We start from the raw sequence: 72,089 nt of genomic DNA, 5'->3' as shown, positions 1-72,089 counted from the left end.
TGGTAAAACTCACCAGTTAGTCAATAACTTACCTAATTCTAGACCCTGAACATTCTGACTGATCTAGATGGCAAATGGAACTCCAGCTGCACCAACTCAATTGCTGTTAATTTTTTCATAAACCTAGAAGAAAGTATGTATGAAGCAAAAATGTATTGTTGATTCTTTTAATACTGTTAATGTGAAATCAGATAGCTTAAAATGCTAATTTTTTTTATATCAGCATGTTGTAACTGTTCCCTATTTGGAAACAGTTGGTTTTTTAAAATCAGAATTAATCTTCTGTAGATATTTTTAATAGTAAAATAACAAGAGAAAAATAAAAGGAAAAAAAAATCTTCTGCAGTAGTTTGTCCATTAAGACACCGACAATGTTGCCTCTTATGATTTGTATCAGTGAAAAAAATAATTCCTCTGACTTTTGCAGTTGAGATAAGGGATTGATAGTTTTTTTATCTCTTGACCAATATTACATGGAATCCAGAAAAAACTGTGCAGAGTATGATCACACTGAGGCAGTAGTTAAATGAAAAGCCTAACATCAGTTAGAAAAATAAATCAGATGATGAAGTAGTGTCCTGTCCTTTTATTAATTTTGGAAGACATGTGAATGATATTGCAAGGGATTTTCCTGAGATTTATTCTCTGATTATTCCATGTCTGAAAGAATAAAAATGTGCTCAGCTGGGGCAGTCAATAAGCAGACTAAATACGTGACAGATGCACAGACAACTTCAAAGATGTTGTTACAAGTGCCCGTGGAGATATTTAAGGAGCCAGATGCTGCTGCCTTATATTTTCAGCCTGTGTCCTATGATCACCTTCCAAAGGGAGTGCAGAATTCAATATGCTGCAATAAACAATATTCCATCTAGTCAGTTTTTGTCTCTTTAGTTCCTTTAGCATTCATCTAGCACACATAGGGATCATATTGTGTGTGTACATACACACACACACACACACACACAGAGATATATATATTTATATGTATATGTATACATATGCCCCCAGCCATCTCTGCTCTTATGTGCTTTCATACCTTTTAGACAATTTGAAAGACACATTTCAGAGTTTATCTGAGCGTATATTACAAGACAATGCTTTAAAACAAAGAAAGAAACAACCACAAAAACAGCCCCCAAAATATAGTTTGAGAGTTTTCATTAGATTGTATTTCCATGGTTTATTTTTGTTTGAGGTATTTCACAGTAAATACAAACCTTTTTTTTTTTTTTTTTTTGCTAGCTCTGTCTTTGTCCTTGTCAAGAAGGAGATCAGTGGATTGATTCCTTTGCCTGTCCCTGGCTTGCTTGGCCACTGAAGATGCTTTTTCTTTTCTAAAGATTGATATGGCATTTCCCTGTTTAAATCACAGAATCAGCAAGGTTGGGAAAGCAGTTTGAGATCATTGAGTCTGACTTGTGACTCAACACCACCCTGTCAACTAGACCATGACACTGAGTACCATGTCCAGTCTTTCCTTAAATACCTCCTGGGAGGGTGACTCCACTACCTTCCTGGGCAGCCCACTCCAATGCCCCATCACTCCTTCTGTGAAGAAATTTTTCCTGATATCCAGCCCTAGGTGCAGCTTAAGACTGTGTCCTCCTGCTCCTGTTGTTGGTTGCCTGGGAGAGGAGGCTGACCCCCAACTGGCATCACCATCTTATTTATTAGCCAGTATGGAAGAATATCTGCATTAGGAAAGAGAATCATGTCTTAGGAAAAAGTCCCCAGAAGTGATAATTATGTTTTTCTAAGCTTCTCATTAACACAGTCAATAAGAACTTCCTGTACCAATCGCTATTCAAAAAAACCCCTCAAAACAAGTAACAAACCAACCAGCCAACCAACCCCCTAAAATACCTGAAACAAAATAAGAGGTGAAGAAGAAAGCAAAATACAAACAATACTGACAATATGTTATTTTTAAATAAGAAAAAGAATTTTTATTTTTGTGTCAGTCTATTCAATTCTAGAGAAAGTTTATGCTCTGTTTTTGAGCTAAGTTCATATAACATTGACGTCTGCTCACTGAGCCATTTTAAAACTTTATCTTTACTATAAATAACCCTTGGTGATGAACTGTCAATTTGTCCTTAACTCTGTTTACTGAATGTGATCATATCACTAATTAAAAACTAGCAAGAAAATCACAATTTGATAATCCTTGTGAATAAAATTTCAGTTTTGTCCCATTAATGTTAAATAAATTTTGGGTAAGAACTGATTCCAGAAGTATTTCAGCAGAAAATAATCTCATTTTCTATTTACAATCACAGTGAAACTTGTCAGTGTTTGAATCACTGTGTTTTGACCTTCCTTGATAGTGTCACAGTTACTTCATGTTTCAGTAAGTAAAGACAGGGTGCAATTTTATGCCTGAGGAGATGGGATAAAGCCACCTCACCTATGGAATTCTAAAGGCTTTCCTAATTATCACAGTACTTCTCTAAAATACCTTAACGAAAATACTGCTCTTTGCAGTTATATTTATCCCACTGCTGTTAGAAAAACTGCACATATTTGGCTATATGCTATTTTAAGTCTGTGTGTTGTGTATTATGAATAGTAGTAGTAGTAGTAGAAATAGTAGAAGTTGTAGTAATGTTGTTGTGGATATTGTGAATTATGGTATTACACTGTGTGGGACTGTGAATATTTTGAAGTAATACTCAAGAGTTGGATGGAGGAATTTAATAATTGGTCAGAATAGTGGCTAACTTTATGGTCATTGTTTTGGGGAAATTTCATTTTGAGACAACTTTTTTTGAACTTATGGACTACTTCTCTATCCCAGTCTTGTTACGTACATTTTGGTGTGCATAAATAATTTAGTCTAACTCTGATAATGGTAAATGGCTGTGAATTTTTGTGTCTGCTTTGACCAGGTCAGTAACTTGTCTATTTTATCTACTAGTTTCTTATTTTTTTGTAATGTGACAACTATATGCTATTTTAAAGTACACATTTCCATGCATTTTTTTTACAGTTACTATGATATGTGCATGACTAAGAATGAAGACAATGACTTTTCCTATAAAATTATTTACAGATGAGACAGAAGGGACGGCAACTAGAGAGACCTTGACAGGCTTGAAGAGTGAGCCAGTGTGAACCCTGATGTCTTACATCTGGGCTGGAGCAATCCTCTGTATCAATATAGGCTGAGTCATGAGCAGGTTGAGAACAGTCTTGAGAAGAAGGACACAGGAGTACAGTGGATGAAAATCTTCACGTGACCTGGAAATGTGTGATGTCAGTACAGAAAAGATATAAATCTTTCTTGTAGCAGGTCCAGAGGAAGGCCACCCAGAAGCTCAGTGGGATGGAGCACTTCTGCTAGGGAGACAGTCAGAGAGAGCTTGGTTATTCAGCCTGGAAAAGAGAGGAGTCCAAGCAAATCCAGCTTTTAAATATACAAAGAGAGGTTATAAGAAATATTTTAGTGTGAGGGTGAGGCACTGACACAGGCAGACCGGAGAAGCTGTAGGTGCCCTACACATGAAAGAGTTCAAAGTCAGGTTGGATGGAGCTCAGAGCAATCTGGTCTTGGGGAAGTTGTCTCTGCCTATGGCAGGAAGGTTAGAATTAGATTATCTTTAGGTTCCTTCCAACCAAAACCAGTTCATATGATTCTCCGTATATGACTTAGATTAGATATATACAAAATATCTTTATGGTCAGAGTAGTAAGAGAGGGGAACGTTTCCTAGAGAAATTGTGAATGGCCTATCATTTTTCTTCAGGAACAGGCTGGACACAGCCTTGAATAGTATGAGCTAAGTGTCCCTGTCCATAGGAGAGTTAAGCAAGATGGACTTTAAAGATCCCTTCCAACACAAAGCATTATAGGGTTGTGTGATTCGATGATTTGCAAATAATGATTAAGAAAATTATGTATTTGGGATTGCAGCCATGTTTTCTCACGCTTTCATTGTGGGAACATGGTCCTGCAGCATACTACTTAGTTCAAAGTAGTATGCCTACTCAGGCTTTGTTCAAAGCTCCTTTAATAATTCGGATGATAAGGGCAACTTTTACAAGGCATTACTGACAGAAATTTCCATCATAAATTTCTTGCGTAATTTCTGGGACTGTACAGAATCTATGTCTTGTTAAGGGATGGTGGGAAGATGTATTTGGGCATCCCTTGAAAATCCTATATTTCACTAGAAGTAAATTAATTCGTTTTGAAACTTTAAATCTAACATTAAGTATTAGGAATAAATTTAATAGAAAACTATGTATAGTATAATTAATATATATATGTGTGTATATATATACACAGATACGTATATTTCAGTTTTAAATAAAAGATTCTAGTTTATTTATGTATGTTATAAGTGTACTTCTATACATATCCCAAGGTCTCACCATTAAAAAAATTGAATTTTCTTTATTCCCAACCCCAAATTTGTGGAATATTCAATAAATGAACATTTTTATGTTATTATCCACATGAAAGGGGAGGGTTATACATCAAAAAGTAAGAGCAAAGGATATTTTTCTTTCTAATGTAAACATCTGGCAGCATTCCTTGCTTACACAATTAACGGGCATTTAATTGGCAATGATCAGTTTATTGCAGCAATATGAAACGACTATCTCCCCAGCAACAAACAGCTGTTGCAACAATTTCACAGCAATTTAGCAAACACCAGGTGATAGCAGTATCTAGAATAGTCTTCTGTCTCCAAGCAAATAGAGAAGCAATGGATAAGAGAAAGACATAAGAGGTGGACTGCTAGATTTATCTGATTTTCTTTTATATTTTTTTCACAGCTGCTGTAATATTGTTTCTAAATCAACCTCATTAAAGGAAATCCAGTGGATTTCTACAGCAGCACTAGAAGAAGAGTCTACATTTAAGCCCAGAAGGTGTTCAAAATAAGACTGAGATTTTGCTTTAAAATGGCACTGTTTTATTAGAAATTCAACCACTTCAAGCCCTCTGAATTTAGAATGCTTGAGTCGTGTTATAGACCAATATTTGAATCCATCGGACAGAGATTGGGAGCACAAAATTGTATCATTCACTTTTTGTAAAGCAAACCACACAAAAATAATTTTTTCATTACTTTGTTCATTTTTACCATTTGTATCATGATTCTAACACAGCAATTTGATCCATCTTGAGTTACAAAAAAAAAAAATTCACACAGAAAATTTGGCTTCATTCACAAATTACTGACAATTAAGTAAAAATATAATTATTTCTACCAGCTGGGTAAGATTAAATGTATTACTTTTTAATTTGTGTTGCTTGTGAGAAGCTTTTCTATTATGGCTTAAATAAAGTTTTTCATCTTTCATTATGTTCTCTCATTACAAATGTAATATAATGATAATAGCTATACAAACTTTAGATTATGCTGCTTTTGGCATTGATTAAAACATACAATATTTATATAAAAGGGAGGACAGTACACGGACTTTTTCAAAAACAGGTTTCATTGGTGAGGAAACTTATTTTACTTCAGCCGAATGCCTTATTTAATATTTTGTATTCGCCTCTGTTACAGTCTGCAAATAGTACACCAAAATGAGCAAAGATTCAACTGACATCTTATATAACAATACTTTCATTTACTTATGTTCGCATTCCACAATAATTGATCTCCATGACAAAAGGAGACAATCAATCATCTTCTATTGTCTCTTTCTCTGTTAAAATTACTATTCTTGATATAACAAAAGGAAGCTGCCTAAGTAACAGGAACATTCCCACAGGTTTAAATCAATATATTGATCAGACTCGACAAACAACTCTTTTAATCATTACTATGACAATGCAGTTTTTTCATTACTTCATACATATTAATATCGGATTATGCCACTGTTATTTATAATCATCTAGAAAATGCCCAACAATGCATATTAAAGGGATGCTTTATTATATTGTATTAGCCAAATATTGTGTCTGGCTATTTTGCCTCATCAGTAACTTTCAATTTTCAAAGTGAAAAGTGAATATTATGTAAGGCACTAAACCAAACATTGTGATTCTTTACATTTGTTTAAAACCATATCCCTTAACTGCTCACCAGTTTTTGTGTCCAGACAAACGATCTAGAAAAGTCATTAAGAATGTCCCACGAAAATTTGTTGACAAGAAATAAGACATTAAAAAGCATTAGTTTGTTCTCAAGTTACTAAATTCAAATGATAAAGATATATTGAATTTTTATATGGTTTGGAAAGGTCATAAAAATACTAGTTAAAAATCAATGACAATGAAAATTTCTGCATTTTATTTGTATGAAGGTATAAAGTTTATACTTATTTATAACTATCAGTCACAAATTTTATTTTTATTGTGCAATGTCCACATGCAAGTAAAATGGCAATCTACAAGCTTGCAAACCCATCAATGAAGCTTCCAAGCATATTAGATATGAAGGAAAATGGTCCCAGGACACCAGTGACCTGTTAAGAGGAACTTTGGTTTAGATATTATTGCAAGTGAAAATTTTAAGGTAAGATTTAAGCAAAAAAAGTAAGTGTGTTCACAATTCTAATCCATATATATTGCCTATATGTAGCATAACTATGACACGTTTTCCTTCTATTTTCTTTGGCTAGGAAGAAGGAGTTTTTGTCTGTTGACTTATAAGAGATATTATAAAAGAGAAGATATGATAGATATTTAGAGAAAATACTGAAGTAGAATTATTTTGCAGATGGTCTTACTGACTGCAAAGATCCGACCAGAAGGTGGTGTTAATTTTTCATGATGTAACCATCTAAAATGAATGTCCTTTTGATTCTGATCTCAATTTCTCGCTGTGAGAGTGCAGTAAAACACTTAGACTAAAATGTATTTTGTAAAAAAACCTAGTTAAATAACAGAATTTAGTCAATATTTTTGCATGTCATTAACTAGCACAATAATCATACCCCTTTAAACTCCTGAAGATTTCTTGAACTGTGTTTCCTTCTTTAACTGTGTTTCCTTTTTTCTGAATTTATGAGGTCAGGTTATAACATATTTCAAGAAAATCTTTGGTTTTGGGGCATGTAAATTTAGTGACACAACATTTAAAATATGAGACAATATGGATGATTGTAAGAGTATTTTCATCACATTATAAATAAACATCACAAGAAGTCAGGCAATCGTTTTTAAATTAAATTTTCTTAATATATTCTTATTAAATACTTCCTAGACATTAACTGATTATGAATATTAAATACCTATTTTCATTTATATCCACAGTGTCAATAAAAAGTGGCTTCTAAGTCTTGCAAATGTAGTTCTATTAGAAAAGGATTTATTTTTCTTTCTTTAAATGTTGTCTATTAAGTAAATCAGTAGTAACTTAATGTAAGTAAATTAGCTGGGTTTAGGGAATAACAACATAAAAATAGAAATTTTCATAGGAGTGGTTTCCAAGACTTTCAATAAATATTCTATAAACAGCAAAGAAAAAGCATTTGTATTTCTATGGTATTTTGATTGACATAATTATACTTGAAGAAGTTTGAGAAGAAACCAGTGAACTCTGGGTTGTTTGACCAAAATCTAATTTCAAGTTGTTCATGCCAAGTGAAAGACAGGCAAAGCTCTGGTGTTCCATGATTGGTTTAGCATCAGTCATTGCAGGCCAATTAATGCCAACTTTTCCAGAATTAATATCACCTGAGAGGAGAGATTCAACTATTTTCAGTGGTTTGTACTTTCCATTAGAAAATTAGTTTTCTATTCTCTTTTCTATTTTTTCTAAATTGCTTTTGATTTCGTAAGTAGGCACCCAGCTTCTCCTTGAAAAATATTTCTTCCAGTGTTAAAATGAACCCTATATGGATCTGTCGTCTACCAGTTTGTTCCCTCTCATAGTGTTGGAAAGAAAATTTGCAAGCTGTAGTTATGCTAAATTAAAAGAGAAACTGAAAGTTAGGGGTATGATGTTGAAAAACTAGCTACTAACTTTCTTTTAGCTTACTGAAGAGCAGTTCTTCTGACTATTCAGTTTCATTCTATTATCTGATGTTCAGGATCATACCATGGTGATAATTTAGAGATAACAGGGATTCAAGTCATGACTTGCAGTTGAGAGTTAGGATTCAAATCTAGGAAACAGCCTGCAGATTTAATTAGCTTTCTGGTTTCTTGTGTCAAAGAGGGAGTTCAAACTTCCATTGTACAGAATAAAAAAAACCTCAAAACCCACCCAAAAAACACCAAACAAACAAACAACCCCCCTAAAAAACCCCAAAGGGTTCCTTCCACCCTCATTCTTGACTGTTTAGTCAAGAAATATTTGAGACAATTCAAAAAGATTCCTTGTCTAAATCTTCCATAGCTGGCAAGCAAATCCACAGGATGAAGAAGAAAAAGCTTTCAGTCTTTTCTATTGCTGCTGACTCTGGATATTGGTTGAAGTTAATTAACACTGTCCTGTGCTGGTAATGACATGCCATTTAGTAGCCACTGGTAAGTTTATTTCTTTAAGAAAGGTAATTTTAGTCTGTGTATTCTTACTAGTCATCTGAGCTGTCAAAATTTCTTTTCCTTACCTAAGACGAATATTTTTGAAGTTATATTTATAAAATTTCTTAATCTAGTTCAGGTACGCTGAACATTGTGGTCAGTTGACCTATTTTGCTTTGTTTTCACTTCTTAATACGGCAAATCAAAATTTTTTATGAAATTGAAACTATCCAAGTGTTCATAGTACCTGTAAATTAAGTTAACCTTGATAATCTTCTAGTTACTTGTTTGCTCCCTTTTTGGAGCAGATTTATTTGAAAGAAACTGTAATATTTTCATATTTTCCTCTTAATGCATAAAATTTATAGTTTTTCACTGTAGTGAAGAACCGTCTTTCATATATATATGTAGATGACATTCTTGAATCTTGCAACTGCAAATATAGTGGAGAATTATGGCGTAATTAATTAAAATATTGCTTTATAATATTTTAAATATTGGTCATTTTACTCTCTTACTTTAAGCAGGTGATACAGAATCTAATACAATCAAAATTCTATATATCAAATCAATGTCCATGACCATAATCTAAAAATTATTTAATAAGGTAACAAAGGTTATTGCAGAATAAGAAAAGGAGTTCAGCACTTAAAGGACTCTTAAAAATCTATGTATTGGCACATTTAATCCCTCTAACTGCTAGACATTTGAAGTTCAGACAAGTCATTTACTGATGTTAGTACATTTGCTGTTCTTTATTAGACAACTCTTGACTGCATGTACATATCATCTGTATTTTTTCTTAATGAAAGAGTGAAATAATTTTGATCTCTGATAAGACCACAAACGCATTACCTGGAACACTTCCTTTTATAGCAAGAGAGTGGGAAAAAATTGCTATTCTCATCTCTTTATGAATAATTTCTAGGAGGCACAGGATGTTTTCTACTTTCAAAATAAAGAAAGAAGCATCACATTTCTTTTTGTAGTGAGTGTGACTGACTTCATGAATAGTGTGCAATGGCTTATTTTTGTTCTCACAAACTACTGGTTTTGAGAAAATACAAGGTTTCCTACCAAGATAAGTTCTTTTCTCCTTCTACTATTAGACTGTATTAAAACACTTACTTTTCAAAATGTGCGAAACTATTTTAGAAATCTTAGTAAAGATGTCTATTTTGAATGCTCAGTAAGGAAAACAAAGGGCACTATTTTCACCTTCTTATGCAGACGGGTCATGATCATGACTTGCTCATGGTTATGGAAGGCAAATGATAGCTATAACACATTTGATGTTCAGTTGCTGCACATCACACTACCTCACAGATTAGTCTGGCAGAATATGTGCTACAGAAGCACTCGAATGTGGCAGTGTTGCCTGTGTGAAGGAAATGCTAAATTTAGCTTTCATATTTTAAAAAGCTTCTTATATCACTCTGCAGATATACAAAGACATGAAGAAAGTAGAAAAAATGCTCATAAAGTAACATCTGTTTAGGAAGCTTCCCTAACGACAGAGTACTGTTGTGTCATTTATTAATGGCTTCAGAAAGCAAGATTTCCAGAGGATTCGTAACTTTGCTCAAAAATTCTTTGCTTTCTCAGTGTTCATCGGTCTTCATATAAAGAAGATTTTATTTGGGCTTCCTTTATCTCTTTTGTTTCAATGCAGAGATAAAGTAGCTGAGACAAGGTTATAATGGCTGAAGTAAAGGGACATTTATTATTTTAAAAAATTACTTTGGATGACTAAAATATTTTTCGGTAAAATTTCAGGAGGAATGTAAACACAGACACAATATGATTTTCAAATTTACCCTAAGCGTTAGAGTTAATGCTTAAGAATTCAATATGTCAATTCTACATCTTACCTCATATATAGTTTTTCAGTAGGTGATTAAGCACAATGGTAAAGCATCTGTTCATCCAGCAATGCAGAGGAAAGCCTGCCACCTCATCAATTACAGGAATAAGAGCAGATTTCAAAGTGTTAGTTAAGAACAGATTTACCTTAATCTGATTGTTTCAGTTCACTAAGTCCGGGCTAATTGGGACTTGAGACATGTGAATGAAGATGAGTTACATGTTCTGACAATTACTGATTCCAGATGCTGTATTTCTTGCCATCATATATTTAAAATGAAATACAGCTTCATAGTATTAAACTTGCATATTTCAGAGTATTCAAAAAAGAAGCATTTCTTAGTTGGAGGAGCACACTTGGATTCTACCATTGTTAAGGATTTCATGAGCCAATAGCATAAGCTAGGAGGCAAAAGTTGCTATTATGCTTTCAATGGGAAAGTTAAAAATTGATTAAATATTTAACATAGAATAGCACTGTTTCTCAAAGACTGCCATTATTTAACTTCATCCTGCAACATTGTTTATGCCATTTCCTCTCCTAAGCTCCTATACTTTCTGATCAATACTACGTTCTTTAAATTTTTAGTATTTTCATCTTTGAGGAAGTTAGTGCTCCATACATGCAGAAAATATTGGGAATAGCCAGTGTTGGAAGTAAAAGCAAAAGCATGGGATACTGTACTTCAGAGCAAGAGAGGCTTCTGTCTTTTTCCTTGCACAGCACTTACATCCTCCCACCTTGCATTAGTTAAGAATAGAATTTTTACAAGTTACCTCTGCATTCCTGTAATCAACAAAATATTTTGAAATTTATCATATATTTTTCTTGTTGTATTGCTAAAAATATTTTGATTGCCTGACAGATTCAATTTTTCAGCAGCTTTGCATGTATGATTTTCTCATAAACAAAGTTTTCACAGTAACAGTTTATGATAAGGGACTCTCTTGAGCCCCCAAAAATTTCTGTTGCAATTTTCAAAATAAACCAGCAGGTACTTAATAACCTTGTAGTAAAGATTTTAGGAACAAAACACAGTAGCACACTATACCATTTATCACAATATAATTTGTATTTGAACATATATTATTTGCATTACTGAAGAGACGAAGAAGGTTTGCTAGTTTTTTCGTGTTCTGCTCTGAGCTCCTCATACTTATTGGCTTTAAACCTAAATCTGAGTTTAAGCTTCCTGTTAAATCTCAGCATTCTGATCACATACTGCTCCATCAGCTGCAATTTTATGATGAAGATGTTTAACTAGCCTTTGATTGGAGTTTTCTGTTGGTTTAAAAATCATGCATATACAAATTTTGTAGAATTAACAGGATTGATTAGGTGTTGTTAGTATTTCAGAATGATAATTCCTGCATTTCCTAACAGAGGAAAAGTTGTCAAAGTGGGTTTAATGATGCTGCACATCTGGAAACAAGGAAATAGTCAAAGTAAATGCTCACCGATTACTATATTTGGCTTCAGTCGACTCAATTCACTGTGGTTTTTCTGAGTTTTCCACAGAAGAGGAAGCTTTCCATGGGTGTGCAGAAGCTGAAGGTTTTGCAGGTTCTGTAGGTTCTGCTGAACTCAAAGACTAGTGCAAATTGGACTTATGTCTCTTGGCTGATACTGAATCAAATCCTGCTGGTTAGCTATCTGATCATATCTGATGCAAAAAGCAGAGCTTGGGAGTCAGCTTGTGTTTCAACAATCAGTTCCTGATCCTGAACGTGCTGGGAATGATGCTGTTAATCCTCAAAGAATTACCCCTGAAATAACAACAAAATATGTAGGCCTTCCTGCATAAATTTCTACTTAAGCGCAGCCTGTTCTCTTTTCCTTTCTTCACATAAATGTAGGTCTTGTAACGAGAAGGAGTGCATAAATAAATTACCAAAATTAATTGTGTGGTTGTAGCATGCACATCTTACTTAGCTTCTGTCCTGAAGTCGTGCATTCCCACCGCTATCAACAGCCCTTCAAGGTTTTCAGGAAGAAAGTTAAATTTGAGGCCAGTACATGAACTTGCTTACCGACACAGACCTCAGCAAATGCGTCTTTAGGCAGTTGATAAGAAACACTGAATGTTGAGTTGTTTCAAATCCAGTTGCCTTTCTTAACATCCTTATCAGCTTAAAATCAACTGCCTGAAATTGTTACTTGAAAATAGGTGCCTAAAGCTACTGTTTTCAGGACTCAGCAAAAAGTCTTCTATAAAAGACAGTCATAAATGATAGTTTAAATCTTCAATATTTTTAAATCTAATATTTTCTGCTCCTTATGTTTCCAGTGAGTACCACTTTCGCCAGTCATATACCATTTTTGAAGGGTTGTGCCCGATTCTCTAGTTGTGTAGTGATGCAGAGGAAATATTTTCTGCAAGCAGGCTATGAAAAAGAAACATTAAGGATATTTTATTCAGGCTAGTGATTAGACTATGAAAAGTTTTAGACTCTTTATGAACCTAAAGTTTTCATAACCATGTTACAAATTTGGAGTTCTCCAGTGTCATAGAGTAAATTCTAGTTCCTAAAATATAACTGTTAATCTAAATGGTTTTGTTTGTATAGACATATATCACTGAGACAGGAACTACATCTCTACAGATCCTGTTTAATGCCCTACTCAAGCATTTAAACTAAATTTCTTCAAAGTCATTGAGCATAGGACACCTATCCTTATTATTATGTCGTTACTGTTATGTTGTATTTTGTCCAAACTGGAAGACTTGTTGTTCATGAGGATTGGACTATAACATTGTCCATGAAAGGCTTCCATTTGCCAGTTGCACAGCAGTGGCTTCAAAATGAGCAAGTGAAAAGCCTCAGAGACTTATGTGTGGTGGTTTAACTGACCAGAGCTCAGGACAAGTCCAAGAGAGGGGTAAGTGTGGCTTTGGGGAAAATCAACAAAAACAATTATGGCTGTCCAATAACATTTGAAGTTTTAAAAAATGCTGAAGCAGTCATCAGCCCTGTTTGAGATCTTGTTGTGATAGAAGTCAAAAGATAAAGTTAGACTTTTCAAGTAAGTGTCAGCTGATAGCATGTACAGTCTTTGTGCCCTTGTAAGGAAAATTGAGTCTCCTATATAAAAGATTTCTGTTACAACAGAAACAGTATTAATATGCCTCCAATTAAATTAGCCAACAAGTAATAATTAACATCAGAATACTTCCACTCTCTGACAATTATTGAAACAGTTTTTTAATAATAGGGGAAGAGAATAATTCAAAGCTTCACAGTAAGCAACACTAACTTACAGGAATGAGATGGAGTTTCTAAATTCAAACGCCTCTAAATTTTTCTTAACATAGATAATTCCCAAGGAATTGCCTCTTCTACCTAAGTGTGTTAACTTCATGATAATAACCAGAATGCAATTTAAGATGCTCAAGTATCTGAAACACAACTTTAATTTGTATTCCAAGACCTCATAACCTCAAACACTGGAGGGACTATAAATATATGTGTATACTATAGATATCTATATCTGTATCTATAGATATATTAAAAGAAGGAAATACAGATTCTTGTGGAGAAATCACAGCTATATCTGATGAAGTTGTGCTCATATATGTCTCTAAGGGACATGTACCAAGGATTTGAGAACTGCAATTGCTTTTCTACACATCTCATCCAGAGATCTCTGTGTATGATAAACTACACTTCTAAATATCCTGTAAACTTATCACTTATTGTAGTTTGGTGATAACCTTACTTCATCTCAGTAAAAGTAAGATTAACTCATAGAAAGTGACTGTGAGATCTATTGTCCTTTTCAGATGACAATTTGTGATTCTATTACAAATGTCAAAAGATATTTTAGACATATGTAATTTAAAGCTTGTGTTCCCTATGCTGAAGAGTTTCTGCTGTAGAAAACCATCTCTACGCAAGTTCATAATAGCACAATCTACAGCAACAGGTTTTAATTTTGAGTAGTTCACTTTGTTATAGCAATAACACCACTCCTTTATTCTGCCTGAATCTCTGCAATTAAAAAATCATTTGAGAGTCTTTTTCTGAAAATGACACTTTACTTCATGACTGGCTCAGCTACTCTTTATTCAACTTGTGATTTTATCATTACATGTTGATTTCCAGTTTAGCACTGAGTTTGCTTTATGTCTATAACTAGTTTATGGTTGTGTCAATAGTCTTGGAGTTTTAAAAACATTTTATGGACTCTTTTTTGAAAACAACACATCCAAAAATGAAAATGAGTGTTCTAAGAGATGTACCTGTCATAGGGGAGGATGTTTCTGAACATGCTCAATTGTGTAATTCAAGGGTAGGAGTGGAGTAGGAAGGTGCAATTATGTTAGCTGCTGGTTTCTGCAACTCAAACTGGGCTCATTTGAGTTATGAGATGCATACAGATACTAAAGACATTAAAGCAGGAGAAAAACAAAAAAGAGAGCCATCCCAGTTAAGGGGTGATTCTTCACATGATATAAATAGCAAAGTCCCTGTTTTGGTCCATTCAGAATATTTGTTCAAGACATGTCATTGTCCAAGTTTCTCATTCTACGGTGAGCTTGGTCTTTTATTGGTGGGGAAAGGAGGGGAGAAAGAGAGAAATCTACCATTACGTCTCTTCATCTGTACCTTGATAAATAACGTTCTAAAGGGAAGACAGCTCTAAAGTGGATTGATGGAGGAGGATTCCTGTCCCTGAACCTGAAGTATGCAGCCCACCCGAATGTGGTCCATGTTCACTGGATTTCAGAGCTGATTTGGATTTTTTTAATCTATCTATATTTTGGCAATGTAGCCAACCAAGTCTGTAAGGCTGTTTTTCAGATAATAGTGTATACATTCCTTAGGGGTTGTAAATATTTTACTTTAGTACCTACTTGAGTTAGCTAAATTAGATGCCTGTTCTCCTAGTGTTAACGGAGAGAGTGTCACTTAAGGTGATTTTCAAAATATCAATCTAACTTAGACTCTATGAATAGCCTCCTGAGGCTATATCCATTGATACAGACTGAACTTGAAACACCGGTGTAAAAACCTCCTCATCCTTCATTCCCACAGTAGCACTCTCAACATTTTCTTAAGAAATTAAATCTACAACATACTTCTGTTTCTATATGCACATATTAAAATGCTTGTGACCATCAGTGGCACAAAATTCCGTAGTTTATTTCAACACCTGCTTCACTGTCCATACTTTTAATAAGCTTGGAATTGTTACTTCATTAAATTCATTCTTTGATGCAATAAAATCTGGTCATTAGTGAGACACAGGCTCATGCTAAGGATCTGGTTTTGTAGGTCTAAAAGGGACACACCAGTATGGAAAACTTTGAATTATGATCCTTGAAGTGTCAACCTAAACTTCTATTAGTTTACAATGTACTTTTTGCAAATTTATTGCTTTGAAAACTGATTCATTATAAGTTTGCCCAAGCCTACTTTCTAATCTTGATGGATATATTCTAATTAGGAAAACTGACTTGTATACCAAGTGACATAAATTAAAATCTTAAGGATAAATACACACCTAGTTGACTGATGACATGCTGAGGATATTTAGTTTGCAGATGAAAGGGTTCATGGATATTATTTGGCAAAAAGCTGTGGGAAAATATTTTATTTTTGTGGATTGTATTTTGCCCTTCAAATATGTAATTTTTTAAAATGTTATTAGTAGCTGAGTCAATTAAAACATTGGTGTAAATGCTGTTTTCTTATATGCTGTTTGTTATGCAATTACCTCTGACATATACCACATAATATTTTCTTCATATTTGACAAGCACAATTCAAAACCTTCTAGGCTAACCACACCTGTTTCCATAGTCCTTAACTGGGAAAAATAAGATTTGAGAGTTTTGAAATACCAAGCTCAGGGCTGGGAATACTAACCACCAAAACTCCCTATGTAAGCCAATGAACTAGAACACATATACCCTCCATGCACCACGCTTTCCCAATATTTGGCAATAGTTTAGAAAATATGCAGCACACTTAGACTTTTAAAGTTAATTTAAAATAGTGAAAGTGTAAAACACTGGGTTAATTTTATTTTCAAAACCTAAGAACAAACATTTTATAATATTTCTGAAGAAAAGCAGTGGTTTGCTATTTCCTCTCAAATAATAATTTATGTTATTTTCTTTTTCTTAACTATCTGATGGGAATTGATTAATATACAAAAGTACTTGTGGTTTTTCAGATTACTCAGTAAGAGTAGGATTATGACCAGTAATTTATCATTTTCCTCTTTATCCATTTCAGCTGTCTTTCTGAATTCTGTACATTACTGGAGGGTCATGCGGGTGGCTTCAAGTCATAGCAATAAGTTACATTATAAGAAACATATTTCCATACACCTTCATTCTCTTCTACATTTTTGTCTTTTCCAAATTTTTGGAAGGTGCTGCTCATTGTGCCACTAATTTTCAGGGCAGCTTTCTTAGTAGCCATGGACTTCATAATAATTTAAAAGACAAAAATTGAGACTAGTTGAATGAAGCACAGGCAGAGCATGAAACAGTTTACACTGTTTTTTCTGCTATTTTCCATTTTCTCTTGATTTAGATTTATCTCAGACAAGTGATGGCATAGGTTGAATAAGTGGGAGAGGAGCTTGGGAAGATATCTGTTTATTAAAAAATGCTTTCTTCAAGGCACATATAATTCAATTTGTTTTGAGAAAGAAAAGAGATATTGTTTATCTTCTAAACATCAGCTGAGTAAATATGTACTAGGCAGTGTGTGCTAAAACAGTGTCAAATTAGACGTTTAAACTGTGAGCTCCAAGGTGGGAAAGCTGCTGGCAAAGCTTAATTTTGGAAGATTCAAGGTTGCTTTTGGAAGCACTCCCCAGAAGATTACTATTTAATGTACTCCAGTAAATGTTATGTAAAATTATAAAGCTGCTATCCTAAGCACCCCATAAAACATAAAGCCAAACTATTAAGGCAAAAATTCGATGAGTTCATATTACATTTAGGTGCATTAGGATGAAAACTTGTTAATAACATTTTGAAAATATTTTAAAAATAACTTTTGGTGAGTCCTCCTCTACATTTTTTATAATATTCCGCTTGCCATGTTTTTATACCCTGTTTTCTTCTATTTCCACACATAGACTGGCTACTTTAAACTAGATTTGTTATGTTAGCTAGTATAGTGAAATTTTTAAGTGTATTTGGAATTTGCACTAAAATTTCTTCAGCAGCTGAAACATTTTTAGATGTAGAAATATGTCTACGTCTATGAAGAAAAATGATGATAAAGTAGCTAAGACACGTAAAACTCTGCTGTTATGATGGATGAAATGCAGATGAGAAAGATGGTATAATTTTTTTTCTACTAGATCTAAGTTTAGAATATTGCCCATAACACCACATAATTGAATTAGTATATTGAAATCTTGGCATTAATTCCAAAGTACGAGCAAAAGACTCAGTGCTAAAAGGCTGCTAAAACTTAATTTCTCCTAAGTGGGATTTGAAAGAAAGAACCTTTAGTTTATACCTGTGGGGAAATGAAATATTTGTTCAATGTATGATAGTGAAAAATGAAGTCTGGTACACAGAGGATATTTAGTTGCCTGTTGTTTGCTTGTTATTTGTTTTTCTGCCTTTTGCTGTTCTGTTGGTTTGGGTTTTTAAATTTATTTGTAATTGCCATTAGGAAAATTTCTAGCCACTTCTTCATGTGTTTTTTGCTGAAATTATTTACCAAATATGAGACTTGTAAGCAACTGAGAAATTGGATTAAATACTAAGGTGAAATGCCAGTGGTCTCTCTACTACAGGTCTCTAATAATTGGTTTTGATGCGCTTCCTCTCTAAATTATTGCGTGTAAATCACTCTAACAAGAAATTGTAACTTTATCAGTACAAATAAATGTGATTTCCTTTTCTGCAGGATTTAAATTTTTGATTAATACTTTTTACATCTGTGATTTCAAAAACTTTTCCAAACACTAAAATAAACATCTCCCTCCAGACAAGAACTTACAAATCAAAGCTTAAAGAAATTAAAAATCACATCTCTTCTGCATGTATGGCATACTATACCTTTGTATACTGGCTGTTTAATGCAAACCAAATAAAATATATTAATATTCCCAACTGGTTAATATGTGAGGCTTCTCTCACTGGTCTCTCTTATTAATGCTGCTTAGCTTAGCTAAATAAATGGTAGCATGTGTATAGTTAGTGAGCTTGCCTTCTTACATCTATAATACAAATTTATAATGGAAGCAATATCATATAGTATTTAAATCCAACATTAAGTGTTTGCCCTAGTAGATGGTCTTTCTTCTATTTAAGTGCCATTACTTTTATGTAGTCCATTTTCATTGCATTTAGTCCCATTTTAGTAATAATGTTTGCATGATTTACCAGGAAAATGCAATCTTTGCCCTGAATGGCACAGTGAAAGAAAAAATGGAAGCTGTTAAGAGCCTGAATGGCAAAAAAGTATTATTGACCTATGCTGGCAGCCATGTGTTTCAATTATTTTCAAGAATCCATTTATCAAATAAGTGAAGCAATGTGGGACATCAAGTTCAAGCTGGGGTTAGTGCCTTTCTACAGCTGATATGATGTATCTTCTGTAGCCATTTAATTGAATTACCCAATTTATTTTTCAAGCAACAATGCTCTACCAAGAGCCATGACATTAAACAATTAAATACTAGTTTAAAAGTCTGCATTTTGTGTAGTTCATCATTTCTCTGCAGCAGACAGTTGGCCTAGGGCTGTTCTGTATTCTAGTACAGTAAAATCTTAGTGTCTCAGAGAACACCTATCCTGTCCCAAATATCCAGATTTTGAGATCAGTATGGATGGAGAATATGCATGTCCTTTACCTGTGAAAGCTATACTTTTAATTTCTGAGGAAATGAGAAAGAGTTATTGTTAATTTATATGCTTCAAGAATTTCTGGATTTCTGGTTTAAGACTAGAAATTCAGAAAAGGGACAAAACTAAAAGAAATTATAAGCAAAACATTAAGGAAAAGACTGGGTTAGATTGCAAGACTTCTTAAATTTTTGCAGCAGTAAAAATTATATCATCTTTGTCACCTTGATCAAATAGTGTGGGATTTGTGTTTTCCTTTTTATATTTTTTATTGGATTTTTTTTGCCTGCAGTACAGTAAGAGAAGTAGGTGTTTAGTTGGGTGTTCATATAGTGCACTAGTCTGCATCCATATTTTTCTGCAAATATTTAAAATACTTTCACCAATTTTACTAAAAAACAAGTTGAAGAGTCAAGAGGTCTCTTTCTTTATGTTTTCCAGGCGTTACTGGAAATTAACGAAAATTTTCAAAAATCTTTGATGTTTTCTTTTGTTGTATACGTTCAGATATATATTTTTATATGAGAAGAATAATTACTGAAACAGAGGGAACAGTAATGACTCATTTTTTTTTCAATTAACATTCAACAATTAAATTTTAATATGGTCAGGGAATTGTTCAGAGACTTTTGTATGGGATACTGCACCTTTAATTATCTGCCCTCTGGTGCTAAGCCTTTTCTTTGAGTGCTTCCATAAAAGCTTATTGCAGCTAGTTATTGAGCAAATTAGTACTTGAGTTTTGGTGAAAAATGTCTTTATTAGTCCTAAAACCAGAGTCACTGTGCATTCCCAGAAGGCGTGATTTTGTTTGATGAATAAATCTAGTAATTATCCTGCTGTTAGGGCTGTACTGCAAATGTCATAAGCAGATAAACAGAAGGAGTAAGCCTTCCGTAAATTCTCTAATTATCTATGTTGAATTACTTATTGCCTGCAGATGATTTATGAGCATATTGATATATCCTTAAGTATTTTCATTTGAGTTCATGGATGCAAATAATTAAGGCAGTAATAATTTGCAAAAGAAAGCGGCAGATCAGGGTCATCTCATTATAAAACTTGTGCTCATGTTCATGCTATGGGAGAATATATAGGTAATAGGGCTTTGACTAGGCTTCCTCATTTGACATTTTGAGCATTCCCTTTCGGTTTTTTTTGTATAATTTCCAATTTTATGTAAATGTGTCTTAGACCTCATTTTGCTTAGATACCATCAGGTCAATATAGAAATGATAGTCAGACTGATTTCCAATACCCAAAATGTATATAAACCTGGAGAACCATACTAGAAAGTGTTTAGATAATACTACTGAAGATGGTGATTTTCTTCAACTTAGAATTTTTTAAATGTTGAGTTCATGCTTTTACATCACATTATATTAAATCCTGTTATATCCCTTGGTGTAGTCAGTGCAGCTGAAATAAAGATTTCACCTTTCTTTCTCAGAGAAACACAAAGCATGTATAGAGCCCTTTATGTAGAAGCAGGTAGGTATACAAATTTTTATATAACCAAAGCCTCCGTGTGTGTAGCAGGAGGAAGATTGTTTTCTCCGTTTCAACTGTTAAAGGAAGTTTCTGCTGAATACTAAAGATATGAAGAATTTGCTTCCAGTGGTAAAAAGTAGCTGAGTGAAACTACTGGAAAATCTTGTGCTGTGCAGTGTGTATAAGGTATCATTCCCTTATTTCTAGATTCATCTGGGTTTTGTGTGTTGATATTTGCATGTAATTCTCTTGTCATGTGCCTATTCATCTATCTGCCCAATAGACAGAGACTATAGCCTAGTCTGTTACAGATTTTTGTGAGTGATATTTTTAGTTTTACTTAAATATTGATGCAGTGGAACTAGCATGATTTCTGCACTAGGGAATAAAAATAACATAACTATGGCAAAAAAAAGGGTGTTTAGAACTGTTGCAAACACTTTTGTTCAAGGCTGACTCAAAGAGTGCTCTTCCTCTCTTGTAATAACTATTTTAGTTTAGGTTTGCTTTGGGATGCATATTTGATCAGTCTTTAACTGGGGAGTGGAGAACTGACATTTACAAGTTTCTACTGATATATTGAATGTTTAATCTTCCAGATGTACTCCCATCATAATAACTTACTTAAGCAGAATTAATTTTCAGAAAACACAGTAACTGCATGAAGCTGTATCATACTCAAATGATACAATAGCAAGTTTAGCTGAAAATTCTTCTCAACATTTTTTAATGGATATTTTAGAATATGCCCCAGGAATTGTGATAGTGGTTATGATGTGTTGCCCCATGAGTTTGGTTATACAAATAAGACTAGAAGAATAGCACTAGTTTTTTTCATACAACTGTGTTGCATGATTATCTGACTTTTGATTTGTTTGTGGAGGTGCAGAAATGAGACAGTATTGATCTACCAGACATACATAAAATGGGAGTAACTTTGAGATTATCACTAGTCTAGCCTAGGAAACCTGACCTTTCTGATAATTTCTTCTGGGCATAATAAACTTAGATGTGACTTTAAGTATTGTTGCATACAAATACATGGATTGGACAGAATTGTGCTTTTTCTTTCCTAACACCTGCATGCCATGGATTTATCTTTATGGACAGGAGTTGTTGTAAAATTAGAATATTCTCCTTTAACTGAGTTTCTTCCTCATCTGACGGATTTTACTGCACCACAATTTTTAATTTTTTAATTTTTTTAAGAAATAGTAACTGCTTCTCTCCAGGGTAACTATATGTTTATTAGAAAAAAAAGATGGTCTATTGAAAAGACCAGAAGAATCAATAGTTTTCAGAAAGACTGTTAACAGTTAGGGATTAAATACTGAAAATCTGTCTATCCAGTTCTAATCAGCTCACATGCCATCAGATAAGAGGTCAGAACTTTTTATAACTCACGTTACAGATAATCTGTCCATATAGATAAATCTTGTTTTCTTGTTTCCGCAGGAGAATTTGACATAAACTGTTGAAATTGTTATTATTGCTATTTTTGACTCAGCATATCAAGGTGCTTTCTAGTTTTTTTTGTGTTTGTTTGTTTTGTTTTTTTTTTTTTTTTACTTCTCCTCTCATAATAACATTTATAATGAGCCAGCAATAACTAGAACATGTGAAACAATTAGTGTGCAGTGCTTTTAGGACTTTGGGAGAACTTTATTTGAACAATCAGTCAAATATTTTAATCAATTTAGTACATCTCTCATCATGTTCTTATTCTGTGCTCCAATATAATAGTGTTTACACTATTTTTGCCCATGTTTATACAAACTTCCTTTTGGTGTATATGTTTGTGAACATGTTTGTAAATTGAAACCAAATTTCCATCCATGTTCTATCAGAGGTTTTTTGGGTCAATTAATAAAAACAGCAATATGTCTGAATAATTACTGTATTTATGGAAAATCGAATACAAAAGCGTAATATTTACAACAATCTATTAATAAGAGATTGTAAGAGCTTTGAAATACCTATTCAAATAAATAAAATGTTCCAATATAGAACGAACTCATGAGGGGTGAATGTGACCATAACAGTAGTCAGAATTAGTTGCTTGAAATAATTAATACTTTTTTACTTGTTTTAGTGTGTATGTAATACACACCTGAAAAGTAGTCATGATCACCTCATTTGCTATCAGCAGCTTCTTAAACTACTGCTTCATAATGAAGAAACGCACAGTTAAGACTAAAACCTCTTCCTAATGAGTGCCCTATTTGTGGGTGAAGGAGAAATGGAGTCCGCATCAACCAGAGGTTTCTTTATTTCTGGTGTTTTATGTAACAGTTAAAGTCTGACGGCCATGAAGCCAAAAGGAATCTGCTGCAATGTGGAATTGTTAATTGGTCTCTGTCACTGTCTTTTATCAAGTATTATATGAAAGTTAGCCTAGATGAGTGGCTTTTTGCTTTTATGAGAATTAATAAAACTGGGCTGTTCTTACTAAAATTATTTCATAAAGGTCAGATAGATATTCTAAAATGTCTCTCCTGGTTTGATCAGAGGGTGCTGACAATTTACTTGTAATAAAACTATAAATATCCAGGTTCTTTATTTTTAAAACACTTAATATCTAATTAATAAATTAGATACTACATATATTCAGAAGAAAATACTGAAAAAGAAAAATATTACTGGTAACCATATTTAATTATAATATTGGTATAATTTATTACTCTGTGCCATTCAGAATTGTTTCATTCAAAATCTATGCATCAAATATGAGAGTGGGAATTATGCATTAATAGGTCGGTTTATACAAGGGCCTTCTTAAATTATCCTATTTCATATGTTCAGTTTTGAAATTTTGCCACGTATTCTTAGCAATTTCTGTTTATATTAGTAAAAATACTTTAAAACATAGAATTTATAGAAATTTATATATATATTAGTGTATTTGGTTGAAAAATCAATGAGTATTGAGTCCACTTCACGACTAATTACATACTGACTGTGTATTTGCAGGTAATAAGCTTAGATACTAGAGGAAAAATCAGTAAAAAAGATTACACCACAGATAATTAATAAAAATCAATTAGTTTGTTAATGAGTACTCTGCTGTTACCCAAGGTAGCAGAAACCATCTGGGGAAAAAAGCAACATCCCCAAATAGACATTTTAGATGCCTGAGATCTGCTGAGAATTTCAAAGGAAATGACTATAAGAGGCAGCACTACTTGGGTTAAAACTGGCTAAATTTTCTCTTGAGATTGCAGGTCCTCTAGCTAATAAATATACTAAAAAAGTGATTCACCTTTAGTGTGTGCTATAAACCATCTTCTGATGCCTTAAGTACATTGCTCACTGCCCTGTATAAAAACAAACTCCATAGCTGTAAATGTCAATGACTAGGATGGTTAGAGCTCTTGCATCTCTTCACTTTAGTGTAAAAGCTGGAAACCCCCATTACCTCTTAGATGACTTTAGGACAACATTTTGCATTCACATATATAAATGGCATAAAGTCAAACATAATCTGGCAGGAAAATGCAAAATGCCTTCAAAATGTCCTTGAAATGAAATAAAAAAGTTCAAAGGCAGTGCTTATCCATTTGTAAGTATACTTCTGTACAAAATCTACAACATGTTTTCTATCACCTTTATTTTTTATTTTTTTTCTCCATGCTAGGCCATGGTAAATTTACTCAAATTCTATATAGAACTCAAAATAAAATTATAATCCATGCACATTGTCAGCCACATCATTTATTTATTTTTTTTTTCCTTTTTCCTTCAGGTAGATATATCTGGGAAGGAATAGGTGTTTCTATGGCAAGAGAGAAGAAAGTGCTTGGGTCTGGAATCATTGTATACAATCTAAATCCTATTTTTCTTATCAGGAAGCAATGTAAAATAACTATGTGTACAAGGTTAAAGTATTGACCTCACCAGAAGTCAAATTCTTTGCATTAATCAAGAGAGATGCACACCAGAACAAGAGTATTCCTCATTTTTAAAATAGTTGGAGATGGTTATAAACTATTCCTTCAAAAATATTTTCTCTGTGAGAAAACTTTTATTGTTGTGTACAGTACAGACATGAGTCAGATAAGTGTAGTATTTTTATGTTACTATAGTAACTATAGTAACATTATATAAACTGATTATACTGTTTCTTATTTTAATACTTTCAAACACACGGTTTTCATCTTATTTTGGTAAACTTGGCATGGAGTTGACTGTGAGCAAGGTGCGCAGTAGGTCATCTGAATTACTTGAAGTCCTAAGGAATGACTCATATAACTTAAATTGTTTCCAAAACATTGTGATTTTAAAGTTGAAGAGACAAATATCATTTGCTTTTGAACCATTGGAAAAATATTTTAATGATTAAATTTCTGGGTTGGTAGTCAAGAATAATTCTGTATACTGCTGACTGTCTGGTTTTCATTATTTCTGTGTATGTCTGTTTTCCTTTATTGGGATCACAATATTTTAAATTTTTATTTGAAAATCTACTTTTAGATAATAGGAATTGCTTTATCTAATTAAATAGTACTTAAAATAATTCTTTATTCTCTATTATTTTTCTTGACTGTGTTATCTCAAATCTAATGAGTCATTAAACACTAGGATTGATTACATTGTTTTATATGACAATGAGTTATCTAAATGACCTTTGAAAAATTACTGTCTATTTTAACACATAAGCCTAACAGATAAAATACCAATGCCACAACTTCCTCATTAAACTGCTTGCCATCACAAGCATTTCTTCATTAAGCTGTGTACCTATGGCATCTAAATGCCGGCAGAATGTAATCTTTGTATCAAGTTAGGGGTTCAGACAAGGAGCACATATTTTGAAAAAACAGAGCAGAAAAACTCCATATTTACATCATTATCTCAGTTTCCACGTGGAGCATGTCAATTTTGAAGAACCTGTGCTAAGCTTATTGCTTTTGACATATAACACTCTGCTGTGGAAGCAGCAGAGAGTTGTGAATGATGGTAATCTTGGAAATGCACTGTACCTTTAAGATTTTTACTGGTAGAGTTAGATTTTACACTTTTAACCTCCAGTTATGTAGCAAGCAATGGACTACAATGTGATTCTTGGCACTCATTAAACCTTGATTGCCTTTTCCATCAACCATTAAGGAACAGGTTCTTGGCATTTATTAGATATTGATAACTATCTGAGGCCAGTGAGGTACAACACTGTCTTAGTTTTGATTTGCCAAGTTTAATATACTTATTTTCTGTTGTGAGACAGAACAAGGAGTAAAAAAACCAAGGCAGGCCTAAAACTTGAGAGTATAAAAGAAAAGGAAATTTATTAACTGCACAAACAAAGGAAAAAAACCAAATTCAGAATAAGATTTTTTTTCAGACCATTCTTTCCTTCCCTCTCCCAACCTTCATAACAACAAAACAAACATACAACAACTTCTTCAGTCAGTTCCCCACTCAGTCTTTTTCAGTTCACTTCCGGAGAGAGAAGCCTCCTCTTGTTGAAAGCTGTAGGGATTTTTCCACAAGAAGGAAGAAAACAGTTCTCTCGTGGTTTTATTTTCATGTTTTGCATCCACCCGGAACTGCAATCGTGACACTCCTCCCAACTCCACAGCCTTCCCAAAGCTGTAGATGTGGGCCATGTCTGTCTCATGGGGTATTACTTTTAAGAATGAAATGTTCCACAGCAAAGGTTCTCTTCATCTCTTTTCTCTCTGTTCAGGCTTCATCCTCAGAAAGCTGAGATCCCCTTCTTTCCTCAGGGCAAAGACTCTCAACACAGGTGCTTTTTGGTCAAATGATCTATCAAATGGAACATCTCCACTGCCCATGATCACCCCTGCTTCCCAGACAGGGCCCGGCTGCCTCCCCCAGGCCGCAAGGGGGCCGGGCACGCCTGGCTCTTCCGAAACTGCTCCTAGCCAGCAGCAGGAACCTGCCTCCCCACCCCCCCTCAGAGCTGCAGGCCCGTGGAGGAGGAAGTTGTGAAGGTCTTATCAAGGAGCCTCTCCTCCTCCCGGCCATCGGGTCCTCTCGTTGCAAACAGGGCCCAAGCGGCCTCCCGAGCCTCCCGCCCCACATGGAGGGGGGGTGGGAGAAGCTCGGGTTGATGTTACCTGCACTGCTGCCGGAAAAAAAAAATACTCAGTTCCAGATTACCTCCCTCAAAATGTGTGTTCACGGAGCAAACTAGCTTCCTGTTTAAGGTGTCCCAGCCCCCACAGAGGAAGCTCCCTTAGAGAGAACTTCTCTCTGAGTTTCTTCTTCCCAAGTCAAGTCATCACAAGCACCTTGTGCTATTAGATGTTGCCTGTTGAAGTTTCAAGACATATCAAGCTGAGAGGTAGATGCAACAGAATGTATGAGCATGTTTAATTTCAAAATTGAGACCACAGTTTGCCTTATTATATGTGGCTTTTCAGATTTATGCGGACTTTTCAGTTAATGTTCATCATACTTTGTGGTATTTGCATACATCATATAATAGAATGCATCATATAAGGTAATGGTAGTGTTATATGGATAATATTATTGTTACTGTACAGATTTCATGCTTGATATTTTATTTTAATATTCTGGGAAACCACTCCTTCTAACATTATGGGTATTTTAAGCAAAGGGGTTTGAGCAAATAGTATGTTACCAACACTACTCTATACATTCTGTCTCTCTGGCTATAGAATATAGATTCAAAATATGTCCTGATTGTCCTGATTATTCTTCATGTGTACTGCTGAGCATTTTACAAAACTAGTAAAAGAAAGCATCATGGCAATTTTTCAACCAGAAGTGTTTGATAAAATTAATACTTTGATTACTGAAAAAAGTCACAACAACCCTTTATAGCTGTGATAATCTCTGGAGAAAAAGGGGCAAGTTTTTTAGAAAGAAATAATATCCTTAACTCTCCATCTTATTTAGGCAGCTGACAGACTGCAAAAATTAGTAACTTGGAATGTTAATTTTCTTAGTCCTCCACCCCTTACAATATCTTTCCCAACAAGCATTGCCTCCTATTAAAAACCTTGGAATAATGGAGTACCTTATACACTGAGTAGTGTTTCCTCCATTTGTGATCAACATCTGAAAACAATGTGGCTTCATTTTCTGATGACTCTTTCACTGCTTACATTTAGAATGAATTTAGTTTTCTTAGTGGTTTTCTGTTTCTTACTCCACATTAAGAGCTTTTTAGATATGGTTATTCCTTGGACTACCCATTCTTCTGGAGAAATGCGTCTCTAACTTTGAAAATGTTCTTAAACCTTGCTAAATTGAAGCCTGATGGCTAGCCTGCTTTTCTCTGCTTCCCACTCGCCCCTCCCACCACTCCCCGCCATCTCCTCACCCCCTGCAAAAGAAAGTTAACAGCTAAACTGATCATCTTCTGGACAAATTCTACCAAATGCAATCACATTCAGTTTAAGGTGAATCTTGAATAAATACTTAATCTTATTCTACTTTGGTAGATGGTGATGAATGCTACGTTTTTGCTGGGTTTGGGGCTGTGCGGTTATTTTTATTTTTTAATTCAGGAATCTTGTTCTTCCTAACACGCATTATTGACAGAAATTACTTTTCTGTGTACAAGCAATATGTCAAAGTCAGACTATCACTTTGAAATAGCTGCTTAAGAGCTGCAGAACAGCAAGTCATGGGGATTTCAGGGGGAGAAGCCATGAACTGTTATCTGCTTCTAGTGGTGCCTTTTTCCTGGTCCTAAAATCATGAGCCAGACACAGTTAGGGTGATAAAAAGGGTGTTACTTAAGGATAAGGATTCTTGGGTGCATGATTTGCCAAATAGAAAGCACTGAAGATGCGCACACAGCATAAGGTATATACAATTTTTATAGATTTTGCGAATTAGCATCTCTGATGAGAATCCCCAGTTGAAGACATATGCGGTGAGGCAATTCCCTCCCAGTTCGACCCTTTTAAAACTCCCCGTCCTCTAGATAGGAACTAAACTCTGTTCATGAAAATGTGTCTTGAAGAGGTGTTTTCAGCCTTGGCTCCCAGGAAGAACCAAGATAGGATAGGAACCTTGGACCCCCAGTTTGGAGCCCCTGGAATATGTTTTGTCTTATTGCCTGTCAGGTTACGGAGAAGTACTGGAGCTAACTACAAATACAAAATCAGGCTACAGAGCTACAAATACATGTGTAAAGAATATAGGTAATATATAAAAGAAAAAAAAAAAAGGCAAAAAACCAGTTCAGCATCACTAGTAGCTCTCTTTCTCTCTGGTTATGCCCAAATTCTTTGTTTATTCAATTTTATTGTTTCTCCAGCTGGGGGTATAGTAAGTCAGTTCATCCAGATTGTGTCTCTGGACATGTCCTTTCATTCATCTCTAGTAGAGATGGGACTGGAGGTGGGGAGAGGAAGTAGCACAAAATTTGTTTCTGGTGATGTTTTGAGTATCTAGGCAGAAAGACTGGAGGGTGATTTAAGGGGAAACTTGTTTCAAACTATGGTCTCATGAGCTTTCATACTCTTCAGTATTCAAGCTGTACAAACTGTGCCCAAAATATAAGACGACTAGCTTTTACCTAGTGCTGTGTAAGTAGAGTCTTCCTTATACCACATGACTTTCATTCAATTTAGCTTGTATTTTGCAAAAGAGGGAACACCAACCTTGAACTGCTTTGCAGAACAGTGGATGGATATTCCAAAGGAAAGCAGTTAAAACAAAAAACAATGCAGCATTTTAGTGATGACATATTGAAGATGACAGTCTAGGACGCTTCTCTGAATCAAGCAGTGATAGAATTTACATTTCATCAGGTTTTTTACAGCCGTCTGCTCTGTGTGTCTATTGGACAGGGAGTTTGGGGCATTAGTTGTACACACAACAGTCATGGTTACGTCATTTTTTTCTGGAATTAGTTTTGATATCTGAAAAAGCTGTGCTAATATATTCCAAATTCTTTTCCAGAGACACTGAATTTTAATTCCTTCACAATACTTCAATCCTAGAATTGTGGTCAGCAGCTTCTAAATAAGTAATGTCAGTAATTTTCCAGCTTGGTACACATTATGTTGGCAAATTGCAAAAAATATATTATAAATGCAATAATATTGAAAATAATAATATAAATAATTATAAATATTATAAATAATAATGTAAATAACTAAATAAGTTGGTAATAACATATCTGCAAGATACTGAGCAGAGCAACAATCCTTTTCATCTATTATTAGTCAACCATTTACTAGTTCTAGGACCAAAGTTTAACTTTTCCACTTTTTTCATGGGTTTTTTTCCTAAGTTTTCTATGTTATTCAGTTTCTTTGTTTCCATACTTCACCTCAAATAGAGGAGAAGCACCTTCATCAAAGAGTCTTGTGGATCCAGATTTTACATATCTGAAATTCTGCAGTTCAGAAGTTCAGATTATGTGCAGTTGGATCCCAGGTTTCCAATATAAAATCACATTTTTCCTTCTCTTATTTAGCAGTGGCTTTTGAGGTTTTATTGAGAGATAGGTTAGCATGTGCTTAACATAATAAGAATGCTCTACTGGCAGTCAATGTATTTTGTGCTGCCACTGAACTTCATCACACATTGGATCTCTACGATATAAAGAGTATAAGAGTAACAGAAATAGGAACATGTTCATTAATGAAGAGCAAAGCCATGCCTGAGCAAAGAAAAAAAACATACTAGCATTTGCAGAAGCTGACTTGGACAGAAATTGCTTATGGATTCTCCATCTGCTGGTGAGATTGCATAAAATTCTGTTGTGTCTATGTATTAAGATATAGCAGAAATTAAAATGAAAGCAAGAAAAGGCAAAGGTAAAGTGAAAGATCTTGCTATTAGGCCATTTCTTTGATCATAAGGTTTCAAACATATCTATCATCCTACATCTGTGAAGCTGCATTAAAAGGTTAATGAAGTTTTGTACCTTTTTGGAATTATTATAGCTAAATTGCTGTATCAGCAAATATAGGGAATTTAGCACCCTGTGATTTATGAGGGAACTGGTATTGCAAAAAGAGTAGAAAGTCATCAAATTTACTTTCAAATATATCTTAACACATTTTTTAGAGGAGTAACATGATAAGATTGTTGCAACGGGCTGCACAATACTCCTCATATTCCTGGGAACAAAAGAGCTTTTTTAAAAAAGAAACTTTCCTGTTTGGCAACTGTAGTGCTGTGATTTATATATAACTTGTAGACCTTAGCAGCAAATGCTCATCATTTTAATGGTTTCAGCAAGACAACTGGCTTGCATCGGTCTTGTAGTGCGAGGCTCATGTCATAAGACTGTGCATATAATAGTGATACTGTCATGTGTTAAATGAGCATAGCTTGAAGTATTATTTTTTTAAAAATTGAAAGGTTGTGGCAGTAATAAAAAGGTTGAATGGTAATGTCTCTAATTGAACAGTAAGGCCTCTTTCCTATTAAGTCACTCTTTCATCTGTCTTTTTAATTATTGCATTATCATTTTGTACTGCAGTTCACAATGAAACGACCATTTGTGTTTAAGTGAAAGCTAATTATTAGGACTGAATTATTGTGCAGTTTATTGATCCCTATGGTGGATTAAGGGCTTTAAGTTCGTCTAGACAGAATAGTTAGCAAAATGACAAAAGGAAACATATAAGACCCTTGGGAAGAATCCCCACGCTCCATAAGCAATTAATGCCTGCCAGGTAATGGAATTTAAGTTTATACTAAATCTAGCAGTGCTTTGACATTTCAGCTGCCTTACAAACACATTAGTGTAATGAATTAAAACTTATGAATTGTGTTGATATGCAAGTAGGAATAGTTGCAAATGCAAGATATTTTTAGCCCTCTATTGAAAAATGAATACATTTCTTTTTGAATTGGATGAAAAATGAAATGTGTTCTGTGTAATGTTTATCTCTGTTCACCCTGCTCTCTGCTGATGGATGTGCATTAACAATTTCCGTTTCCCAAAGATCACTAATCTCTCTTACGCATGTGAAAAGTATATAGTGAAAAACTAAGGGAAAAAACCAGCAGCCTCCCCAGAAAAAACAACAAACCGACCCCAAAGACAGTACTGCTGAGTAAGAACCAAACAGTCCAGTGCTGGGCAAGTTTTAAAGACGTCTATCATTATCTTGAAGGGAAAGGCACAGCTTGAGCTAAGTATACACTCCTTTGTTTATTATAAGAACCTGTCTTTGAGCGGACTGTGAACAGACAAGACAAAGTGGTTTTACTGGATCCTTTTTTCTTATACAACTTTCTTTTTGTAAGAGGTCTGTTATCAAAGATTTTCCAGGCAACATGCAGCCACAAGATCTGTTCAAAGGAAACAAGATGGCTTTTAATGATGCATTACTGTTCTAGGACTTTGTATCAAATACTTTATTTTATATAATTTTTTCTGATAAATCTCTTCTTTTGGATTTTGTACTTTAATTTTTTTTTTCCCTCCTGAATGCAGAAAGGGTGACATTTGAGAAGACGGTAAAATATGTTTCCCTAAGGTCAAGACTTAGGAAATGCTCTCTCTTTGATTCTCTTTGTAACTTGCTCACAGCATTGGATAGCTCAGGCTGGGGTAGGTCTCCATGTTTTGGGTTTCCCCACTTTTCAGAGAGGAACAATTGGTTTAAGAGGGAGCCAGGCTATGTGTTGTCTCTCAAGACTTGGTTTGCATCTACTCAACAGGAATGTAACTGGAGTGACTACGTGCATTTATTCATATGTATATATGTGTCATTGACTTGATGCTGATACCATTTTTAAGAGAAATTAATAATAATTTTTGCTGCTGATTTTGATAATCTTGGAGAGTTTTATATAATGTAATCCTCATTTCAGATTATTTATTTATGAGGGGGGAAAATAATAAAACCTGTCTAAATAAGGAATTACTATTCTGTCTTCCTGAGACCAAAAGAAAGAAATATATACTTTGCTATATTCTGAGTGTTTGTTTGAAAAGGTTGGGAAAAAACAAAAACCAATATTAGAGAATTGAAAGAAAGAAAATATCCACTAAATAATGACTTGATCACCTACATCACAAGTGAGGATCACAAGTCTAGTCTGAATCAAACAAACTTGTCCAACATGAGAACTTCCATAATGTAGCTTATAATTAGTCTGAACACATTCTTTTCCTTGTAAAATGATGTCTATGTAATTTTCTAATTTGTGGAGTAACTGAGGCATAACATAAAATTAATCTATCTGCAATTCCTTATTTCAGCAGTGGTTACCTCTTGTACAACTAATATTCATTCCACCAATTACCAGCAATTTTTTTTTTTTTTTTCTGGAAAAGACAGGTTATTACATGGTTTGGAGAAAAGTTTAGGAAACTAGAGATGACTGTAGCTGTATAGGACTTTGAATAAGATAATTCCTCTGTATATATCTTCTATTACTGAGGTATTTTTATTATTTTTCACCTTTGCTTGACATCAAAGCAAATGGAAAACGTAGAGAAACTCCTAAATATTGTGGAATAACACATACAACATAACATAAATGCTTGTAAAATACTTCCAGACTCACATATTGCACCTGTTTAAACATCAGTAAAAGATCTCCAACATGATTACTGTACATGACACTACTACAGTTTTCTCTAACTTAATAACTGAGGAGGTCAACAGTGTCCTTGAATCTAGCTGGCTAGTTCAGCCTTTTTCCCTCAGTGAGAAAAGAATATGCACTATTTCAATTAGTGTGCTGAATATGCCCTGTTTGCTAACTATCCAACCATACAATGCTTTTCATTATTGAATCCGGTTCCTTGAATGTATATGATAGAAGACATGCTGGCTGATGGGCTGAGATTAGCAATGAACCTAGTAATTGTCCGGAAATATATATTTAATTCATAAAAAGTCTTAAATCATGACATAATGATGGGGAGGTTTTTAAAAGAAAATGAAATACTAGTAATCACAAAATAATTGAGAATGTTGGAACTATTATTTTTCCTGACAGTATAAAACTTTTTTTACCATTTCTTTGATGATATGTGTAATTTTCATTACATTCACATATGTAAAATAAATTAAAATTAATTTACATATCAATTTTTCTAAAAAGCAGCTGGAGTTATAGGCATAGGTCAGAAAAATGAAAATAATGCATTGAAATGTGTCTTTTCGTTAGAAATTTTTTTTACAGAAGTGTTTTAGCATATGTTATTACATATAGTAAATGTTATAATATATACATGTAATATGATCTGGCATAATAAAATGAAATTAAAGTTAGGGAGACTAACATCATTGTCTGTCTCAAACTAGGAAACCAGGTTTTGGAATGTTCTTCCAACATGTATTTTTGAAACTGCGAGAAACATAGTATATGCAGCAGAAAGCATTTGTGTCATGTGTGCTGATAGAAAACATTTGTGTCGTGTGCTGGTCCTGAAAATCTTACATTGTCCATTGGTCTTTCATTCTTCCTGTGTTCTAATTCACCTCTAAAGAAATATTTAAGTATATGTCCCTAAATTTCAAATTCACTCCAGGCTTTAAATTGGTATCACTAGTATTTCTATGAGCAGTGGAAGTTGATGAGTCTGATGTGATGCTTTAACAATGAATCTTCTCCCAGGCCAAGACAATTGCTTTCTCCAATAAACCAATCATTTATTTCTATGGTTGATTTTTAAGCTGTCTGATTATAAGCTTTTTTTGGCGCTCTGGCTAATGGGATGGCATCATAGGAGTGTGGTGAGTCTAGACCCTTTTGTCTTGCTTAGCCTCTTAATAAGATGAATAACAGCTCATTTTTGTGTGAAGATGAAAGTTTTATACTTTCTTATGTTTTGGTTTTCACTATGAGGACTGAGAAGCCTTTTGATTTTTTTCCCCTTTAAATCTACAATTTTTTCTGTCATAAACACTTCTGTCTTTCTCAAACATCCTGATGACTTTAAATGTTTCCATGACTCTCTTCAGTGTAGGAATATTAGAGCTGTTATTAGAGAAAATAATTAAATACCTAAAAAATGTCTTCGGTTTTGAACAATCATGAAAATTCTCAGTTCCAAATGTCTTCCCTGCTACTCACTGAACCTTAAAATAGGGGTTTATCCTGAAATGCCTTCTGAGTTGTAATTGTCATTACAGCATTACAGCAACCTGCTCTTTTCACTACTGTTAACTCAAAGTACTCTGACAGTCTTCCTTGAATAGATTAGATGTTATACTCTTATGCTTAGGTTGCATAGCTTAGCATTCCAGGCAACAGAAGAGTTGATTATTTATGCCATATATCAGATTCTTCCAGTCTCAATGATACTGGTGGGCTTTACAATTCATATAAAAACTGAATTCTCTGATTCACACAAAGAGTGAGTTTGACTGACGAAGCTACAACTTTAAACAACTTTAATGTTTTCTTTTAGTTTCTGGTATTGACATGACTTTAGCTATTCAAAGCTGATGTGAGCTTTCCTCTGAATTTTTCTGCACTGGCCATTCATGTCAGACATAGCATGAGTAGTAACTCCAAGAATATTATGACCTAATCAACACTGACTTAAAAAGGCTTCTATTCTTATGCCACAAATCACTATGTCTTCCTTAAATTCTAGATGTTTTCACCATAAATTATTTAAAAAACAATGTTCTAATATAGACAAACAATCTTTAGGGAAAGAGTCAATGTATTACTTCCTCAGAAAAAGAATTTTATTATTTCAAATATTAAAGAATGAGTTATTAAGTATAATTCTTTCATTATAAAATTCTAGGGGGAAAATGGTGGAAATACGAGTTTGTTCATATTGCATCCTGAAACTTTTCAGAAAATAAGACTTTGAAAGCTAAGATGGTGAGCTAATCCCTTAGAACTTATAAAATGCAGAACTCAAATGAGTGTAGAAATTAGGTGCCTACTGCACTGTAACCTTTGTCTGCATTATTAACTAGTGTAAGATTATATTAGAAATAGACTGCTTTCTGCAAGAAATAATATGCCTTAATTTATCATAGAAGGACAGAAACCTCAGATTATATTTTGATAAATATTCCAAAGTTTGAATGCAAAATTGAGCCTCCTATGTGCTTCATCCTGCAGCTTCCCTGACTCTGTTTTTCCTTACTGGATGTTCCTCCCATCGCTTGACTGCTTCACAGATTGAATTGCCATCCCACCTGTGTCAGTCAGAGAATGCTGTGGATGAGTTCAACCCTTCTATTATGCTAAGACAAGGAAGTAGGTAGCTTACTTCATCAACCATACATGACACTCAACTGGTGTAAAGAGAAACAGCATGACTGAGAAAATGCCCATCACTTCTAAAAGGAATGGATGCTCTTGGTATCTGATTCTGTAGAGTCACTTTTCCCTTGCAAACATATAGCTTAACTTACTCTAAATTAGATCTTTAAGGAGCCATTAATGTGTTGTCAAGCCAAAAAGAAGTGTTTAACTACACTACAATTTTCAAATTTTCCTATTTCTCGCAAGCCAAGTCCAGCTTCATACTCTGAAGTTATTTCTGAAGTCTCAGGGAGCATTTTTTCCCATTTATGTATAACTGAGTAACAGCTATTCACATATGAAGACAAAATAATGTCTTTCTGCATTCTCTTTTTTAAAGGTAAAATGAATTCTTCATAGCCTTTAAATACAAGTACTACTTCTTCCCTTTCAAGTGAGAAATATCTTCTACAATTATAAGCGTTCCACTTAAAAGAAATAATTCTTCTGTCATTTTTATTTTTTTAAGGATAAAGACTATGAAGCACATCTTATTTGCCACTGAATGTGTACAAATCACCTCCGATTCTAAGTATGAATCTGCCTGCTTGTTTCTGTTCCCCATCTGCATAGCTCCCAGTTCTTTATATGTTTATCTCTTTTGTAATGCTCGCAAAATCTGTATCTATGTTATAAAGGGAAATCCAACAGCTTTGAAAGCATTACAGAGGACTGTGATCTGCACTCAGGTAGGATACACAGAAAGCTCTGTCTTTTTTATGCAGTTCAGTCTCGACTCCATTTTCCTTGTATAATACTTATTGCCAAAATAAGTATTACACACTGCACTACAGAGGATAGTATAAGAAGCAGAATTAGAACAAAATAAATGATTGTGACTTGATCTTGAATCATGTATAAAAACTTACCTGGAGAAGTCTCTGATTTTCAGTATTCCAATAATCCTGCTTCTTGTCATCCAAAGCCATAAAGCCTTGGCCTACGCCTTATCTCAGTCAATTTGTGCTCAGAAACAGAAATAAGTGACTTTTCTGGAAAAGCTACATGAATGTATCTGTCTTAGAGGATCCTCATTATAAATTTTGCAGTTTTCTTTCAGTTTTAGTATCACAAAGTACATAAGCGAGCTGTCTTATTTAGGTCAAGCTCTAGTCTTTCAGACCCGAAAGCTAGTGAATACCAAATACTCAAACTCAGTTAATTTTATCAAATAATTTTAATCTCCCTCAAACCTGATAGTAGTCAACATGATTACAGCATCACATGTCTGAAGAGTAACTAACATTTAGAGGAATTAAATACCAACACTCTCATAGTGTCATGACATGTCCCTGCTCTGTGACACTCTGAGCCATGCTGAATGCCTCTCACTGCCTATTCATCCTCAGGAATGAAGAGCGTGTGGCCATTCAATTCTCACTTGCAGTGAAGTTTGAGGGAGATGCACTTCCAGCCATCCTTAAACAAGTATTAGTTTTCATTCCTTGGATGAGAGTTAGACAGAATCAGAAAAGTCATAGTTAACTAGAGAGTCCCTTCATAGTTAACAAGAGAGTTAACTTCGAGGCCCTTGCTAGGAACTTCTGCATTTGTGAGTCTGGCTCCTCTAACTACTGGAAAATGAAGAAGCAAGGAGGGAGACAATTTTCCCAATTGTCTTCCTTTCCTCTTTTCCTTGTCTTCTAGACCCTTCACTATTGGAAAAGGTATGCCTGTTTTGTTTGCCAGAGTCATAATGAAGGGTGCAATGCTGTCATCAGCTGAGTCTCTGGTCATTTTTGCATTCATCAGATGGCTCAACAGTGTGTCCTTTGTATTTATGAGAAGATTTTATTATCAAATAATACATAATTTTTGTGATTTTTAAACTTATTGTAAGAATCATAGACTACTATATTCACAAGTATATGCATTTGAAATTCAAGGAGAAAAGTTGTCCTCAGTTTCATGAACTTGAGAATTGCTCAAAGCTTGCTCTTGCCACTTCAGATAGGTCAATCATCAGCCTAGTAGGGAGAGATTCCCTCTGTATTTGTTCCACTGTGGTTGAGACAGTCGGGTGCTATTATTAGTGGAACGTATGAGTTAAATCTGCTTTAGAATGACATCCTGAAGCTTTTCTTTCATAGATTTTTTTTGGCCACTCACACTGCATTTATGAGCTGTAATTGGACACTAGTGAAGAAGAGTGATTTTTCTGTCACCATTTTCTATATGGCCAGGAGAGAGATAAAGAGTTCAGTCCTTCTAGCTTGGTGGTCCCTATTCACTGGAGGTACTAGAAGCAAAATGTGTATTTATACATGTGACCTGAAGAGATGCAGGATCTGCAGCTTTTCAGACTTTTATTATGTGAAGCTTTTCCAATTATGTTATCCCTACATGTAGTCCACTGTTTTTTGTATTTGACTTTCATAAAGATACTCAGTTTGTCTAAGATCCTGAATGAGGCAGAAAAGCAATATTATTTTATGAACAGAAATATTCCTAATCTTGTTTATGTGTAAAGAAAGAGAATTAAATCACGTGGAAGAAGAGATATGTGGCACTAATTCCCTGTGTAGGTATGCATATCATGGAAGTAGGTAAAAGGCTGAATACCTCCCCTTGAAAAGGAAAATTTCCAACTGGAAAACTATTTTATACATACATACATACATACATACATACATACATACATACATACGTATATACGTACATACATTTATACATATATATAAAATTTAAGAAATATCTAGCTTGCTATAGTCTGAAATAAAAGCAGAGTTTCGTGTGAAAGAATCTCTTCTTTTTTTTGTTTTTGTTTTTGTTTTTCTTTTTATTTTTCTTTTTTGTTTGTTTGTTTTTGTTTGGGTTTTTTTGGGTTTTTTGGGGGGTGTTTGTTTTTGGTTTTTTTGTTGGTTTTTTTGGGGGGGGGATTTAATGGATTTGAATATTTTGTCAAAGTTATTGTACAAAAAGGAGTTTTGTGTTGGAAAAATTTAATATAAATCTTGCATTGCATTATTATTATTGCACTGCCATTCAAGAATCACATATTACACTGTTGCAAAATGCTTGCAGTATGACATTTTTGTTCTGAATGTGTTGTCTTCTGACTTTTTCAGTTACTATCAACATTTCAAAGGTTGAAATGAAAAAGCAATGAGAGAAGTCACAAAGAAGGAAACAAAATCTGGACTGAATCTTGTAGCTTAAGACATGAATCTCTTTTTGAGATAAATTTTGAACTGACTGAACAAAAACTACAGTAAGTTAAAAGCAGGGTTCAGAGGCCTGTGCAACTAAAAAAGGTTTTTACAACAGCTTTGTAGTAACTGGACCAGATTTAAAATGTCCATTTCCAGTATTCTTAATGTTACTTAGTCTCATCTACTAAGGAAAAGCTATCTTTATCTTTGATTTCACATAGTAGACTGTATTGTCTACTATAAAATGTTCATTTTCATAATGTACGTTATTAACCTGTAAATTGTGTAAATATTTTGACACATTCATAGTGTTTCTTTTTACATATAGAGCATAATTGCCCAGGTATCCATCATATTATAAACTGTGATAAACTGCACCTATATGTTTCTTCTTTATTTGTTTTTAGCTGGAATAATTCAGATGTTTCCTCTGGTTTGGAAATTTTACAGCCTTCAAAAATTCATGGGAAGGCTATTCATCAATAGCCATTATTCTTTAACTGTTTGGATTTAGATTTTATCTTCAAGATAACTGTTTTAAAGCTGATTAAAATTTTCTTTTAGTCTAATAGTTTTACACATTAATATAGTTTTGTTTGAACAGAAGTATTTATTAAACTGCTGTAATAAGAAGTATTTATTAAATTTCTGTAATAATAGTGATATTGGCTTAGAGAATCTAAGAATTTCTTTGCTCCAATAGCTGCAAATACATTAACTGTCTTTCAGGGGATTTTTTTCCAATAAATATTAAAGCGGTACTGCAAACATAGATTGAAGAGAAGATTTTCAGAGTAAATATCTTTAAAATACCTAGGAAAATACTTGATATAAAGATCTCTGGACTGAAATTAACATTTATATGTTCTTACAGAAATATATGAATATATATCTATTGTACTCATTACCTTCATTAATTTATTTTTATATGTTAATATGTATTATGGTTTTTATCATGATGTTTGTCAGTGCATTTTACTGACAAATCTTTCCAGTCAGAATGCAAACATTGTTAAATTGTGCATTCTGACAGAAACAAGCTGAAGCCTTTTGGTAATCTAAAGATGAAGGCAATAATTGTTTCATATAAATTGAATCCATTGTTGATGGGGACAAATGTAAAAAACCACCAGGTGCTGAACGCATTTATTGGTATTGGTACAAATCTAAACAAACTTCAAACGAAGTAGCAATAAATAACCATTTGCTTTGATTTAACTTTAATATGTTAATACAGTACTTTGAAAAAATTGATAGTTTTACCTGTGGTATGACAGTGATACGAAAGGGAAGTGTGAAAAGAAATGAACACTTGAAGAAAGGAAATAACAGGAGGAAGACGACATGAAAGATTAGCAGAAGACAGGTGTGACATAGACAGATTTAAACCCCATTCAAAACTGAAGTTCTTTTCCTGTTTTTCAGTGTTTATCAGAATTTTGCATTTCAATTCTCATAATTTTAACTTAAGGTATTCTGCATGTTTGATTAGAAGTTTGTCTAGAAGACCAAGACAGGGAATGATTGCTTTGTGGCAAATGCTTATCTGGAAATACCAGTTTCTATCCTTTATTTGTATCAGTAAGTTCTGGTGCTTGCACATGGTTTCACTGACATACTTTGCATTTTCTAACATATGCCTCAGTGTGGGACCTCTGTGTGTGTTTTAATGGCTGTCTTGTTTTGGCAGGCTGTGTTTGTTGTTCTGGCAAGATTTCACATAGAGAACGCTGTGTTGTGTAAATTTTGATGGATTTGGGTTTTTTGTTTATTGTCAAAAGACTAGAAGGAAAATAAAAAGAAATGAAGTTTTGAGGAAAACAGTACATTTAAATACTTCTAGAAAATTAACTTGAAACACTTGTTCCAAACAAGTTCAGTTTGAGGACTGAGCTTTCTTCACGAGTAAGTTTTACAAAGATAATGTGTGTTATTAGACCAACGGACACTGTTGGACATAAACAGAAAGATATAAGAACAGAAAATTCCCTTTGTGGCGTCTCCTAATTTGAATGAAATCCCTGGGAAGTCTCATAAAAGGAGACATAGGTGGATTTTCCCATCAAAATTCATGCTTAGTCACAGAAAAGTTGGTTACTCTGAAGTAAATGCAAATCTCCATCAAGGTAAACATCTCCCTGAGCAAGTGGAAACAGTATCGAGTGTTATTTTCAGGTGTTAGATCTTAAAATTGAATTTCTCCTAAAAAACCCCTATGTTGACAGAAGACATTGACCCCCAAAAGAGAATTTAACAACAAAACAGAGGAAGAAAACAAGCAGAAAGATGTGTTCGAAAATGTTCCATGCTGAGCATTTCTTCACCTTCTCATTGATAACGTTTAATATTAAGTATCTTTACTAACATTAAATAGATGTCCTCATAGGACCCCTAGTTTTCACTATCAAGGGAAACAATTTTCAGTGTTTTCAGTCTCTTCCTAATTACTGATATAAAGGTGTGATCTATGGCAATTCTTCTCAAATTTCTTCCCTATGGCAAAGCAATTTTTAAAATAATGGTTATTGAAAAAATTATAAATGCTTTACACTGAAAATAATAAATAATTGCAATATGTCGCACACTTTGCTGCTCTTATTTTCCCTATTTTGTCATTTGACTCTAGCTCTGAAGGCCACATCTAGCCAAATTATGTTTATTTTTTCCATCATAGGAAAAAATACTTCAGCACTAAAAAGCTTTCTATTTAAACTGTGAATAGACCAATGAACCACTGAGAATGAAGAAGTTTTTTTTCAACAAACCAAATCCATAATGTCAAAGACACAGTCTGAACTTTGTACCTCCTTCTTAAAGGCATCTTTTTCTACCTTGTCTGGAAGGTCTATACCTAGTCTCTATATGAATAAGAAATTAAGATAGAAGACAATGTCTTCATTAGCTCTGACTCCTTTCTGTTATTTTTTTTCAGTATTTTTCTATGTGAGATCACATTCATGTGGAGAACACTAAACTGTTATTTGCTCTCCCATACAAGAATTCTCTCTGCAGTTCTCCCAGTTATGAAGGAGGTGGTCCTTTAGCATACTTATTTCTCACCTCCAGGAGTTAATATAGGGCTCACATTTGCTTATGAAAGTGAAGTCACATCTGCATTTTTTTTGAGGAGGTGTCCATTTTGCCAAATTAAGGAACATTGATAAGATTTTGTTTGGGAAAAGTTTTAACTAAACATCTAAATAAACTTTGAATGACAGTTAAAAAATTGTTTACAAGTTTCAATTCCAGACATTTGGGCTTTTTGCTTTAGTCTCTTAAAACAACATTTGATGGTCTGTGGTGCTCTAATTACATTAGTGATTGCCTATTGAACTATCCAAAAAGTGTAATCTTTTGGTTTTTTCCACCTACAAACCTTCAAATTCATATCACAATGACTAACATTTCTATACAAATGTATGTACTCTACGTATCTTTCAAGGTAAGATAAAAAAGTAGCCTAAATATGCCCTTCCTTTCTTTTTAACAGCAGAAAAGATAAAACTTTGTTTAACTAAATTAGTGTAAGTGAGCACATACATGTGTCTTTGATGTGAATCATACAGATATTTCTAATTCTATGAAGGAGGATTTTTAGTTTTTTTAAGAGGCCTCTGCACTAACATTATACTTTGATTTGTTTTAACTTGCCTCAGACAGCCACTTTTCTTGCATTCAGTTCAGGTACAAGTTGAAACTGATAAGAGCTGGCAGTGTTTGTTTTATTGTGAACCTTATTCAGCCTGATATTTAGTTATGTTTCCATGTGGGTTTGTAATGTGGTTTAATAGTTTTATTTTACTCCTGTGATTAGTTTCTGTTTGTTCTAATTTCTTTTTGACTCTTTCTTGACCTTGAGGTGAAAAAACACAGAAGATGTATTCCCTCAATTTAATGCCAGTCTGAGGTGTTTCTCCTGCATCATCAGATCAATGAAAAGTAAATAGCCTACATTTCTTGTTTCACAGTGCAGTATTGATCTTTCTTCAGCTTTTGCCTTCCTTTTTCCCTGCATCTTGTGTCTTTCAACCCCTGGGACCAAAGTGATTGCCATAGATTGGACAAGCTAACAAGCTCAAGATAAGGAACTAGTGTTTTGTGGTATACTCACATTCTCGTGCCTGGTATATAAAGCCTGGACTTCTCCGCATTTAAAGAGAGGTGCCATTTTGTGTATGGCACAAGTCACTATGAAAAAGAGCCACAGGGAAGGCACCAGAACAGCAGAGGATTTTATTCTCCACTCTAATCTTTTATTCCTAGAGCTGGTGCCAAGCTGGGTGAGGACATTACTCCTCTGAAAAGTAAGACAAGTAGCCTGCGGGGAATGCCACGAACTGCTTTTTTCTATGGCGATGTATGAGATGGTGGCAGCCCATGGGTAAGTCTGAACTCAATCTTATAATGACTGTGATATGTGTGTCAAATTCTATTTAAATTTAGAGCAGCAAGGACCTATGCAGAAAGTTTGAGAGATGAAATGGAAATACACAATTTCTAGCTGGAAATGGGACAGACAGTAAAATGCAGTGAGTATATTTGTTGTTCAGCATTGGAATGAGAAAAACTAAAGTCACTTTTTATTTAGTAAATGAACTGAATTAATCCAGTAACTTTGGGGCGTCTGAGGGTTTTATGCTTATTTTATTCAAAATATTGTAGAAAGCACTTTCCATCTAAATTTATATCAATGGCCAAACCTTGGTTTTTAATGCTTAGGAATACTGTCTATAAAGTCCTCAAGTGCTACACAGATTAAGAAATAAAATATATTTTAATTTTGTCTCTGGGCCCTTAACTGTGCAAAGTGATCCCTGCAACTGAAAAGCTGCAGTTTATTTAAAGTTTATTTAACCAAATAAATAATTGATATTATTTTGTATGTTATGCAGCGTATTGTTTCTTTCAGGGAGACAGGTTTTTCTGCTGTGCAGTTCAGAAATTTTCTGGCATTACTTTAGGTTTCTGAGAATGCTGTTTTTGTCTGGGCGTTTATCAGTTCCTAATGCTGTTAGATTCTTGTTTGTTCTATTGTAAATAAGCGTCATATAATTTTTCATGCACCTAAGTTGGTTACTGAGTATAAATAATCCCTTGATATATCATGTTCCAAAGTACTATACATAAAAGAATCTATACAATCTGTAAGGAATACTTGCTATTTTATCTGCAATCTGGTAAAGCATTATTATTATTATTATTATTATTATTATTATTATTATTATTATTATTATTATTATTATTATTACTATTACTATTGCTATTACTATTATTATTTAGATATTAGTAAGGACATGTGCATTTGTGGACATGCTATTTTTACACTTTTTGTTATAATGTTATAGTAGCTAACATGAATCCTGTACTAAAAGAGTAGTAAACTGAATTCTATAGTCTTATATTATTAACAGTACAGTGATATATGATTTTCATATTTCCCATGGACACCACTGCAATGCAGTTTTTTGGCAGTATTTCCAGCTCTACACTTTTATAATGTGGATCTTTGTTGTTTAATGTGTTTTTAAAAAGTCAGTGTACACTACACAAATTATTCCTAATGTAGGAGCCATTCTATATCTTTCTAGTTTTATGACATTTTACACTTCTTGGAGCTAGATGATTGTTCTAACCCAAGCTATTATGTAATCCTTAGGGTAACCCTGCTGCTGATTTGAACGCTATTAATTTTCTATTATAGTGTGCTAAAGATGTTCTACAGTGTGAAACTCACCTGCATTATTGAGTCAATGACCAATTGCAGAGTTACTCTGTGGCAGTTGGAGCTTAACTCAACCCTTTGGGATCTCATTTATTATTTGCAGATATTGATTCTGGAAAAAGAAAAAGCTAAGATGTGTGAATCTAATACTGAATTAGATCTAGCCTACAGCTGTTAACTCCTAATGGTCTGCTTGCTGTATGTTGTCAACTGAAGCTTATATTTCTTTATGTTTTCAGGTACAGTAAGTTATTTGGTGCTACTGCATAAATATTTTAAATCTTCTAAGCAACCTGCTTTGTCAGATATCTGCTATATTCAAAATGAATTAAAATTTTTAAATTATTTTCCTGATTCCTTAATAATAAAATATAGAGATTAAGAAAATACTTAAGGCAATCAAGTTTAGTTATGTTTTACATAATTTACTAGAAAATGTATATAAAAACGTGCTTTAATTCCTAACACAACTGTGCTTTGTTCTTGTGAATTTGTCTCCAGAACAAGGGCTATATTGTATAACATTTACTAATGAATAAGGATATAATCTCCTATTTTCTCCTGTCATATTATCAATATGGTGACCCTCCAGCTCCTCTTCTTGCTGTAGTGACTTAGTAGACATAGGAAGAATCATAGTAAGTACCATTTCCTTTTCTCCTCCATTCTGTTCTTCTCCTTTCCCACTAATTTATCTGAACATAAATAAAAAAGCTGCTGGAAGTTTTATGCACTCGATTCACTGGTGTTCCATACTCACCTAAATGCCTTTTACAATGGACAGTGAAATTCTAATAAAATCAACCTTCATCTATTACTTGGCTAACATCAAATCAGTAATAAAAAAGGTTTATACAAAACAAAGAAATTTAAATCTTTTAGATAGGAAGAAAATGAAAGGAAGGTGGATTTGGAATGGCCTGGTAGGTAAAACTTGCCCATATTCTTCAGAAATGGCTATTAAAAAAACTGCACACACAGAGACAATATTGTCTGGCAGAAAAGTGGTGTGTTTAGGTGACTCCAGTTTTCCGGACATACCTATGTCTACTTTTAGGGTGTATAAGGATTTCCTATTTTTTTTTTTTTTTAATGAATAATCACTATGAGCCTTCTATTATCCAAAGCTGTCTTGCATTGTCTAGTCGTGCTTTAGAGCGAGCAAAAAGCTGTGTACTCTGCTGAAGTTTATACACTTATTAATATTTAGATAGAAAACAGGTACAAAGATAAATGCAGTTAGAACTACTGCTGCAGCAGGTGGTAGAGAACATTTCCACTCTGGTAACTTTAAAATTCTGTTTACAGTTAAGTAAAGTATGAAGATAATTGGTAATGAGACAGCAAACAGCTCTTTCACAAATTAGCTTTAAAAAGCTAAAAAATCTTTCCTGGCTTTCAATCTTTATGTTGAAATCATGCTTCTAATTTAATTATCTATTACAGACAATGAGAAGCTATCCTTTATCTGGCTCTGAATACAATGGCAAAGGCCATGTTGCGGCATAAACCCATGCATTTTCACGAGTGGGGGAAACAAACCTAAGGTGTGGTTATGTTTTAAATGAATCCCAGGATTAAGTTGTGTAAATGTTTAGATTATGCTGACTAAATAGCATGTAAGAAAACTAACCATCTCTATGTAAATATAACTTGTGAATGTGATTTATATTTTATTTCTGTCCTTTTAAATGTAGTTCTTATGTTTTAAATATTCTGAATACAGATTATATTCCATTTACAGATGGACAGGTACAAAAATATCCTATTCCTGTGCTGTAGCAGTATATGAGTATGGTCCTGCAACACCCAGAAGCCTAATCTAAAGTTCAAAAGTACCTGAGAGGTAAAGGGCTTTTCTGGGTTAAAAGCTATTTTATGAAGTGGTATTGGCAATTTCAGCAATGAAGAAACATGTTCTAGTGAACAGTGTTAGCTCACTCATACAGCAAACAGAAGACACAAGCAGAGAGTACTAGTCTCAGGAATTCTCTCCAGGTTTGCACAGCCTTTGAAATTAGGCTGCTGCAGGCCGGGCGGAAGCACACTTGTCAGCCTGTTAATGCAGCAACGAAAGACTGGGCAGTAATCACTGCAAAGTGAATAAAGCATAAGGAAAAATCAGCAAATCAGAGTGAATAAGACTGAAGTCTGGTGAGAAATATATCTATAAATATTAACTCAAGTTCTGCTAATGACTTTTAGTTAAAGGTGTTGGTGCATTTGCAAGAGATGTTACCTGAAATCTCATGCGTAGTAGTGGAGATGACCATATTTAACACTGGTTAACCACCTGCAGGGTGCAGTTCTAGGCTCTAATGTCCTGCTTTGGATGGGGTAGTACATTAAGATGACTAAGATAAAGGTGCCACTCACCCCTTGTGGGTTTTCCAACAGCTGTCTGCATGTATGCAGCTAATATATAGATCAAGAAGTCTCTTCACAAAATAAATGTTTCTGGTCTTAAATGATCCAGGGATCTTTTCATAAAAACCTAGTGATGACAACACTTGCCTACACCATGCTTGTGCATGTACTCAATTCTCAGTTAAATGTTGAATGTGTCTCTTATTTAATAATTTGAATATCAAGAGCTGGGTTATTGGGATATAGTCCTGAAGAACCTTCCATATGGTATAGAGGTTTCTATATGGCCCTATATGGTTTCTTGTGCCTCATATATATAAATATATTCCACTTGTAAAGGTGAAATAGTTAATATCATTAGATGTAAGTTTGCATTTCTTATATGGAGACAACAACATAGATATTTTAAATAAAGACACATTTAAAAGAAAAAAAAAAACATAACTATTTCACTCAGAACTAATTTTTAAGGAAACGTGAAACTTTTCTCCCAAAGCAAATTATTTAATACCTTAAAAATATTTTGAAAATATCTGTGTTGCTTCTGATTTGGGTACCCGTGATGGCTGAAAGTGGATGAAATATTTTCCAATTGCTTTGAAAGATGTCTTAAAGCATTGAAAATCATGCAGGATTTAGCCTGAATAACGTAGGTTAAATAACATATTATTAAAACCTGGAAGCTGGCTACTAAGCAAGCATTAGGTAACTCAAAAGAAAATAATCACTATTTTATAACTTCCCAGCTGCAGTTACTTCTTTGAATGAAAGATCCTGATCCAATAATTTAAAAGGCGTTTACATTGTAATGCATATGATCAAATATTTCAATTTTTTTCTAAACATGCAGTTAAAAATTCAGTCTAATGTGTGATGTTTGCAAGGTAGCTAGTCCTCAATAAAAGCTATTCAGTAAAAAAGTTATTGTGTGAAATTGTGAGACTTTATTTCCAAAAGTGTGGCAGAGTTCCCTAATTATTTCTTACTCTGAAGTAATTACATTCATTTTCACCATTAAGAGTTCAATGAAAAAAATAGAAGATTATTCTTAAGGAAAAATTTAGCTTAGTCAATAGTTAGTTCATCACAGTTCGTAGGATTCATGTAATTCTTCTTATTATTATAACACTTTCAGATAAATAGTTTATTTCCTGTGTAAAGTTTGCTTCTATCATTTGCCATGATTTACTAAAATACTGTTTGGAAAAGCTGGAAGTCTAAAGAAATACTGAAAATTTTAAGTATAAATTTTATGTGTGTTCAGCTGTTAAGGTTTAGAATGCATATATTGATTTTTAAAAGAAACCTTATATAGATTTCGCTATTATGTTTATTTAATGAATTTACCATATTTTATATTATTTTAAGCAATAATTGCCTACTAAGGGTACTTCTTCCCCATTTCCTCTGGTCATGTACAGGTACCTTCCAACTCTGTCCTAGTAAAAATGAATAGAGATCCAGAAGAGACAAGGACTATGCTGGTTGCAAATCCAGTGTACATATTCGCCTTTTGCAGATTCCTGCAAAAAACTTCCTTTTTTTCTTATATACTTAATTCTTATTTTTAAGGTCAAATAAGAGGAAAATTGAAACTAAATGAGTTAAATAGATTTAAAAGATAAAGGTAGAAAGCACATATAGTTTCATATTTCTTTCTTCTGTCTCTTCTGAATCTCTCACTATATCATTCCAGCAAATGGAGAAAACAATAAAACAGTACTTAGCCAAGAATCCTTGGAACATTTTGAGTGCTCAGATACAGTAAGTACTTAAAAAGCCAAAGAGAAGAAATCTCTTTCCCAGGTCTGGTTATTAATTGATAAGAGATGAGACTGCTGCCCGGTTTGGACCTGTGGTCGGGTGGGAAGCATACTGGGGATTCAATGAGTCCAGACTCGGCAGCAGTGGGAATACCAGCACTCAGCCTTGTCTTGGCCCCACAAATTATATCTTCACGAAAGTGTGATATTCTACTTCAACAGGATGATTACTGAAATATCATTTATCATTTACATTACTAAGCATATTACTTTTATCTAAAAATCTATTATTGTATTCCAAAATCACATTGATTCCTGACAGAGGGAAAAAGGAAAATGAATAAAGATATAAAACATGTCATTGATTACATTCAAGATTTTCCTCATTGGATTTTTGTACCCAGTACGCCTTGACTGAGCCAAGTTACATTTCCTTCCATTGCAACCAGTATCAAACACAGATAGAATGCATGACTAATAATATATAATATTACTACACATCTTATTTAAATTATTACAGAGTTTTTGGTCTGTGTTCTAATTCAGATATTTCTTCAGCACCTATCTGACTACTAATAATATACAATACCAGGAATTTCTTCTATCTTTCATTGGAAGTGAACACTGCAGGCAGCTGACCAGGTACTCCCTCAATATGCATTCTACTTTCCTATCTTCCTGTTTAGAAAAAATATTATGTACTGAATTGCAGTGTATTGTGATCCAAGCTACAGTGTCGGTTCCAGGTTAGTCAAGGCCTATGACAAAATTAGATCATATGAGGATGTAAGGAAAAGAGCTGTAGCTAGCACATTTACAAGAGACAGGCTTATATATTGGTTGTTTTTACATATCTTGAGGCAATGGAAATATTCTTACATTATTATGTCCTCTCTTCTTGCTTCAGTTTATAATTACTATCAGTTGTAATTCAGAATAATACAGTGATATATATTTTGCTTAGACTAAATTTTATTGCAGATGCAATTTCATATAAAGGGTGACAGTATTTATTAATAAAGGCCAGATACATACAGATGAAATTATACATATTAAATTTAACTTTTTATTTAAAATATTTATAATATTATAGAACAATCTGAAGCATTAGAAAATGATGGAAAGTAGGAAGACAAGCCATGAAATTAAGAGAGTGGGATTCTTCCACATTGAACTAGTTTCAAAAAGATCAGAATCTGATCTTAATATTGATAATGATGGGGGAAAAAAAGATCTTTGAGGAAAGAGAAAACATAAATGAGAAGTGCCTTGAGAGTGCCCTTTTTCTCTATTACCTATGGATGCACAATTGTTCAATCTAACGCAAAAAGCACAGAGTAGTTCTATGAGCTAATGCCCTTTTTTCTGTTTTCCACCAAAGGTCACATATGGAATGTTAATAGGCAGGACTAGAGCAAGCCAAATATATTCCTGTATCTTGCATCCAGGAGATGCTCCAAAGTTTCTCTGGGTCCTGAAAGGTAAAAGCTTTTAAAAAACATAGGCTTTGATATGGAAAACACAATGCAACATTGAACCCAGATAGAGGGGTAATCTGGCAAAGTGCATGGAGAGGAATTAAAAAGCCACTCTGTATGCTCCTTTTCCCCTATGACTTGTGCTACACTGTTTCTACTACATATGCATCATAAAAAAGTATGATATTTAGACAAAAAGAGGTTTTTTCCCAGTTCTTGTACTGATAATGTTGCCATCATCATCCTAACCCACTATGATAACAGAATATTCCAATCTCCCTCCTCATGAAAGAACCTGACTGGTTATGTTATATACTGCATTGTAATATTTGTGGTTAGAAAATGATAGGTGCTTTTATAAGAGCTTTGAATCAATCTTTTGGGTTTTTCTTTTTTTTTTTTTTTTTTTTTTTTTTTTTTTTTTTTTTAATTTTTTTTTATTTATTTATTTTTTTTTTTCAAAATAACATTACACTCTATTGTGAAATGTTTAGGGTCTTTCAGCTCTTGGAAACTATCGCTCTGAAGACAAAAAAAAAGACCAGTATCTCATCAGTATCTCATTGTAGAGACTATGTTATAGTTAAATGATGCTTTATAAATAACTAAAATTAATTCCATGTGACTTTTTCTCCTTCAGGAATCAGGCAGCCTGAAATGTACTTCATGGAGTTTTTGACTAGAAGTACTTTATATATTAGTCTCAACAAAATTTCCTATGATGATGACCAGTCCAATTTGTAAATTCTTGCTTATGTTTTAGTGTTTTAGTAACATCTGAGTTAATGTCCCTCTTGCAGCTCTTGTCTGAACAGTAAGTTGCCAATTTTACCCCACTTGGAATGAGTAGGGGAAATGGCAATTTTAGACCAAACAATTATAAACTGTGAATGTAAATTCAAATTTTATGTAACTAACAAAGTGACCAAAAAGTACATATTTCTAACCTGTATTTTGCAAAAGCAAATTACAACATTACCTGATGGTATGGGGATATTTGGATAACTTTCCTCAAAGAAAGCTTTTTATATCCACCCAAAGATCAGCTCCTTGAGAAGAGAAAATATTTCTTGTGTCTGTCAAGAGGCCACTGAAGATCTAGAAAACAGAGAACAGAATCTGGAGCTGTTTTTCTGTAGGATATTTGCTCTGTGAATAAAAAAAATAAACTAATCTGAAGTTATTTACAAAATATTTGTGTGTTTCTATGTTAGGGAGCAAGCAGACTGTTTCTTTGTTTATTTTTTAGCCTTTAGTTTTGCAGTGATCTCAGTGCACTTGATTATGTTTAGATGAACAAGAACTTCAACCAGACAAAGGCTACTATTTTAACGACTTGAACTTCTTATGGAATGTCTTCATCAATGTAGGTGCCAGTGCACTTGTGTCCATTTGCTCTGCATTTCAAACCCATGCAGTTTCTGTAAGCCTAATCTTCTGCAGAGGTAGTTCCTTAAGAAAATAGAGAAGAAAACCCTATGCCTTCAAATTAAATTGATTCTAAAGTCAATTTGCAAAAGGATACTTCAAGTAGGTTTTCATTCACAGTCCTAAGGAGAATCTGAATTTTCTCAATAGTATACATTTAAAACCACATTTGTTCTGAGATATGAAGATTCTTGAAAGTGTGCTAGGTAGAAATGAGCAAGCCTTGGGGGTGAATCAGGACTGGGCTATGATCATGTCTCCCTATAATTTGTTTATTCACTCTCACATTTATTCTTGAAAACCTATAATTTATTCATACTGAAAAGTATCAAAATATGAATAGAGGCTCAAGCAGGAGGATCCTAAAATCTAACTCTGATTAAGATACATATTTATTCTGTGCTCTTAGGTGAGTCCCTCAAGTTCCACAGGTCAATTTGCACATCTGTTCAGCACAAGTGACTTGGGTGAGTACTGGGGAGATTAGTTGAGTTTGTGATGCATTTTAAAGATCAAAAAATAAGCTAATGTCAAGGACTTTTTTCTTGAATTTAGCAGTAGTGAATGCTTCTTATGACAGAGAAAGGAGTAATAGCAGCTTCTCTGCATAGTTACTCAGAAGATCACCCGTTTGTCACATGTAGTTGTGGTATATTTAATATTAGTGATGGTAATGGGCATCATTCCATGAATGGGTCTGCCTGGGGAAGAATATGAGCAAAAGAAATGTGGAGGAAGCAGTGTAAAGAATGTAAGAAACTGAGAGTTTGCTGAGGTCTTTAGCTATTCTATAATTAGTAGAAGCTACAAGCAAATGGAACAAATTTTATTCTCTGGAATACTAGAACAGCTTTACACTGTGGTCAGAAATGGTCTAGTTGGAGTGGATCTTGCAAGAGGAACCTAATAACCAGCATTTCTCTCCTCTGTTCTCAGTTCTCCTCCTATTCCATGCATACATTTTTCCTCCAGTTCTGTTTACAGACTGGCGGTAATTGCAGAACGTATTTATGTTGCACTGGGAGGACAATCTGGCTCCTGAATATGAATCATGAAGCAGAGAATGCTGTGCAATTACACCAGACTTAAACCTAAAAGCATGCAAATTATGTTTTTAGATGCAATTTCAGTAAGACACTCATCCAGTACTTTTGTTTCAAAACTGTTTTAATTATTGTTTGATTTTGGCACTCCTTTTACACTGTCCCATATAATTAAAACTAGGAACAGTAGAGTTGACTTCAATGCAGACTTATAAATTTAATTTTGACCTTGGAATCCATCTTATGACTAACTATTGTACATTTTGGTTTTCTGTAACACAGAGAGAACAAGCAAATAGCTAAGGGATTGTGATGAATTTTTTCTTTTCCGTTCTGTGTTAATAGAATACTTATGTTACTAAAATAAACTGAAACATATCAAGTATATCAAACATGTTTAACTAACAACTGATATTAAAAATCTCTATATCCTCCAGGATGAAAAGAAAAGGTTTAAGTATATGCATTAATGAATTATACAGGATTACTCATAAGATTATTCATTATTTTAATGTCTGCAAGGTTGGTATATTTCTGATTCAATGTCTATGCTGGGTATTGCTTACTGCATCTTATGTTAAAATTGCACCAGATATTTTCTAACTATTTGTACATAAGCTTATTCTCATATTATGTATTCCATAATTTTGTGAAAATTACCTATTAGAAGCTCTTGTTTCAAGAACTGTGTATTTTGAGGTAGAAATAAAAACCTTTTATATGCTAGTTAATGATGAGTCGTTTTTTAAGTTGTGTAAATTTGAGAATTTTTTATTGAAAAAATACCGTGAAACACTGAAAGGTCTTAATGTTTTGCTTGGGCACTGTATAATTCTCAAAAACTAAGTTACTGCACTGTGTGGAAATTTGTTTTACAAGTCACAGATGTAAATCTCCTGCAGCTGAAGGCACAGTTCATAGAAGCTTAAATTTATCCTACCTTGCACAGCAGATCTGGTCTCTATAAATAATTTTATAAATTTTTTTTAAACATTTTGAAAAAAGAAAATTCTTGGTTTAACACAATAACATATTGTATTTTCATTGCCCAAAGAATTAGATTGATTATAGTGGCATCTAAGACTGATAATATATTGATTTCTATTATGACACCCATTGTTTTAATGCTGGACTGCAGAGGAATTCTTCCTCAAATGCATCCTTGTAGAAAATACTGACCTAGAGGACTTCATTATTCAAGCTGGAGAGACAGTCACTACTTAGCAGTAATAAACGGTTTCTGTGTTACATAGAGAATACTTTGGAAAATATGAGAGTTGTCAAATCTCTTGAAAATCCTGTCTTTATAGTACACATGACACTAAAGCTATGGCTGTATTTTCTGTTAATAAAAGCAAAGGCACAGGCAGATGTGAAAGATATCATGGCAAACTGACAGGAAGCTAAGAAAAATGAGTACTTTGTTGAGGAGCAGAAAAAGACACAGGGCAATGACCTTGGGAAGACTTAATAGATATAGTTTGCTTTTTTCCCTTTTTTTTCTTTTTTCTTTTCTTTTCTTTTCTTTTCTTTTCTTTTCTTTTCTTTTCTTTTCTTTTCTTTTCTTTTCTTTTCTTTTCTTTTCTTTTCTTTTCTTTTCTTTTCTTTTCTTTTCTTTTCTTTTTCTTTTCTTTTCTTCTCTTTTCTTCTCTTTTCTTCTTTGTTTTGTTTTGTTTTGAATGGGGAAGATAAGGATTATGCAAAGATTAGGATTATAAAGTTAGCATGCAAAATTTAGGAATATTAATTAAAATTTATCATTATGTTACAAAACAAAATCAGGTATTTATAAAGAAAAAATTAAATTATCACCAAAAACCCTGAAAAGTTTCAGTGACTCAAAATTTCCAAAACTATCTCCAAGCTATGGTAATGCAGATACATAATTAAGATTATTTATCCTATATTTGAAGGATTCTTGCACTAATGTGAATGTTTGGACATGAAGGAAAAACGAAAAAAATCCTGCAGCAGCAGAGACTGGTTTTTACTCTACTTCATGTAGAACTGAATATAAGCGGTAGGTACTGCTCATCCATGATGTGAAAAGGATATTTCAGTTGGTCAGAAAGTACAATGACAAATTTAAGATAGATAAAAAGAAAGAGATAATCAAATTTTGTTGAAAGCCAATTATGAATTAGATATTTGACTTATATTCCCTTCTAATACCCTTATATCTATTCATGTCTTTGTATATACATGGGTAGAAATCAATTATGTTCTCAGGACTGTAAAATAAATGCATGCACCAAGCATCTCTTATCTGACCATGACCAACATCTTAACTTAGACTGAATCTTTTCTTGCTTCATAAACTGTGCATCCTGGTTTACTCAGAACAGTAAAAAAGAAAATTACAAAACTGAATCACAACTAAGTAATTGCATATAGAGAAATGGCCAAAAAATGAGTCTTTGGTTTTGTTTTATATTGTAAAACTCACACAATTTCAATCTGAGTCCATATATTCAAATATATCATTTAGCTGTAGAAATAATAGGCTTCATTTTCATCCATGCAATTTAATAATAACATATTGTGAGCTTCTAAGACTCAGCCATAGGCAAGTTTGACTCGGGCTGTCACAGCACAGTGTAATCTGTGTATTGCGAATAAGGTAAAATCAAACTGCATAGCAAAGCAACAGGAAATTTTGAATTTCTCATTGTATCAAAGAATGTTAAATATATTTTCTGTACAATAAACCTTGTTTGGAAGAGTTACATTTAAAAGCAATTCCATGCCAAACAAAACCGCCCCTTTTTTGCTCTGATGCTCATCTGCTAAGGCACTTCAGCATCTTAAATGTACAAATCTTTTCTTTCTTGCTCCAGAGCACTGCTATAGTTTTGGCAATGCTTTAAGAGTAGGTCAAAGGTCTGCTTCTGTGTCTTCACTTTTCTGCAAGTTTCTCTAATTAATATTTTTGCACTGAGCTTAATGTCATATTCCTGCCATTTGGTCTCCTTTTTTTTTTTTTTTGATCAGGGTGGGGGTTAGTATTTGGTTGTGAGTGTGGAAACAGTAGAACTGCTTTCTTACCATAATAAGAGACATATGCTTTGGTGGGACTACAGACCTCTGAAATCATTGATTTCCACAGCAACTTGCTTAGCATTGAGGGAAGGTCAGAGAGGTTGTGTGGCCATGTTGATTTCCAACCTTTTATATGTTCTTCTCAACAACCTTATCTGTTTTCATGGCTATAATTACCATTTTAACACAGAAGACCCAGATTTATCTCTATCACAATGACCTTTTCCTCAGTGTTAAAATTCTTATTTTAGTTGTGTAAATTCTTTTGATTATTTAAGGGACCATCTTAAATGCTGTGTATTATACAAAAGTGAAGAGCGTTTTTCCTACTTGAGCACTGAGAGCTCATTTGAGCAATCAACCTAAACAAATGCAAAATCTAATTCTTATTTAGATTCATAGTCTCATTTTATGGGCAACCCAATAATACATGAAAATTCCAAATTTAAAAATTACTTTCTAATCAGATTTATACAATTCTCCTGCATTTCAGTTTCACTGCAAGTCTCTGGTTTACAGTCTCAGGAATTAGACATCTAAGTTGTTCCTTCATTCTCTGCTCTTGTGTACATTGGTCTCTAAAGCCTACTGTCATTTGTGATACTCCTTGTTCTTCATGGATTATGTAGCTACATTTTCTTAGTTACCAAAATCAGTCAATCCTGTAGCTGAAACAAGGCAAGAATTCAGGGAATAGTTCTGTGCATATCCTTTAAATATGGCTGGACATTTGTAGTGCTCCATGGTATATCTGTGTCTTACCAGGTTTGCTGTAAGAAAAGATAGAAATGGTAAACATTAAAAAACATTGTTAAACTGTAGCAGTATTTTAGATGGAATCAGAGAATCATATGGGATGAAAAAGACTAAGTTCATCAGGTTCACCATTAACACAGCACTGCTCAGCCCACCATTAACCTATGTCCCAAGCACCCTATCTATGCATCTTTTAAAACCCCCAGCGACAATGATCCCACCACTTCCCTGGACAGCCACTTCTGAAGCGTGACAATCCTTTCCATGAAGAAATTTTTCCTAACATCCAGTCTAAACCTCCCCTGGAGCAATTTGAGACCATGTTCCCTTGCTCCCTTGGAGAAGAGATTGACCTCACCTCGTTACAATCTCCTTTCAGGTAGCTGTAGAGAGTGAAAAGACCTCTTCTGAACCTCCTGGTCTTCAGGAGGCTTAACACCCTCAGCTCCCTCATCTGCACTGGTCATGCTTGTGATCCAGACCCTTCCCAGCTCCACTGCCCTACTTTGGACCTGCTCCCATACCTCAATGTCTTTGTTGCCATGAGATGCCCAAAACTGAACACAGTGTTCAAGATGATCCAGTGCTGAGTGCAGGAGGATGATCACTGACCTAGTCCTGCTGGCCTTTATATTCAATTAATTATTATTAGTCTATTGGGTCCCTTCATATAGCTGTACTTCTGCAATTTTTTCCTATATCTTTTTCTTGTTCCTTCAGTCTGTAAATCCTTCAAGGCATAAACTGTCTTTTGTATCACTGTGTTCACAGTGGGGCTTTTGCCTGGTTCCTTAGGCATCACTGTAAAATAGTAAGTAGCAATCTTTTCAATTGACACTTCTAGACATCTCCTTCCTTTATAGAAAAAGGAAAAGGAAATGCAGATATTAATTTTTGTAAGCAATCAGATTTTATTGGTATTTATTTGTCCATTCCTTTGCAAGTAGAACATCTTTTGACTGCTTATGGGGGTGCTGTTTTCTGAGAAAGAACTCAGGTGGCTTTTAAATTGGTTGGTTTTCATGCAAAATTATCATACAGGTTTGTATTGAGAGCAGATTGTTTGGAGGATTTGGGTCTTGGAATTGCATAAGAAAATTTAATATTTTTTCTCACTACCTTGCAGTACTAGTTAAACTTTCTTACAGGAAAATAAAGCTATAATCGCAGTATAATATGCCAGTTTGTGCAACTTGTGTTGGCTACCGTGTTTTGGATTTATGGAAGACTTTTTCAAGGCATGCTATGATAAGGATTTCTTCTTGTTCATGTGTTGGTAATAATATAGACAGGGAAACTGAGGCTTAGGTTCTAGAAGTGGCCTCCAATGAATTTTAGAAGTTTGCATGAAGTTGATTTATGTTTGAATTCAAACCAGACCACAGTGGAGCATAGCGGGGAATAGTGTTGCAACAAAATTATTAACACATTGTAGGAAGTAGTTCTGTAGGGCCTGGTATAGTTGCATTCACAGGCATTCATTTAAAAATGCCAAAATATGTCTGTGGTCTGCACCAGAAGCATTGAGAGATAAGAGGCTGCCCTTTGCAAGAACCAGAGACCTAGAAACGTCCCGGTTAGAGAAAAGATATATTTTCTCTTGGGTTTGCATGGCTAGGCTTTGATAGGTGGTAGGGCTACAAGGGTGGCTCTTGTGAGAAGTTGCCAGAAGCTTCCTTCATGTCCAGCAAAGACAATCCCCACCTCCAAATACTGATGTGCTACTGGTTGAGGCTGGGCCCATTAGAAACAATGGTAATGCCTCTGTGATAATAGAGTTAAGAAGGAAAAAGAAAATGTTATTACACAGATGTAACTGTAGCCAGAAAATTGAAGGTGAGAATACGTGAGAGGAGCTACTGCAGGCACCAAGGTTAGTGGAGAAGGAGGGGGAGAGTGTGCTCAAGGTGCCCAAGCTGGTATTCCCCTGAAGACTATGGTGAAGATCATGGTAAAGCAGCTGTGCCCCTGTCCATGGAGATCCGTGCTGGTGCAGAGATCCACCTGCAACCCATGGAGGACCTCCATGCTGGAGTAAGGGGATGCCTGAGAGAGAGCTGTGACCCTGGGGGAGGTCTGTGGAGAGAGGTCCTCACAGGGCCCCCAGAGGATCCTTGAAGGACAGCACCCCATGCAAAAGACAGACCCATACTGCAGCAGTTTAGAGAGCACTGTTCCCCACGGGATGGGCTCACATTGAAGTTCATGAAGAACAATCTCCTGTGGGAGGAATCCCCTGGTGAAGCAGTGGAAGGACTTCTCTCCCTCAGCAGAAAGAGAAACAACATGCGATGAAAATTTTTTAAACATACAGGGACCGTACACCATTTCTCTTCTCAGTATCCCATGATGAAAATGGTACAGTAAATATAGGCAGCTAAGAAAAGTCTTTATAGCAGAAATATTGCCATAAGAAATTGTGTTAGGAGCAAGCAGCAGGGTGGACAAAGGTGAAAATAAGGGAAGAAAATTAATCTGCATACCCAGCAGGCAATGGTCATTTATATATTCATCTGTTTTCAGCATTGAACTTAGTGAGACTGTGTCCATTTCACGGTGCCGTGCAGAGAAAATGAAGTGTGTAAGGTCATTCAATAAAGATTAAATTAAAAACATATTCCTATAGTACCCTCAGGGTCCATTAGCCCTGATGAGTGTACAAATACTTTCTTTGTTATATGTGCTCCATCGTGAGAGGGATTGTATGCTTCTCTCATTATAAATGTGCACCTGAAAAGATTGAACATTATCCCCTCTTTTTTAACTGACCTGTGGCCACCACTGGGTTCATTAGTGCAGAACATCTTTTCCACTGGCTGAGTCTGCCCTATTGTTTTCACTGGCCAGGGTCAAGTCAAGGGCATTCAGCCTAGATTGGAGTCATTTGTCACAGGGTCTAGCAACAAAGCTGATTTCAGCAGAGACGGCATGAATTTCATGGGGCTGAAATGCAACCTTTGACACAGAGTGCCCAGGGCTGCTCAGGCTTGCACAGATGGCCTCCCACCCTTAGATATCTGTGAACAAAGGATTGGTGAATTATAAGAAAAATAAAGTTTCCACAGTCAGCATATATTTTAAGTGTTTAAATTATTTGCAGGGTTGGTTTTATTATTTGCAGTCTAAAATCATATCTTGAGCATTTGTGATAATCGCTGTGTTTTTTAGACTATGAAGAGAAAAAAACAATTCAGTAGGGGGCTTACTGTTTAACTGGTGTAACGGTGTAAAGTGTAGCAATTTAGTGTGGAGTGCAGGTTTTCATGGTCAGCAGGAGCCAGCATGAACAATGGGTCGTGCTGAGGTAGCATGTGGAAAATGACTTTAATACACTATACAAAATGGCTTATTGCTTTGGTCAATAGGCTGCAGTGAAGATGGTGTATTCAGCCACTTGGGAAGGTTAAACCTGTCAGGGTACACTGTGACTGATATGCAGGGGCTGCTTATGAGGTCTCTAATGGAAAAACCTGACAGGCAAAGTTATAAAGGTTACACTTGACACATACTTTAGCATTATGCCTTATATTAATCCATTTTTTTTAAAGGTAGGGTACTTCATATTTGTTAGAAATTGAAGCCACAATAATGTTAAAACTCCAGAGGAAACATTAAAACTTTGGAGTAAATTAAAGGACAGGATGCTTTACACCTGCATTACACAGATTAAACCTCTCTAAGGACAATAGTCTAGCATATTTAAATCCCACTCTGAAAACTGTTGTTTTCTTAGACATAGTTGTTTGTGTTGAAATCATTTAAGTATGTTACTTCATAAAATGGTACATTGGGATGTAGCAGAGGGCACTGAAGGAATTGAGGTGTTCAGTAGCTAAAATCAAGCCCAGTCCTGCTAGGTATCACTTTACTGTGGCATTCAATTAAGTTCTAGATATTGGTAGGAAGGATTTTTACTTTTCATTTGAAGAACAGGATTTATACACATGGTGCTCCCCAAAAACCTAGAACAAGACAAATCTCAGAAAGACTGGTTTCCTTAATAAGATTTATACATGATAATATTATACTGAAAGTAGATGAAAACTGAATATGATCAATTTTTTTATTGTTAGAAATAGAAGATGGGTGCTTTAATTTTTTTTTTTTTTTTTTTTTTTTTTTTTTTTTTTTTTTTTTTTTTTTTTTTTTTTTTTTTGTTGGGCAGGCGGCATCTTATTTTCTACTACAAATGTGCCTAGCATTCTAAGGAAGATAAAGTACTCTGATATTTGTTGCTAGTACTATTTAAAACCAAAACCATGGTGCATGCACTAAAGTGCTATATTCAGTAATAAATTTCAGTGTACTGAGACTGATTTAAGACACTTTTTAGAGATAACTGTAGTAGGAATAAAATGAACAGGAGAGACACAGAATATATTTTCTGTGGGTTTATTATATCTCAGCTAGGAGAGCTAGATGTACAAGTACAGGGAACCCAAAATAGTTTGGATTTTTTTTCCCTGTATTATGTTGGGTTCTTGTTGATCTAATTCACTTTAAGTGGATGTATCATTATAGAGCTTTTTGAAAGGTGCCAGATTTGACAGCAAGGAAGAATAAAATCTTTTTATATTATATTTTGCTTCTTCAACAAAAAGAGCTGTTTAAATATTTGTGTAGAATGCAGAATATTTTAGATGATAAAGGTAATTAAGTGGTGAAATCGTAGTCATTGATGTGTCACTGAGTGGAGAAAAAGAGAGCTGAATAATTTATAATGGAAACGTATTGTCTTCAAGGGAATTGTACCTTTAGACTTGTACAGATCTGAATATGGCCCAGAATTGTGCTACACTGAATGGATTTGAGGAACTTGCATGGGAATTGGAAGTCACTGCATTTGCCAAAAATTATTTGAAATGAAGTTAAAGTATAACAAAGGAGGAGCTGCCTACTAACATATGGTAAAATATTTTAATGTATAGAATTATTCTAGTAGGTAATCTTCACAGCTAGGAAAATTGCATATGAACAAACGAATAACAGTCTTATATTTTTATTATGTCGGAATAAAAAAATTATGGGCAAAATCTTGAATGATTTTTGTAAAGGAAAATTCAAAATCTTAAATATTTTAATGTTCACTATCTGCCAATAGAATAATCCATATACAGAAGATTAATAAAAATACTTTTAAAGAAATTTGTTAGGTTACTAGCACAACCCAACAAGAGACTTTTGATAAGGAAAGTAAAATTAAAATTATAAATGAGAAATTAGTCAACAGTAAACAAAGGATACGCAGGATACGTGTAAACTCTTAGACATTGTTGAGGAGAAGATAAACATTACTGAGTACTTGGTCTCCAACTGGCTCTGCTCTTAGATGATTGTGAGTTGAACATAAGGCTTTAGTTGACCCAGAGCAGAATGTACCCTGATACCATCAAGACGTGTAGGAGCAGAATATTTTTCTGTGTCTGGGATGACATGACTGTACTGGAAGTGACCCTGACTGGGACTGAACGGCAAAAACACCCCATTGTGAAGCCCTGTGCATCCTTGGCAGAGATTACCTCAGGAGAGGGTATTCCAAGGACCCAAAAGGGACACTGTTGGGCTTTTGGGAGAACTACTATGGAGACAGAGGAAGTTAGACAGCTGAACGCCTTGCCTGGTCTCTCAGAGGATCCTTCTACTGAAGGTAGAATAAAAACATCACTATCACAGCAGTGCACCATGGATAACACCATGTCAGCCGGGACAATGTGACCTCTATCCATGAGATGGATCCTGAACTGGAAAGCCAGTGAGTGGCCAGCAAGACTTACTCATCCTTTGAGAGTGTGGCCAGTGTGTAGGTTCCATGGAGACTGAAGACTGACAGAAGACTATCATTGCTTGAAAATACTCTGGCAGACATTTTTGAGAAAAGGGAGAATATTATCCAGATACTCTTGAAGGCTGGTTTTACCATAAAATAAAGTTGAGGTAGGTGGATGGTCATTGATTCATGAAATAGTAGCAGTACTTGTGTATAGTTTCGTGTATATATAGGTAAATATATGTATATATTGAAAATTATGAGATCTGGTTATAATGTGCATGGTATAGAATAAGGGGTGGAAAATGTCCTGGTTGCAGAGAGGAGGGTGCAGCTTAGCATAGCGTGGGTGTGTCTATGGTGCTTTTCTATACCGTTTGATCACTGATGGGGGGCATGGTTTTCAGATGAAAATGACAGCAACCCATGGAAGTCAGCACCATTTTGTTTCTCTCTCTTCAGTGGGAAGGTGTTAAAGTCAGGGCTTTTGGCCCTGTCCCCTGCGTCCACCACCAGTTCCCCTCCTGTTTTCTCCAGAACCAGGTTGCAGGATATGGTGCTGAAGGGGAAAGCAGAGGAGGTGCAAATTGATGGTGATGCTGAATCGACAGCACCAGCACAGAGACTGCTGCAGGCAGAGAGCTGGCACAGCCAAGCCTGTCAAGCCCAGCACAGGAGATCTCAGCTGGGCTTAGCTGAACTGAGCCAAAGGGAGCACAACAGAACAGTTAAAAGGCTGCAGCAATGCATGGGAACAACCTCCAAATGGTGAAGTGGTACAAATGGCAGTGCAGGCATCTGCACAGAACTGAGCCCAGTGGAGACTTGGATACCCCAGCTCCCGTGGGGTTTGTTTGTCATGGTTTTTCATTGCTGCAGCCTGATGGGGGGGATGCGCTAGCCATGGTAACTCCCCTGCCGTCTTGCTCTTGTTCCTGATGGCCGCATAAGCAACATGTGGGAACAGTTGCCATATGCTTTTGTCTAAGGACAGCCACACAGACGCAACCTGTGGGAAGAAGCCTCCATCTTGGGGGATTTTTTTTGTCCCCAGAAGTGAACACCTTTTCTCTGGGCAAAATACCTTCTGTTTTTGTGTGCCTTTGCTACCAATATTACTGTTGTTATCGTGTGGGCCTTATTCTATTGCTTTGTGCTTTCAGTAAATTGTTATCTCAACACATAATCTCTGCTTTTGTCCCTCCCTTACTGGAAGGGGAGGGGGCGTGGCTTATTTAAAGTTATTTTATGGACTGGTTATTAAAACAAGCACATTCAGAATTAAGATTAAGCCTTACCTTACCTTGATAAAATTATTTTTAAACATATTGTTTAAGTTGCTTAACCTCTTTGCTCCTGTATTGTATCCTGCCTGGTGACCTTGCTTTAAAACAGAGAGAGTTCATCTTAACAAATAGGAAGGTCACCAGTCCAAAGTGCATTATTTGTGTTTTAGCAATTTAATAACAAGGTGAAGTGGAGCACTCCAGAGGATGCTATAATAGCTTTACTGCTTTTTTGTTATTAAGACCTCTTAAGATAATTGTTTTCAAAATTATAATATAAGCTTTTAAGGACTTCTAGCCTGAGCACTGATTTATGCTGTCTGTGATTCCATTTCTGCTTGGTTTCACACTGTGTTAATTTTCATTAAGTTCATTATGTTTGAGATCTCTTAAGGGATTTATTTAAAATTCATCTCTTGATTAGACACATACTGTATACTTTTACTGCTGTAACAATATCTATTTTTTCCCAGAGGTAACAAGATCTGAGTTATGGCTGTAATGCTATTCCTCAGAGTATATATATCAAGTCTCCTAACGATATTAATATGTTGCTGTAATTATTTTGTGATGCACGTAAAATGTATAGGATTTGATCCAAAAAGATATGTTTAACATAAGTGGGTTAGGGAAGTAAACCCCAACCATATTTTACACTGGGTTTTTTTTTTTTCTTTTACATGCTATAAAGGATTAGATAAACTTCAAAATACGAATTCAATAGCATTTTAAAGGACTTCAAGAAGTCATTTCATCAGAATAACACATGTAAAAGTTTCATTTACAAAACAGCAGTTTACGGACTTGAAAGCTTTTTCTAAAGACATAAAAATTTTTCTTGACTTAAGGAGTCTTTCAAGTAAAAGGCAGCTACACAATAGATATTTCTTAGTTGATGTGTCATTATTATTATTAGGTACTGGTCAAATGTATATTAAATTTATTTGCAGTAACTGTCATTTTTGTTTTATATATGTAGATATAAAATATATTTGATGAAATAAAAATCTCATAGCCAGGGTATATTTTCAATGTTACAGAATGTAACAGTTTGTCTCCTTGGATTAGGAATTAGCAAAATGATACAATGTATTTTGTGTGGATAAAATATAGCTTAATTCTAAAGAGGGGAAAAAAAAGGATGGATAGACTGAGCTATATTTTTGCAGTCTTAATACCGCATGTATTATTCCTACTCTAAAACTATATACTTGTTACACTTCTGTCTTTTAAGCATCAGCTACTCTCTGAGTTACTTGATGTGCTCCTGGACACTTTATTGACTGTGAACAGGAAAGGTCTTATAAAGGCACACAATCTGGACTTCCAGAAGACTAGGTCTGAGAACAGTTATACACATTCAGCACCATGTTCTCATCTTCAATTGAATAACTTATCCTTGTTACACTATGTTACCTCAAACTTCTTTCTATGAAACAACTCAATTTTTTTTTATATATTTAAGGAGATTTTTAAAAGATAAAAGAGAACCACTTTGAATTCAAAAGATATAAAATAAAGTTCTGATTCTCCTGGTTTGGATGTTACTGATTACCTCCCCTTTCTGCACACTCCAACGGTTACTTTGGAAGTTCTAGAAGTTTCTATTTGAAACCTAGATGCATTTATTGTAACTGTCAGAGTGAAATACTGCTACCTTCTGAGCATATATCTTTTTCTTGTTATTTGTTAAGTAATACGGTGCTTTTAAACAATATGTGTATGAAATTTACACAAAAAGCCCACTAATCTGCATGGACAAATTTTTGAAAAAAAAAAAAATTTGGAAATTGACATGCTCATGAATTCCTCTCATCTATTGAAGTATACATTCTGTGAGTTTTTCTCTAATTGTTGTTGTCCTTTCTGACTTTTGAAAAATTTTAGTTCCAAAAAAGCAGTGTATAATTTATTCAGAAATACAAGAGAGGCTTGAGAGAGGTATTAAATAACTGGTTCAAGTAGTTGCCTCCTTTTGGTCTTACACAGTAAAGTGGCTTTTCCTACATCTCGTACATATCCCATCATATGTATCTTGAAGCCAGCTACTGGGACAGTATTTTGTTTGGTTTGGTAAGCTGTCTGTGTAGCATCGTGGATGTGCAAATACTAGTGAAGCGCATTCATGTTTGCCATATGCTAAGGCAGATCCTCTTGTGAAACTTGAATTATTGTTCAGACATAAAGCTTCCTCGTGAAGAATAATCTGAACAGTTGAACTTCTGTCCTGTGTATTTCTTCTCATGGCAGAACACCATACAAATGCATACAGTAGGTTGTCTTAAACAAAAAATGTTCCAGATTTAATGTAATGTATTTTCTGCAACAGCAGTTTCCTTTATCTGTACTCTACACTACTAAAACTCCAAAACAGGAGCCTCAATGACCATTTTCACTAGATACCTTCTCTCCGCTAGGTACCTGCTCAACACGTAGCTGCTCTGTGCTGTTTCTCTGAGAATTTCATATATTCTCTTGGGCTGCAATGAGGGTTTTTTTTTAAAAAGGAAGTTACCACAAAGTAGATTTGTAAAATAATACATAGATACATTTAACACAATTTAATTCTGATTGAAAACTTAGTAGAGGTTTTCAATAGCCGAATTCTTGAGATTTCTCTGCAACAGTACATCTTCAGTGTGTTATATACTAGTGAGAAGCTAAATAGCCTCTTCAGACAACTGTTCCATAATTGCAGGTAGCATGCGTTGCCTAGAGAGCACCTGAGGGTGTCTAGTACGATACTCTTGCTTGCTAAAGCAATTTTCAGTGGCAGCAGGCACAGTGGTAGTACATCCTCATTCATCTACCCGAGGTGACGCCTGGAAAGGCTGGCCTGGAACAGAGACTAGACAGAACAAAATGAATAAAATAGGTATTTATTGAAAGGATACACCTTGGGCAGTGCAAGAGCCCAGCCAGGGCTATACCCAAATCAAATCCAAGATGGATCCCAGTCACGAGCTTTTACACTTTTATAAATTTTGGTTCATCTACATATTGGGATCACACACAGCCCAGGCTATGAAGTATCAGCCCCCTGTCTGGCCTCCTTTCCCTCGCCAATGTTTTTGCTTTTTGGGTTATGGGTGTCCTTGATTCTCTGGCTGGGAAGAAATTGTTTAGTCTAACTACCCTGTGAAGAGAACTTACTAACGCCTAATATGAAGTTTCAGAGTCACACACTAAGCAGCAGAGAATCTGAAAAATATAAAAGCTAATACCCAAGGCATCAGCAGTTTTGGGAAGTTCTTAGCTAGATGCAAAAAGACAACTATGTAAATATTTAAATAGTGAAACCAAATGATCCTCTTTTGTTCCTGGGAAACTCTGAATCCAGAATCTTTACACCATAAGATTGTAAAGATATGTAAAAACTTATATTGTTTTTGCAATATAAGAGGTTATCAAAGGACAAAGTGTAGAGATGTTGATGATATCTTTATTTAGTGTCTGAGTCTCTAGTGGCAGCTCTTTCTATGAGTTTTTAATTGAGGCTGCACTTGTGATCCTGACATTGCAAAATAAGTTATTCTGCATAATATTAAAAACAAAAACAAACCATAAAATTAATTTTGTAAAGAGAAACATGCCATAAATTGATTTACAAGGAGGCATGATTTTCAACAACTTTTTTTTGTCTAAGGTTCTTATTGCTGTGAGCCATCTCATTTTTTTACTCTTGTACACCAAGTGAGCTTGTGGAAGTTTGCCTGTTCAATAAATGCTCTTTGGGTCTGCTTTGTCATTACAAATTTCTGCCACTGTCTTTACTGTAGTATCTTTTTAGAGGCTTTAATCAGGAAAGTTAAAAGCAAAATTGACCTTGTGAGCTATAGACATTTTCCATCTCCTACTCTACATGAAATGTAGTGGGTTTTTTAATAAAACTATCTGTTTTAGGAGCAGATTGAAAGCTATAATCCTTATGAAGTGCCATCAGACTTGCAGAGTGGCCTCTACAAACAGACATTAAGAATGCAGGTGACATGGAAAATATGTTAAAGGTAGGTGATTCTTTTTCTTTATTATTAGGTGTATTTCAATAAATAGCACAGAGAAAGACTGTAATAGGTTGCAGATAGCAAAACAAAAGTAAGTAATTCTAGCATGGTGAAAGCTTTATTTATTTTTTTTCAAGGTGAACCTATGTAGCTGAAAACCTGATAAATTCAAAAACTTGGGGAATTTTAAATTAAACTGAATTTGAATGCTTCTTTTCATCCATTCTACCTGTTTGTGGGGTGGTTTTTTTCCCTCATCTGATTTTTCCTCTGTGTCTTCCTACCTGGATATTATAAGGAAAGGTGTACTTTTACTTTATTTGCTGTAGTCTAAGGTCCTTAATTAAATACCGATTATGTCTTCCAAGTGGGAGAAGTATTGCATGGCTGCTTAAATCAGTGCTTTATACTACAGAAGTGCTGCACAGTCACCAACAGAGTGGTGAGAGTTGTAAACTTTTTATTTGTTCTCAAATGAGTATAATACTCAGGTTATCCATGCAACTAAACAGTCTCCATATTATCTCCATAGGAGATAAGATATTTATCTGTGTTCTGTTCTTTTCTCTCTGTGATTGGTAGGATGACTTTTAGGGAGAAAAAAATGACACACTACATTAATCAGATATGTATTGCACAACACAAACATTCAAAGATTCCTTTGAGATATGTTTATAGAACTGGGTTGGAAGAACAACTGATTCCTTTGTCTTCCATAATCTCCAAAATTGTTTCATAATGCAAAGTTTGAAGTCTGAAGTCTTGAAATTACATGAGAGACCTTTAGAATTGGTGAACTCAAAGAGATTTTTAAATCTGATAGTTATTTTTTCATATTGTTAGTTTGATGCATTAAAAGATCTATCTCTCAGTTCATGTTCACTCACAGTGCTGAGGCTGCACTTTATATTCCACTCCATATTTCACATTTTATGGAGCAAGTCGAAGACTAAAGTTGGTAGAAAAATCCATTGTCTGCCTTCTCTGAGGTAGGCACATTTGTCCAATTATTTGATTTTTAAGGTTTGACCTCTGTGAAGACTTTATCAGTTAGATGTGCTCACTCATTTTTGAATGCTCCCTCTTTTACATTAGCCTGTTTTGATTTCTGTCCTTAACTGTGGTGGTTTTTTTTCTCTTCAAATAAATGTGCTGAACCACATAATGCCTACTTGTCCTTGTTTTGTGGCTAATTCCCTTACTCATCCTCCTGTGTTCTTTACATAAATGATTTGTTTTATACATGGGATTTTTCTGTTTCTATCTTGTTAGGAGAGCTATGGCTCCAAGGATGCTGTATAAAGTGTGGTTAGTCTTAACAGGGATGCTATGATCTGACAAGTTTAAAGAACACATGGACAAGGGCATGGGGATTATATCACATTGATATCATTATTTTGTAGATAATGAACAACCCACTTTGTAGCTCCTTTCTAATTTAGCTGGTCTGGAGATTTTAAACTCCAAGTTCCTTCAAGCAAATTACGTCTGAGAAGTCATTGGCCATATTGTTATGGGGTTATTTTACTCTCTCTTCATTGTATCTCGCATTTTGTGTCAGTCATTAATAATTTACTGACTCAGAAAAGGGGAGTGGTGAGTTTCAGCAGAATATAGCAGATACTTGTGGATATAAGAGCTGGTCTTAACTCGGCTGAGCAGTCTTGAGTCTTCAGGGAAGTTAACTCACTTAATGGTGTGTGGAGCAGGTATGGGTCAGCCTATTTGTCTTTCATTTTCAGAAGATTTTTTCTTGGTGTGTGATACAGAAGTACCAATGTAGCTTTCTCTCGCTTTCACATATGTACAAAAGGATGTGAAAATATTCTGAAATTATTAAACTATTGATTTTTCTCTACCAGACAGCTATCATAAAGCACATGAGTCTCATTCCATGTGTGACACATAAAACTTTCAGATGAAATGCTACTGGAAAAAAAAATGTTTCTTTTAAAGATTTTATTCATCAAATACACCTTTTAAATTAAATATTCCATTAAAATCTAAATCAATTACATTCAGTATACTTTTAATTTTCATTTAAACTTGATTTTGTATCATCCTCCGTTATTATTATGATGCCTAGGGGAGCTGGAACAGAGGCTACACACAGAGTTAAGGGAAATAAAATGAGTATTTACTGAGAGGCCTACAAAAGGCCACACCTTAGCAGTATCAGTACCCCTGCCTAGATGCCTCCAAGATGGAAGCAAAAGAGGGCTTGGTCACAAAATCTCACACTTGTATAGGTTTTGGTTCATTTGCATGAACCCACCCTTCTCTTTCCATGTTGTTTGTGCTTAGGGCCTGAAGTTTAAAGAAACTGTCCTTGAGTTCTCAACTGGAATAGGACTGTTTTGTCTTCATCACCCTAGCACATCAGAAAAGCACATCCAACCAGAATAGAAAAGCTTAAAACTTAAGGCATCAATTAGTTACAACTTCTTTACGAGGAAAATGTATTGACTTGAAATGTATTTGAAGGTTCTGTTTTCCCTTAAGAGAAAGTAGAGTAGAAGGCTGGGGTTAGAACATTTGAAAAATATTGGTATAAATATTATCTAGCACAAGTTATCATCTAGAAGTCATAGACTTTTACCAAGAAGTTAGTTTCCTCATGTATTAATTTCCTCTAAAGAGTCACAAGCCAGATCCGCTCAGATAAGAGCACTTCACTAAGCTCTGTGAATTTGTTTCAAGAGTGCCATGAAGAGAAAGGCCTTTGTTTCCCTGTAGCTATTTAATATCTACACAGATTTGTTTTGCCTATTTTGTCTAATTTACTAATTTTGATCTACTTTTGCATGCAATCATACATTTATGTGTTTTAAATTTATGCTAAAGGAGTAGTAGTCCTAACCTTGTAGTCCTGCTTTTTCTCACTACAAACTATCCTTAGATAGGATTGACCATCTACAAAGAAAGCACATATCTGGATTAATCTAGCAGCAAGGTATGCTCTAGATCCTTTCTTCATATGATTCATGTTACTCATCCTCATATGCTTGTGTGAATAGAAAAGTGAAAATACTATTAGATATCAATAAGAAATCAGAGACTTATTTTCTCAGTTCTTGCTGAAGGGGTGAAAATCCCTTAGTGGTTTGTGTGGAATTCAACTGCTGCCATGCTCTTCACCAAAGCACTGTCATCACCAAGAAGACTGAATTAATGATGTCATCCAGGTAGAATAGTAGAGAAACTGTGGGTTAGCAGCAAGAGCAAATTAAATTTTTAAGCCTTTTGTGTTACCATCCTTCTAACTCTAGGTGTTTCAGAAGGTTTTCTTGCAAGTTGCTAGAATGGCCTCATGTATTTGGGCCATTCAGATGGCACTTCAGATGTTCACCAGGACTGTATTTTCCACTTAAAACACTTAGCACATATACTGTAAGGGCACTTACAGAAAACCTGAGGTTCATTTTCTGTGGTTAGATATACCAATGCTGAGATTTTCTTTCAAATTGCATTTTTGTACTAATGCAAAATGGCAGTGTAGATGCACCCCTAGTGTTCCAAACTGGTTTGGACCAAACAGATACCAACCATTCCTATCCTGTAAAATCTTGAGCTGTAGAAGAGAACAAATAAATAGCTAATATCACTCCTGTTGCATGTGAATGCTAGCACCTCACTGTATCTCTACTTGAAAGCATCTTTTACTAGCACTTAAGGAAGTCATTATCCTTTTATGAGTGCTTCCATGCTGTTTTGCAAATATGTCACCACAATTACATTAGAAGCGCAGCATTATTTTTGCCAGTGGCATTTTACAAAATAATGAAAGGAGTTTGAAAGTAACTTTGAAAAATGCCTTTGGATTATTTTACTCTGAAGGAAAAGAATTGATAATATTTCCCCATATCAAAATATGATTTTTAATAAACTTGTGGGGTTTTTTTCTAAGCACTATGTAACATTTGAATAATGTAAATCATTAAAATGACAACCGTGACAAATACCTTGATTCAATTATACAGATAAAGAAGTCGCACATCATATTTATTGGATCAATAAGTAATATGGACTAAAGTAAACTTATATTTTATACTAGTTATGGTTTTATTTCTTGCTTGGTGTAAGCTACCTTTTTAGAGGCATCTTCAGTATACACATCAAGTCAAATGCCATAATTCTAGTATTTTTTTACCAATAGAAATAGGTAATAAAATTTCCTCTGTGAACAGAAAAAAATGCTGATCAAATAAAGAAATATTATAATTATTTTTCTTGCATCAAAAGATACCTTGCGTACTGTATTAAAAGGATCTTTTTTAAAGAATCACTCACTTAAAATTTTAGAAAAACTAGTGCTTCATTTTCTTTAGCTGACATCAGTAAATTCCACAAAATGAAAATTATATGTCTATTATAATAGACACAATAGACACAATTTTGTTTGGAAGTTTTATGGGATGTATTTTGATTTTCATTTTATTTTCTTTGATTGTTTGGGGATTTTTTGGTAAAGGAACAATCTC

The 72,089-nt window shown here is 34.5% G+C and overlaps 1 long non-coding RNA gene across 1 annotated transcript; it reads left to right on the top strand.

Moving 5' to 3' along the window:
* The first annotated feature begins 50,135 nt into the window (after window positions 1-50,135).
* On the top strand, window positions 50,136-67,604 carry LOC148219761 (uncharacterized). Its single transcript, XR_015799360.1, has 3 exons — window positions 50,136-50,288; window positions 52,123-52,180; window positions 67,508-67,604. It is a non-coding gene; the product is annotated as an uncharacterized LOC148219761 (long non-coding RNA).
* Window positions 67,605-72,089: the final 4,485 nt, after the last annotated feature.

The sequence above is a fragment of the Sturnus vulgaris genome, chromosome Z, assembly GCF_052056855.1.
Source record: "Sturnus vulgaris isolate bStuVul1 chromosome Z, bStuVul1.hap1, whole genome shotgun sequence".
Classification (NCBI taxonomy): domain Eukaryota; kingdom Metazoa; phylum Chordata; class Aves; order Passeriformes; family Sturnidae; genus Sturnus; species Sturnus vulgaris.
This window is presented reverse-complemented; position numbering and strand designations above follow the sequence as displayed.